Source organism: Urtica dioica, chromosome 8 (assembly GCF_054948205.1).
Source record: "Urtica dioica subsp. dioica isolate 48M chromosome 8, U.dioica_male_clone48M_v1_H2, whole genome shotgun sequence".
NCBI classification, from domain to species: Eukaryota; Viridiplantae; Streptophyta; class Magnoliopsida; order Rosales; family Urticaceae; genus Urtica; species Urtica dioica.
The window spans coordinates 22,993,513-23,065,601 of record NC_142763.1 but is presented as its reverse complement, the minus strand read 5'-3'; the positions used below and the strand labels follow the sequence as shown (position 1 = coordinate 23,065,601).

Below are 72,089 nucleotides of genomic sequence, written 5' to 3'. Positions count from 1 at the left end.
GTTAGCTGTTTAATTTAATCCAAAAAAATCGCAGTAATTTCACTTTCAGCCATGGTTTCATATGTGATAAAAATTGCGGCTGAAATATTTGTGGCTATTATATATAGCTGCAAAAAATGGGGAATATATCATATGTCCCTATGTCATGAATCTACATCCATGACTTGTTGTGACCATATCATATAACCGGGACAAGTTGCGGCTATATACATACTTTTGATTAGATATATATATATATATATATATATATATATATTACATGATATAAATACCTCTTATATTATATAATCATACATTACTAAATAAAATTAATATAAAACAAATACAAAATTTATATTAATAGATTCATTGTCAATGCTTGAGGTCATCTTCTTGCCTTTTCGTGGTGTTAAATAGTTGTTGCGATAAATTCACACGCAATCGCATGTGTCGCCTACATAATATAATGTAGGTAAAATACGAGTATTGATCCCACATAGACTAATAATTTTAACGATTTAATTTAATTTGACGCGAATTTACTCCAAAGTATTGTCGAGTGATTATTATGATTTAACTACAAATAAGTCAAATACAAGAAAACAATAATTCTAATGAGTTTAATCGAAGAGAAAAATAGGGTCACGACTTCACCACGAACCGACTAAAGTGATTATCCATATTTTGTCTATTATTTTCTCGTTTCTGTGTTATTAATCTCACTCATTCTAAAATATTCAATATCCTCTCTCAAAGTGTTCTAGCAAACTTATGCAATTGACATATCATTGTTCTCTCGGCTTCTAATCCCATTAAAATAATCACACGCATAAAGAACAAGAATTCAAACAATTGCACTCTCGCCTAAAATTTTCTACTAACTGAGATCAACAATGATGATTAGAGTAATACTCTCTCTCAAAAAGCATACGATCCCAGATAACAATTCAAAAGTATCTAAGCAATGAACATAACAACATGCACGACTAATAATCAAGCAACTATAATGGAAATGAGCAATAGACTAAATTAAAGAATCATCAACGCATTAGTATCGGTTCGGGCTACATACCAGCCTCGTAAAAAATTAACATCTAAACAAATTCATAATCAATACAAAGCATAAAATAATATTAAATAACAAATAACGCTTTAAGATTGTTAGCCATATTACTAATAATAGGCGTGATTAAATAGACAAATTGCAAATATTAAATAAATAAATAATCAGAAACTAATAACATAATATGTAGACATGAAATACAAATTAAAGTAAATAAACTAAAATAAATAAACCGGCCAATATCACCAAAAAAAAAAATGGTAGGAAGGGAGACGGAGAACAGGTCGAGGCTTGTTCGACAATTTCTTTAAAGTATTATTAATTTCCCACCGGATGCTAGAATAACTTGAGCAACCACCTCCCAGGATATAACGACGTATGAGTTGGACAAAGCACAACCTTATAACTCCGGCGAACTTGAAAGACGTGCCAGAAAACTACCACCAACACCGAGAGAATTGAGGGAAAAAGAGAAAAAATAAACTAGAGTGTAGATTTATTTCTTTTGTGTTAGTGAGCTCTCCCTCTCTCTCTCTCTCTCTCTCAAGTCTTCCCCAAATGAGAACATGCTCCAACCTTTTATAGACTCATATTCATGATCGTTTTGAGCATAAAACCGTTGCACAATGAAGACATTTCAATGCACATCAATGTCATAAAAGTGTGTTGAAGGTTCTGGAAAACAAAAATGACTAGCCTTAATGCTATGGTTGTAACCTCCAACTCATTAGTGCATGGTTACAAATACGTAAAAACATATAAAACGTTTGAAATCAAATAAAGAAAATAATTGGTCCAAAAAATTAGACCATAGCAAATATAATCCTTCAAATTTTTTGATGTTTTTTAACACACTTTGATCATCAATTCTCATTTATCTTAGCTCCGATTTATGCAAATAAATAACCGATTTCAAATTTATACCTCTCGCAACAAGGAATAAGAATCTGGTAAAACTTTCAGTTTCGAAAAGTGGACCCCACTTAAATATTTGCAACAAATCAATCAATACATTGATATAAAATACTATTTAATACCATTAAAACGCACAAATTTCCAACAGATGTAGCCCTCTTGGGCCCCTTTAATCTTGCCACTGGTTAGATTAATCTATTTCTCGTCTATGGTTCGACAAATGTAGAATAGTGTAGACAAATAAATCCTATTAGAAAAATTTGTTAGAATTTTATGTAATTAGTTAGTAATTATATATATATATATATATATATATGTATGTATGTATTAGATAGGAGACATAGTAGCCATTGGCGCCACTATCCCACTAGAGAAATTTGTTAGAATTTTTTCTATACAAAACCATGTTCTTTGTAATAAATGTAAGTATATTTCGAAAGAAGAAATTGAGTAATTAATCGAAAGCATAGTGTTCTTTCTCTTCTTCCACTGATCTTAAGTAAGTAATCACACACATATATAGATATATATATATATATATATATATATATATATATATTGTGCAAAATGCAAACACATATATTCAGTGTTGTATCTAATTCAACCTATCGCTAAGAAAATCAAGAAGAAAATAAAAAAATTATAGCTGGTTACGGTTCATGTTTATGGTTGAAAGTAATTGTTTTAACGTTTACCATCGTCCAGTATCCTACAAACGGTGTCTTATCTCCACAAGATAATGGGATGGATTTAATATTAAAAAAAAATTAAATTGCTCCATTATTTAAAAAAAATAGCAAAATAAATCAGTTTTGATTTGTTCATAAATAACAAAATCTGATTACCTCATTATTAAATAAATAACATATTGTTTAATTGGCATGATGCTATACACCCACCATTTTTTATTAAGAATATAATAATTATTTGGCACTTTTTTTATTCTTCTTTTAACGATCGTTTCACAACCCTAGACCTAGGTTTTGTCCAACACTGATAGCGGAATACTTTTCAAGGAAAAATAAATACAAATTAAAAACTTCACAGGGTTATCTAATAAGTGGCTATATAATTAATTATAATAGATTAGATGTCACGACCCGCGAGCGTCGTCACCTCGCCCGCAAGCCGCGACTCGACGGAACCAACATCACGTAGCGGGAGCATAACATATATGAATAATATAATGTAAACAAAACAATTAAAGTAAATACATAATTTACAAAACATATAATATATGAAATACGATATTATTAAAAGTGCGGAAACGTTTACAACAAAAGTGGTTATCGGAAATCTCGGGAAATTCTTCGTTTTTCTTTTAGAACTAAAAGTCGTATATCGACCCTTATACATACATATATATGTACATAAAAGCTCCCGACTTTACATATACACGCGAGATATTATTTAAGGAAGAGTCGATATTATTCAAAACATTATATATAGAGGTCTACTTCCCGAGCCAGAACCCATAGCCCGTAGGTCAAGAGATACGCGTTCCGTCTCAGTTTCCTTCTTGGTCGTCTACATTGCCGCCTTGCCCTTATCTACATTACCAAGGGACATAAAACTATGAGTCGAATGACTCAGCAAGCGGGAGTCTAGCTTATGAAAGAAAAGCAGCTAATGCAAAGCATATGACGTGCGAACAAGCAAACAAGAATGCAGGATGCAGCTATCACCTAAAAGTGACTAATGAGCGCGCATCCTAGAATACTAGCCGTCCCGCAAGGTTATACACTCCACACTGCTATAACCTCTGGTCCGACTAGAGACCAGTTTTCAACTTCGAGCAGCAGTCGTCAACTGATCTAAGTTTTAACACATGTCTGGGATCCACTAGTGGTACTTCCTTCATCATGACGTCAGCGCCACTGGTCTCTGGCATAGTGAGCTCGCGAACCGCGACCATCACCCACTACGCCCCGGTGTGCTCAAGGCAGCTTCCGGTGAGTCTTCCAGCAAGCAATGAGCTCGCGATGCGCGACCATCTCCCATTGCTTCGAGTACTCGGCGCACGGACCGACATGGCCCGCTAAGCACAAGTCAGGGACTTGTGAGTACCACCGACACGAGTTTAAAGTTTGGGTACACTGCAGCTAGCAGCGTACACGTTAAACTTATATACGGAAGAGCGTGACGGGATAAACCCCGAAAGAAATTATTGTTTCCCTTTGAAGCTCGTTTAGTGTTTTAAGTTGAAAGCTCGAAATGTGACTTTCGAACTCTCTACTCTCGATTGAATTTGAGAGTCTATCGCTCTTCCGTCCTCTCGATTCTAACCTACTTCCTAGAGTTAGAAGAGAAGTCTAACCACACACAAAGCAAGCAAGGCTGGTTCAAGTTAGCGTTTGAACCTAACGGGCGTACCCGAACTAAGTTTTCAAGCAAGAGTGGCCGAAGCCTTAACTTTCGAGTTTATTCATTTTAGGCTTTTACTTACTCTTGTTTACTAGCAAACAAATGCACAAACAAACAGGATTATACCCTTGGTAAGTAGTTGACTTATGTTTCCACACTTACCCGGAATTGTTCGATAGAACGCTTGACAAGTCCTGAAGACGTCTTGCTTCACACGTTCCTTGAGGCACCTGGCGCTTGTCGAAACGTCGGAAGAACTAGCATCCGGAGTTGAACATCCATTAGTTATTGGATTCGAGTTTACTTAAAGATAATAGGGTTCGTTGTCGGGATTAGAGTCGGTTCGGAATTCGAGAATTTAATTTATTATTCCCCGGTTTTTCGGAGGTTTATTCAAGACTCGCGTATCCCATATCGAGAGTGATACGAGATAACGTTCAACGAGTAATCACGAGTCTTAAATAAATCAAATAACCCGAAATTAAAAATAACCGAGAATTCCAAATGAACAATTAAATTAAATTCATAAACATTATTAAATAAATAATTCTAAATTATTTATTTAAATACTGAGAGTACATATATAAGAGTATTTAAACGCTGTAAGCGATTTAAAACTCACGAGTTAATCGAGCTTTACTTCGATAACTCTATCAACTTGAGATCTTCAGAGGCTAATCTCAACGCTCTCGACTCGTCTGGTTCCCGTCCGTCCGTCAATGTCTGTAAATCAAACCTGGAACCCAACGACGAGTTAACATCTTAAAACCAAATTCCGATATCACATAACTCAAAACCCGAACCCATAACTCAAACAAACGAACTCAACACAAATCCAATTAACCGGAACCATCCTAACACAACAACGATCCCAACATATCAAACCGAGGCTCAGAGATATCATCCACAAAACAGACAAACCAAAATAGCCAAAACAAGCCACACGGCCAACTAGCACTCAAAGACAACATCATCACAACCACAACAAGCTTTCAAACCAACTAATCACACGGCCAAACAACATACTCAACCAAACAATTCAACATCTCAATATCATCATCATCACAGCCTCAAACACAGGTATAATCAAGCTCAGACAACATAACAAACCGAGCAATTGCACCGAAATCGAACCCGAAATCAAAAACCCCCAATTCAAACCCTAGTTCATCATTTTCGGATAAATTAGGAAAAATCCGAATCAAAACTTCAAATTCAGGTTACAAACAACATCAATCGAGTTCAATGAACGATAAAAACCAATCAATTTCACTGAATTCAATCCGGATCCAAAATCCCCAATTTTGAATCTAAGAACCCTAGCTCATGAGATTTTCATTCAAGGAAACGAAATTCTCACCTTAACCCGTGAGATTAGCTTCCTCGGAGGGTTCTCGCGTCCTTCCCGGTGTTTTTCCCTTGCTCCGGCGTCACGGCGGTCCTCGGCGGCGTCGTTCTTCTTCGACCCGGAGCGCGCGCGATGACTCAGCGATCGGTGACGCGCGAAGGAGAGGAAGAGAGAGGAAGGCGAGTGAGAGGTGGCGGTGGCGACGTCGGGGCTCGGCGGTGCTGTGCTTCCTCGGACCGGAGCGCGCGGTGGAGCTCGGTGCTGGGTGGTGGCGCGCGAAGGAGAGGAAGAAGAAGAGAAGAAGAAGAACGAGGGTGAGGGCGGTGATGATGGTTGTCGGCGATGAGCAGAGGAGCGGCCGAGAGTTTTTCCTTTTCTTCTTTTTTTTTCGCTTGTCCTGGTTTGCTCGTGTGTGGGTTTCGGCCGAGTGAAGCAAGGGAGAAGAAGAAGAAAATAGAGAAGAGAGAGAGAAGGGTGAGGTGGCAAGGATTTGAGGAGAAAGTGGCCATGTGGCACCCTCATTTATTGCCACGCGTGCATACGTGGACCAATCCCCTCCTGCCACAACTCTCTCAAATCAACCCCAGCTTCTCTTTTTCTTTCACTTTCGTCCTTCAAAATATTGCATATAAGTCCTTTCAAAATAAACTCTCACAATCCTGTCCTTAATTAATTAAAAATAATTTTGAAAAATAACCGAGAAAATTATTATTATTTCTCGTTATTTTGAATATATTTAAGGGATTTCGGAATTCATTCTTTACTCTTGAGATTTTTTTTAAATCTCCGAGTATGTTTCGAATAATAATATTGGATTACTCGAATATTCTCATTCCGAAATTTCATCGACCTTAAATATTATCATATTCCAAGATATTTAAAATTTAAGGACGTCTCATATGCAACAAGAATTTGAATTAAAACTCGTCCATTTTATTCAAATTCACAAGTCGAGCGGTTACAAAAGTTTATACATTACAATCCCTACCCCCTTAAAAGAGTTTCGTCCTCGAAACTTAGAACAAGGAAGGGTATTTCTTTTGCATCTCGCTCTCAAGCTCCCAAGTAGCTTCTTCTGTAGAGTGACTCTTCCAAAGTACTTTGACCAAAGGTATAGTCTTATTCCTTAAGACTTTCTCCTTGCGATCTAGGATTGCGACGGCTGATTCTTCATACCTGATGTCAGGAGAAACTTCAACCTCTTGATCTTGCAGTACATGTGAAGGATCAGACATGTATTTCCGTAGCATCGATACGTGAAATACATCATGGAGGTTGGACATCGACGGTGGTAGAGCTAGGCGATACGCTGCCTTGCCCACTCGCTCCAGAATCTCGAAAGGTCCAACATACCTCGGGCTGAGCTTCCCTTTCTTCCCGAATCTCATGACACCACGCATCGGGGAAACCTTTAAAAAGACTTTCTCTCCTGCTTCGAATTCTAACGGTCTTCTCCGCTTGTCTGCATAGCTCTTTTGGCGACTCTGAGATGTTTTCATTCGGGCTCGAATCGTCTTGATTGCCTCTGTAGTCTGCTCTACCAATTCAGGTCCGAACAGCTTGCTCTCGCCAGCTTCATCCCAATGAATTGGAGAGCGACATTTCCGTCCATAGAGGGCTTCATAAGGCGCCATTCCGATTGTCGCTTGGTAGCTGTTGTTGTAGGAGAATTCGACCAAAGGGAGATAACGACTCCACGAGCCTGGGAAGTCTAAGACACACGCCCGAAGCATATCCTCCAACACTTGTATCGTGCGTTCACTCTGACCATCTGTTTGGGGATGAAAAGCAGTACTGAACTTCAATCGTGTTCCCAAATTCTCCTGTAGACTCTTCCAGAATTTGGAAGTGAACCGAGTATCTCGGTCGGATACGATTGAATTAGGGATTCCATGGAGACGTACAATCTCCTTGATATACAATTCAGCAAGCTTATCCACCGTGTGGGTGGTTTTGATAGGTAGAAAGTGAGCTGATTTGGTTAATCTATCAACAATAACCCAGACAGAGTCATGACCAGCAGTGGTTTTTGGCAAACCTGACACGAAATCCATCGTTATCTGCTCCCATTTCCATTGCGGAACCTCTAGGGGTTGAAGCATTCCTGCTGGTTTCTGATGTTCTGCCTTGATTTGTTGACAAGTTAAGCACCTTTGAACAAACGCAGCTACATCTTTCTTCATTCCTGGCCACCAATAAACCTTTTTCAGGTCCTGGTACATCTTAGTCACACCAGGATGCACGGAATACGGCGTTCCGTGAGCTTCTTCCATCAACTGTCTCCTGATTCCTTCGTCGGACGGTACACAGACTCTCCCGTTACACCTTAGAACATCTTTCTCGTCCAACATAAACTTACCTTCTGCGTCATTCTGAGCATCAAACATCTTGCTGAGAAGATACTCATCTGCGTACTGACCGTCTTTAATCTGTTCCAGCAACATTGGTCGCACACTGAGCGCAGCTATCCTTCCCGTGATTAGCTGAAGCTCCAGCTGCTGAACATCCTTCTTCAGCTTGAGGGACGTCTCAACTAGACTTGCTAGTGAAACTACCGACTTACGACTGAGCGCATCAGCGACCTTATTAGCTTTACCAGGGTGATAGTGTAGCTCGAAGTCGTAGTCATTCAGAAGTTCCAACCAGCGTCCTTGTCGCATGTTCAGCTCTTTCTGGGTGAAGAGATACTTCAGCGTCTTATGGTCCGTGTAAATGTCGCAATGAACTCCATACAAGTAGTGTCGCCATATTTTAAGCGCAAAAACAACTGCTGCGAGTTCCAGATCATGCGTAGGGTACCGGGTTTCATAATCCTTCAGCTGTCGCGAGGCATAAGCAATAACCTTACCATGCTGCATTAGAACCGCGCCTAATCCTTGCTTAGAGGCATCACAGTAGATCGCGAATCCGTCGGCTCCCTGAGGAATGGTGAGCACTGGAGCCGTGGTCAGACGATTCTTCAGCTCCTGGAAGCTTTCTTCACACTTCTCAGACCAGACAAACTTCTGTCCTTTACGGGTCAGTTGGGTTAACGGCATGGCTAATTTAGAAAATCCTTCTACGAACTTCCTGTAGTAGCCTGCAAGACCCAAGAAGCTCCTTATCTCGGTTACCGTCTTCGGCTGATTCCACTGCTTCACTGCTTCCACTTTGGTCGGATCTACCATGATTCCTGTGCTACTGACTACGTGACCGAGGAAAACAACGTGCTCCAGCCAAAATTCACACTTTGAGAACTTGGCGTACAGTTGCTTTTCTCGTAGTCTTGTCAGAGCCATCTCTAGATGTTGCGCGTGTTCTTCCTTGGTTTTCGAGTAAATCAGGATGTCATCAATAAACACGATGATGAACTTGTCCAGGAAATCCTCGAATACTCGATTCATCAAGTTCATAAATGCTGCAGGTGCATTGGTTAGTCCAAAAGACATAACTAGGAACTCGTAATGACCATAACGAGTTCTAAAAGCCGTCTTTGGAATGTCCTCGTCCCGAACCTTCAGCTGATGGTACCCTAATCGCAGATCAATCTTCGAAAACACAGTTGCTCCAGCAAGTTGGTCGAACAGATCATCAATGCGCGGCAACGGATACTTGTTTTTGATTGTCACCTGATTCAAGCCACGGTAATCGATACATAACCGTAACGAACCATCTGCCTTCTTGACGAACAAGACTGGTGCTCCCCATGGCGAATGGCTCGGTCTGATGAATCCCTTATCCAATAACTCTTGGAGTTGCGTCTTAAGTTCCTTCAATTCCGCCGGAGCCATCCGATACGGGGTCTTCGATATCGGTGCTGTTCCTGGAAGGAGTTCTACATTAAACTCGACTTCACGGTCAGGAGGTAGACCTGGAAGATCCTCTGGGAAAACATCCAGAAAGTTCCTCACAATAGGAATATCTTGCGGTTGTGGCTTGGTCGCCTTTGCAGTATCCACAACACTTGCGAGATATCCGGCACATCCCTGCTGCATCATCTTCAACGCTTTAAGTGCCGATATGACGGGAAATTCCAACTTCCGAGAGGAACCTTGGAACTGGAATGGTTCAAGCCCCGGTTCTTGAAACAAAACCGACTTCTTTCTACAATCAATGATTGCATAATGCTTACTTAACCAATCCATTCCAAGTATTACATCATAGTCAACCATTTCTAGATCAATCAGGTCCGCTTCAAGGACCTGATCCTGAACTTGAACAGGCACATCTTTATACCAGTATAGCGACTGATATCTCTCTCCCGAGGGTGTAACCGTAACAAACGGATACGAGAAGGTCTCTTTGTTTCTACTCAACTGATCAGATCTTCTAGATGCAATGAAAGAATTCGTGGCTCCTGAATCTATCAATGCATATGCGGAGAAAGAGGCTACAGAAATCTGACCTGTAACGGCAGTAGAGGACCCTGCACGAACCTCATCCTCGTAGATAGAGTAGACTCGAGCATTAGCCTTTGGTTGTTCCTTTGGTGCAGGAGCCTTTCTTTCTGAACTCTGGCAGACTTTCGACAAATGACCTACTTTTCCACATCGGAAACATGTCAACGTGCGAGCAAAGCAGTCGCCATCATGCACTTCGCCACATCTCCAGCACTGGGACGACGGCTGGTTCCCGAAGTTTCTGGGCTTCTTGTTGGACGGCCCTGGGCGTCTACTGTCTGCCTTATTCTTCTTCTGGTTCACGGACTGCGAGCGATTGTTAGAACTCGCCTGAGATCGGTTATTTGATCCTTGCTGAAACCTATTGCCAGACCTCTGCTGCTGCCGATTCTCCCATCGCGATAGAGATCGGGTTCTTCCTTGTGAATTACCTTGCCCCGTTTTAGCAGGTTCAGAAGACGGTGCTGCAACCGGCTTTGACTCAGGAATTCGCTCACTTTCACGCCAACCAGCAATGCGTAACGCTCTCTGCACAGCGTTGGCATAAGTACGGGGTCCGGTGTCGCCACTATCCACTTGGCTCACAATTTCCACGTTCAGACCGTGCATGTATTTCATCTTGCGAGCTTGATCAGTGGGAACCAAGGAAGGAGCAAACCTGGCCAACGTATCGAACTTCGCCGTATATTCGGAAACAGACAGGGTGCCCTGTCGCAAGTTCATAAACTCGCGTACCTTGTTCGATAGGTTTGCCTCGCTTAGATACTTTCCGTGAAACAAGTTGAGGAAGTGAATCCACGTCATCGTGTGGATGTCCTCATATGACGCTACGACCTCCCACCAACCTCTCGCCTCGTCTTCCAGCTGGTGCACGGCACACGCTACCCTCTCCTGATCTGACAGCTGCATATAGTTGCAAATCTGCTGAATCCTCTTGATCCAGTTCTCGGCTGTCGCAGGGTCAACGTTACCGCCAAACTGCGGAGGCTTCTGCTTCTGAAATCTTTCATACACCGGTTCGCCTACCGGGGGAACGACATCAGGGATCCGGAAGTTCAGCTCTTCCAGGGGATCCACGCGTGCTGGCGGTGGATGTTCACGTCGTTCATCTTGGGCAGGAGGCTCCGGGTTTGGTGGAGGTGGCGCATTTAATCTCGTCAAAAGTTCAGTGATCGTGCGATTCTGGGCTTCAAGTTGCTGTGCAACTATCTGATCTCGTTGTGCTGCGCTAGCAGCCTGTCTCTCCAAGGCGTGTCGCATTTCTGCGAGGTCTGCCGCCGTAGCATTTCCGGTAGGAGACGGGTCTTGTCCGGACATATTTCCTCAGTTCTACACATGAGAACAAACAAGGTTACTCATATATCCATACCGGAATGCGAGAGACATACAAACAACACATGATCAACTGAAACTAAAGCGCGATTTTATATATACAACCATATCTACATCCATACATACATGTCAAAAGATACAACCAGCTTTTCAACATCAAGTTCGCACGTACACATGCTAAACAAAAGAACTACAGGTAGACTAGCTCTCACAAGGCTTAGTCTACTAGATCAAAAAAAACATGTACAACAACTATCAACCTCTCGAAACCAACCTCTCAAAAAACTAACCACCACTATCTACAACAAGCCTAAACACACCCTCACATAAGAGGATAATCCTCAACGGGATCCTCATCCTCATCGTCATCCACCTCGCTCTCCTCGTCGTCAGAGATCACAATAACAAGAGGAGCTGCAGGCGGCTGTGCGGGTGGTGGCGGTGGCGGTGGCGCGTGCGGCGGCGATGCTGGTGGTGCCGGCGCCTGAGGTGGCTGGGCTGGTGGTACTGGTGCATAAGCTGGGTGCGGGGCAGGCTCGTAACCTGGAGGAATCCAACATCCTACCTGGGACTGAATCATAAACGCCAAACGCGCTCGGAGAACTCCCATAGACGGGCAGCAACACAACAGCATCGGATACCTGTACTCGGGTCGTAACCCCTGGTGAAAGATAAACTGCTGTCGGCGGTCCTCCAAAGCAAAGGGGCAAGATGTCACGATCTCCTCCTCAAATCGATCCTCGTACTGAGCGATCGACTCGAAGTCGAGCTGAAAGAAACCATGAGCGAACTCGTTCCACTCATCCGTGCGCCCCTGGGCTGAAAAAGTGGCCCCCATAATGGCCTGGAACATGTCCCATGATCGATACAGACTACCCAGCGCTACATGCCGGGTCCAGCGAGTCCAGGCTGGTCCCTGCAAGAGCGTCGTGGCAATACTAGTACGGAACATCTCAGGGATAGCAAGGGCGTCCATCCACTCGATGGTAGTACCAATCCATCGCACCCACGTAAGTGTACCCCTCACCCCGCTGAAAGTCGGAGCGGTAGGAGGAACAGATGCGAGAGCCTCCGGGTAGGATAGTATCGTCACTTGAGCCATTCCACCTGCCAAAACGACAGGCCAACGGTCAGCACAAGTTCCAACACTTTTCCATAACCAGAACATGTATCTCAGGTCTACAGAAACGGCTAAACCTGGGCTCTGATACCACAAAATCTGTCACGACCCGCGAGCGTCGTCACCTCGCCCGCAAGCCGCGACTCGACGGAACCAACATCACGTAGCGGGAGCATAACATATATGAATAATATAATGTAAACAAAACAATTAAAGTAAATACATAATTTACAAAACATATAATATATGAAATACGATATTATTAAAAGTGCGGAAACGTTTACAACAAAAGTGGTTATCGGAAATCTCGGGAAATTCTTCGTTTTTCTTTTAGAACTAAAAGTCGTATATCGACCCTTATACATACATATATATGTACATAAAAGCTCCCGACTTTACATATACACGCGAGATATTATTTAAGGAAGAGTCGATATTATTCAAAATATTATATATAGAGGTCTACTTCCCGAGCCAGAACCCATAGCCCGTAGGTCAAGAGATACGCGTTCCGTCTCAGTTTCCTTCTTGGTCGTCTACATTGCCGCCTTGCCCTTATCTACATTACCAAGGGACATAAAACTATGAGTCGAATGACTCAGCAAGCGGGAGTCTAGCTTATGAAAGAAAAGCAGCTAATGCAAAGCATATGACGTGCGAACAAGCAAACAAGAATGCAGGATGCAGCTATCACCTAAAAGTGACTAATGAGCGCGCATCCTAGAATACTAGCCGTCCCGCAAGGTTATACACTCCACACTGCTATAACCTCTGGTCCGACTAGAGACCAGTTTTCAACTTCGAGCAGCAGTCGTCAACTGATCTAAGTTTTAACACATGTCTGGGATCCACTAGTGGTACTTCCTTCATCATGACGTCAGCGCCACTGGTCTCTGGCATAGTGAGCTCGCGAACCGCGACCATCACCCACTACGCCCCGGTGTGCTCAAGGCAGCTTCCGGTGAGTCTTCCAGCAAGCAATGAGCTCGCGATGCGCGACCATCTCCCATTGCTTCGAGTACTCGGCGCACGGACCGACATGGCCCGCTAAGCACAAGTCAGGGACTTGTGAGTACCACCGACACGAGTTTAAAGTTTGGGTACACTGCAGCTAGCAGCGTACACGTTAAACTTATATACGGAAGAGCGTGACGGGATAAACCCCGAAAGAAATTATTGTTTCCCTTTGAAGCTCGTTTAGTGTTTTAAGTTGAAAGCTCGAAATGTGACTTTCGAACTCTCTACTCTCGATTGAATTTGAGAGTCTATCGCTCTTCCGTCCTCTCGATTCTAACCTACTTCCTAGAGTTAGAAGAGAAGTCTAACCACACACAAAGCAAGCAAGGCTGGTTCAAGTTAGCGTTTGAACCTAACGGGCGTACCCGAACTAAGTTTTCAAGCAAGAGTGGCCGAAGCCTTAACTTTCGAGTTTATTCATTTTAGGCTTTTACTTACTCTTGTTTACTAGCAAACAAATGCACAAACAAACAGGATTATACCCTTGGTAAGTAGTTGACTTATGTTTCCACACTTACCCGGAATTGTTTGATAGAACGCTTGACAAGTCCTGAAGACGTCTTGCTTCACACGTTCCTTGAGGCACCTGGCGCTTGTCGAAACGTCGGAAGAACTAGCATCCGGAGTTGAACATCCATTAGTTATTGGATTCGAGTTTACTTAAAGATAATAGGGTTCGTTGTCGGGATTAGAGTCGGTTCGGAATTCGAGAATTTAATTTATTATTCCCCGGTTTTTCGGAGGTTTATTCAAGACTCGCGTATCCCATATCGAGAGTGATACGAGATAACGTTCAACGAGTAATCACGAGTCTTAAATAAATCAAATAACCCGAAATTAAAAATAACCGAGAATTCCAAATGAACAATTAAATTAAATTCATAAACATTATTAAATAAATAATTCTAAATTATTTATTTAAATACTGAGAGTACATATATAAGAGTATTTAAACGCTGTAAGCGATTTAAAACTCACGAGTTAATCGAGCTTTACTTCGATAACTCTATCAACTTGAGATCTTCAGAGGCTAATCTCAACGCTCTCGACTCGTCTGGTTCCCGTCCGTCCGTCAATGTCTGTAAATCAAACCTGGAACCCAACGACGAGTTAACATCTTAAAACCAAATTCCGATATCACATAACTCAAAACCCGAACCCATAACTCAAACAAACGAACTCAACACAAATCCAATTAACCGGAACCGTCCTAACACAACAACGATCCCAACATATCAAACCGAGGCTCAGAGATATCATCCACAAAACAGACAAACCAAAATAGCCAAAACAAGCCACACGGCCAACTAGCACTCAAAGACAACATCATCACAACCACAACAAGCTTTCAAACCAACTAATCACACGGCCAAACAACATACTCAACCAAACAATTCAACATCTCAATATCATCATCATCACAGCCTCAAACACAGGTATAATCAAGCTCAGACAACATAACAAACCGAGCAATTGCACCGAAATCGAACCCGAAATCAAAAACCCCCAATTCAAACCCTAGTTCATCATTTTCGGATAAATTAGGAAAAATCCGAATCAAAACTTCAAATTCAGGTTACAAACAACATCAATCGAGTTCAATGAACGATAAAAACCAATCAATTTCACTGAATTCAATCCGGATCCAAAATCCCCAATTTTGAATCTAAGAACCCTAGCTCATGAGATTTTCATTCAAGGAAACGAAATTCTCACCTTAACCCGTGAGATTAGCTTCCTCGGAGGGTTCTCGCGTCCTTCCCGGTGTTTTTCCCTTGCTCCGGCGTCACGGCGGTCCTCGGCGGCGTCGTTCTTCTTCGACCCGGAGCGCGCGCGATGACTCAGCGATCGGTGACGCGCGAAGGAGAGGAAGAGAGAGGAAGGCGAGTGAGAGGTGGCGGTGGCGACGTCGGGGCTCGGCGGTGCTGTGCTTCCTCGGACCGGAGCGCGCGGTGGAGCTCGGTGCTGGGTGGTGGCGCGCGAAGGAGAGGAAGAAGAAGAGAAGAAGAAGAACGAGGGTGAGGGCGGTGATGATGGTTGTCGGCGATGAGCAGAGGAGCGGCCGAGAGTTTTTCCTTTTCTTCTTTTTTTTTTTCGCTTGTCCTGGTTTGCTCGTGTGTGGGTTTCGGTCGAGTGAAGCAAGGGAGAAGAAGAAGAAACTAGAGAAGAGAGAGAGAAGGGTGAGGTGGCAAGGATTTGAGGAGAAAGTGGCCATGTGGCACCCTCATTTATTGCCACGCGTGCATACGTGGACCAATCCCCTCCTGCCACAACTCTCTCAAATCAACCCCAGCTTCTCTTTTTCTTTCACTTTCGTCCTTCAAAATATTGCATATAAGTCCTTTCAAAATAAACTCTCACAATCCTGTCCTTAATTAATTAAAAATAATTTTGAAAAATAACCGAGAAAATTATTATTATTTCTCGTTATTTTGAATATATTTAAGGGATTTCGGAATTCATTCTTTACTCTTGAGATTTTTTTTAAATCTCCGAGTATGTTTCGAATAATAATATTGGATTACTCGAATATTCTCATTCCGAAATTTCATCGACCTTATATATTATCATATTCCAAGATATTTAAAATTTAAGGACGTCTCATATGCAACAAGAATTTGAATTAAAACTCGTCCATTTTATTCAAATTCACAAGTCGAGCGGTTACAAAAGTTTATACATTACATTAGACATTGATTATTTTGCAAACAATAAATTTAATATGGCTTAGTTATTTATAAATTTATACTTTAAATTAGATATTCGTTACTATCTTATAGTAGATAAAGCCAAATGAAAAAAGTTTATAAATTAAATTACCATTCATTTAAATATATTTGCTGCTCTATATCTTATGATAAATTAAGCCAAATGAAAAAAGTTTATATATGAGATTAAATCTTCGGATTATTTTTTATAATATATAATTTTTATTTTTATAGCGTTTAACTCATTTATCATTCTAAGTGAAGTTTATAACCTAATGAGGTACGTAATTACGGGTGCATTACATATAAAAGATTATTTGGCGCAATTAAGGTTCGAATTTCAACCTCGTATAATCTCCAAACTAAACTAATATCTATATACATAATATATTTTTGAATATATCGGAAGTATGTGACGTTTTCCAAGACCTTCTCGCCGTCAACAATTCTCTTCTCGCTGTCAACAATATTTCTCATTTAAAATACAATTATTGATGGTATGCGCATGCTTGCAAGAGTTTCGTGGTAAAGGAAAATTCGACTGAAATTAAAATGATAAAAAAAAAGTCAAACATCAATATTCGCCCATTTCAAATATGATTTTTACTCTCATGATTGATAGCTCGGCTAATCATTTTAATTTTAAAAATGATGGCTTAGAACTGTGTCTGATGGCATTTCGTACAAGCTTGTTTAGTTAAGCGATCACCACTGTCTTTACAAAAGTGTATTTTGTCTCGTTCCTATACATTGACTAGTACAATAACATGTTCACGTTATTAAGATACATTGGCTGTTGAATGAATCTAGGCAGAGGTGAATCCTATTATATGTTAATTTTATTAACAGTGTTTTTATTACTTTGTTAGAATTTTATTTCAGTAACTTTTTTAACGTTGATATTCTCAAGTTTTTTAATACAAAAATAATATTAAAACCAATATTTATCTTGAGACTAACCCTCTATTAAGCCATTTGAAACTTAAGGTGTCACAATCACAAACTACCCACGGTTTCTCAATTTTTTTAAAAATATATAAAGAACCGAAATTAAATTCAAGCTACATTTTTTTAACTAAGTTTAAATATGAAACAGATATATTAAAGTAGGTAGCTATAAAAGATGAAAACATTGATTACTTTCTTAAAATGATTTAAAAAAAAAAAAATTGATTTGCTATACAAGTATTATTCTACATGCGACTATCCAAATAAGTATCTCAAAAAATTTAACTTTTTCCCAAATAAAACTAGGGTGTAAGTAATTGCTCAATTTATATTCTTTACTCCAATATTCAAACAATAAAATTAGCAAATAAAACTTATTATCGGAGGTGTTTTCATTTAAAATTTGAACTGGTAAAATAAGTTAAACTATTTAATTATAAATAAAAGAATTGCTAAGTTTATTCATAATTTCAGATCCATGCAAAATAAATCAGTATTTAAATAATAAATTAGCAAATCAAGCTTTCTTATAATTTAAATTCAATTTAATAATTGTACCGGCTGTTCTGAACTACATAACAACAAACTTTAAAAACAATAAAGTTGAAATAATTTTAATCGGACATAGGACTTCTTCATTAGAATCACAGCAATTATTGCGCTATTCTAACGTAAAATTTTACTCTGACAGTCTGACTACATCATGCATATATTTTCAATATTATCTTGTCAAATTAATATTTAAGTACAAAATATCCAACAATCGAAGACGCGCAATGGCCGCGTTATGCACTGTGGCTCAATTATTGAACAGGCTTATAACAGAATATTCCCACTGGAATATAAGTTATATATTGTATGCCTTAGAAACAAGTTAGTTATATATACTACCAAAACCCGAGAGGTTAAAATATACGAAATTTTATGATTTTGATGTATTATTTTTTACAATGCTCACGGTTATGGGTTAGTGAGTATAGCTTCATACGGCAATACAGGGACAAAAACAAAAGAGAGTGTGATGTTGATGTCAACAAGATAATTTACTATACTAAGTACTAACAAACAATTAAGGTACAGTTGAAGATGAGAAATAGCTAACTCAACAAGCTTTAATTGGGCGTAGGACTTCTTCAGTAGAATCACAGCAATTATTGCGCTATTCTAATGTACAATTTTCGTCCGACTACATAATGCATATATTTAATTGATTTGGTCAAATTATTATTTAAGTACAAAGTCCAAACTCCAAAGAAACGAAGACGCGCAATGGCCGCGTTATGCCCTCGTGGATCAATTTAACATGCCTATAGCAAAATATTCCCTCTGGAATATAAAATGATGATCTCTACGTTTAATTATTGTGTATGCCTTAAAGTCAATTACTACTAAAACCCTAGAGAGCTAAAAAAAAAAGGAAAAGAATATATGGATCGGAGGTGGATTAGTTATAACTAATTAGTTGGCACATGGCATGGCAGTACGGAGACAAAACAAAAGAGTGTGCAATGTACGGAGACAAAATAAAAGAAGGGCATGTCTCCCAAAATGATGCAGTTTGTTTATATCAGATCCAAGTCCAGTTACACTCCCCACCGTTCGTCCTCCAATTCATCCGACGGTACGGGACGTGCCCACTCTCTATCATCTTCCACAATATCAACGGACCAAATCATTTCAACTGTTATTTTGTCTTTTTTTCTGTAAATTCAATTATTATGTCTTTATTCACCATTACCTATAAATGTTTATGAGCGAGTAATTTTATGGTACACGCACTTATCAATGATATGTACTATTACCCATTTCACCCTCTCCAATGGCCTAGATCACCTTCATAATGGGGTTTTTTTTTCCTCTGAACTTCATAATGGGATTTACATTATATAAATGGACCATAATACATAAAATACGTATGTTTTCATTTCGTCTGAAACATTAAAAATTGTGGTACGTATGTTGTTGCCAAAAAAACCTTATATGTCAATCAATAAAATTTGCGTGTAACTATTTATGTTGACCTTCTCTAAGCCATTAAAATCGAAAATGAAATAAAAGGTGAGAAGATGTAATAAAAAAAAAGTGAAAACTATCAAAATAAATAGTGTTTTATATCTCTTTCAAAAAAGAGAATAATGTTTTCTCAAAAGAAAAAATAATCAGTAATGTTTTATGAGGTATTTTCTTATTTTCCTTCTTCATCTTATTTCTCTCTTTCTTTACTACTTGACAAGCTTCCAACCAACTTCCTAAAATCCAACTAATAACATGTTATAAAAGTCAATCATTCTTTCTGATTGGTACATGATTGTCCATAAAATATACACTAACTAAAAATCACTATATATGATTTGAGCTGAGCTCTAATTCTAGTTTTCAACATGCAATTAACTGTGGCCAAATATTTCCATGAGTTTATATCACTATTGCTGAGTTCATGTGAAATTCGTGTAGGAATTAAACCTGGAAACCAAATTACATATAAAAGATTAAATAAATAGAAGTATAGTCTGAGTTAGCAGTTGTTAGATGAGCACCTGAGAAGCCCAAAATGTTGAATATTATAACCCACTTAAAATAATATAGTAATAAACAGTAATAATAACCCTACTTATTAACCCAATTGAATGGTCATTATGGGGTTGAGGAAATTTGTTCAAAAAGTACTAACAAACTCAAAACTGCACGTTGCATCTTAATCAAGACTGTCACCAGATTTGATGAGAGAAGTAACTTTTTTTTCACCCAGTGTACGGACACTAACACGTAAGACCTCCAAAAATAAAACCCCCCAAAGTACATGGGTATGTCTTGCACATTCATGTTAACCCACGTAATATCCTAGGCCCGTACGTGGGTTGTATGTGGGTATTGGCCCACGTGCAATATCTGTTTAATATTTTAGATAAATTATATTGGTTAATTAATTAAAAGGTAAATTCCTATTATACCCTGATGGTGGGTCTATATAAAGTGAAACCCTAGGGATTGGTCCTCTCTCAACCTATTACGTAGTTTTCTCTGCCATCAAAAGAAAGCTCTAAAGTCTAAAGAGGTCAAGAGAGAGAAACCAATTCCGGTGATCATCCGCTGCCGTCACCGTCACTCTCGTCATGGATCGAGGTAGGTTTTCTCAATCCCTAATGTTCTGTGAAAATCATCTAGTTCTAAGATCTTGGCTAATTATGATCGTTTAAATTATGCTTACATGTGGTATCAGAGCCTTGCTTATAAAACTTGTGATTTTCCGTTTATGAATTATTTTATTTTGCTATTACTCGATGAAATTATGTTGGTCCATATGTGTTTGCGCTCATGTTTATGTCTCGGATTTATGGATATGATCGAGGCATACGCGATCTCATTATTATACCTGCTACAGCTTTGGTACGTTCAATTAATAATTTGAATCAACTGCTATTACGATTTCTTATTGTCATGTGTTCATTGTTTGAATTATCAGAAGCTTTCACCGATTATGTTAATTGGGTCCAAATATAATGGGTATTGATATTCAGTGACTTGAGGAAAAGGTTTTATATGCATGTGTAGTCTTAGAAATTCACATTGACTCTATATCTACACATGGAGTGTAATATGATGCATCAAGTTTGTTTTTCCTTTATGCATGTCTCTGATGATGTTTTGTAGATGTTCATAGTGGGATAGATGCTTTTATTTTTACAATTGTCAATGCTCATATATTTTTTTTTCTTTCATGTTTTTCTTGTTTTGTTGATGTGCATTACAAAGAAAGTACCCGTGCAAAAGTAGATATTCAATATGCGTATCTTCAATTTATGTATATTAATGATGAGGGTACGTATTACGTTTTCCTTTTATTGAAATTGAATTTTAAGGCTAATTAGTTTATTGCCTATTAAGAATAACAGATTCCTTTTAAGTGAATATCAGGATTTGACATATTTTGATTATCTTTTATTCATGAAGTTTGATTTTGTCTTATGCATATTACATCATTTTTTTTTTCTTAATGACCTGGCAAATTGAAATTATTTTATTGTTTAAACCTGATCACCAAAGTGATATGGTTTTATAAAGTCTTATATTGCCAAAGGATAATAATTATAGAATAATGTTTTATAAAATTATTTTATTTTGATATCCATATTATGATCAATTTGTTAGTCACCAAAGTGACCGAATTGTAACGTTTTTTTTGGGTGTCAATGAAAATAAATTTCAATTACTCATGTTTATGTGATGCTTTTAAAGTAAATGACATTATGATATTTTAAGTTTTTTATCATGAGTAAATTGAAGTTCACGGTTATAAGACATTTTGGATCGCCCAAAGGTTGATTATTCGTTTTATAATTCATGAACATTATGGTGGTAAATTGATATGCTAGGTTAGGTATGTTTAGTATATCCAAAGATTGCAAATATATCTAATTCAAGTATGTCAATAACCTATTATGTGAAAATTTATTTTAGCATCATTTATGTTTATCTTATCGTATATATTATTGATCTGCCCAAAGGTGACTTCAATGTATATCTTATGTTTATTTCACGTATTCTGAATCTATATTATGGATTAGGTTTATTACTCAAAGCATTAATGTGTGAGCATATATTATTATTTATTTTTGCAGCCTCTTTTCCTGTTTCTCTTCAGTCGCAAGCCATGTCTGTTATTAAGTTCAATGGTCTTAATTTCTCTGAATGGTCTGAACAAGTTCAGTTTCACCTCAGTGTTCTGGATCTTGATTCGGCACTCTTAAGTGAGAAACCTGCTGCTCTAACTGATGCTAGCGGCGCTGACCAAAGATCATTCCATAAAGCTTGGGAAAGATCTAACAGACTGAGCCTAATGTTTATGCGAATGACTGTAGAAGACAACATCAAGTCCACATTTAAGAAAACTGAAAATGCTAAGGAATTTATGAAGTTTGTGGAAGAAAGCTCTCAGTCCGACTCGGCTGATAAGTCACGGGCTGGGGCACTAATGGGTAGGTTAACCACCATGAAGTTTGATGGTTCTCGTACCATGCATGAGCATGTTGTCGAAATGAAGAACATTGCAGCAAGACTGAAGACCATGGGAATGGAAGTGAATGAAAATTTCCTAGTAACGTTCATCCTCAATTCCTTACCTCCTGAGTATGGCACATTTCATGTGCATTACAACACTCTGAAAGATAAATGGAATGTGCATGAATTACAAAGTATGCTCATTCAAGAGGAAGCGAGGCTTAAGAAATCGGGAAATCATTCTGCCAATCTCGTTGGTCATAAAGGAGCTAGAAAGAAACCATGGAAGACTGGAAAGGGCAAGCAAGGACTATCAAAGATTAATGAGTCATCTGTCCAAATCCACAAGAAGGAACTAAGCAATGATGCGTGCCGGTTCTGTAAAAAGACTTGGCACTGGCAGAAAGATTGCCCAAAACGTAAGGCATGGTTCGAAAGAAAGGGTAAGCCTAGTGCTTTTGTATGTTTCGAATCAAATTTTGCTGAAGTTCCTTATAATACTTGGTGGCTTGATTCTGGTTGTACCACTCATGTTTCAAATACGATGCAGGGATTTCTTACGACCCAAACCATAAGCCAAAATGAAAAATTCATCCTCATGGGAAACAGAGCCAAAGTCCAAGTTGAAGCCATTGGAACCTATCGTTTAGTCCTAGACACTGGGCATCATTTAGACCTTTTTCAAACTTTTTATGGTCCCTCTGTTTCTCGCAATCTGGTTTCCATATCTAAACTCGATAAAGCTGGGTACTCTTTTAATTTTGGGAATGGATGTTTCAGTTTATTCAAACAAAATATTTTCTTGGGTTCTGGTATTCTTTGTGATGGTTTGTACAAACTAAAGCTTGATACCTTTTTTGCTGAAACTCTTTTAACCGTGCATCATAATGTTGGTACTAAACGTGGTTTATCTAATGAATCGTCTGCTTACTTGTGGCATAAACGTTTGGGTCATATATCCAAAGAAAGAATCGAAAGGTTGGTAAAGAATGATATCCTACCTAATTTGGATTTTACCGATCTTGGAGTTTGTGTTGAGTGCATTAAGGGAAAGCACACAAGACAGACACTTAAGAAATCAGCCACAAGAAGCTCACAGCTCCTTGAAATTATACATACCGATATATGTGGGCCATTTGACGTTCCATCACTTGGTGGAGAAAGGTATTTCATCACTTTTATCGACGACTTTTCATGTTATGGATATGTCTATTTGTTGCATGAAAAATCTCAATCGGTAGATACCCTAGAGGTGTTTGTCAATGAAGTTGAAAGATAATTAGATAGAAAGGTGAAAATTGTCAGGTCTGACAGGGGTGGTGAATACTATGGAAGATATGATGAAAGTGGACAGTGCCCTGGTCCATTTGCTAAGTTCCTAGAAAGCCGTGGTATTTGTGCTCAATACACTATGCCAGGAACACCACAACAAAATGGTGTAGCAGAAAGGCGTAATCGTACTTTAATGGATATGGTTAGGAGTATGTTAAGCAATTCTTCTTTACCCAAATCTTTGTGGATGCATGCTTTAAAGACCGCTGTATATTTATTGAACAGGGTTCCCAGTAAGGCAGTTCCTAAGACACCTTTTGAACTGTGGACGGGAAGAAAACCTAGTTTAAGGCACCTGCATGTTTTTGGTTGCCCAGCGGAAGTAAGAATTTATAATCCACATGAAAGGAAACTGGACTCAAGAACAATCAGTGGTTTCTTCATTGGTTATCCAGAAAAATCTAAAGGGTATCGATTCTATTGTCCTAACCATAGTACGAGAATTGTTGAAACTGGTAATGCTAGGTTCATCGAAAATGGTGAAGTCAGTGGGAGTTTGGAACCACGTAATGTGGAAATCCAAGAAGTTAGAGTGCAAATACCTTTGCCTCTACCTTCTTCTCAAGTTGTTGTTCCTGTTCATGTTGACCATGATAATGATTTGCAAGAACAACAAATTAACGACCAAGCACCATTGAATGACGGCGTACCAAATGAACCTATCATAGATGAACCACAAGAAGTCGCATTAAGAAGATCTGTAAGAGAACGAAGATCCGCTATTTCTGATGATTATGTGGTTTATCTACAAGAGTCGGAATACGACTTAGGAATTGATAATGATCAAGTTTCGTTTTCACAAGCCATAGAAAGTGAGAATTCTATTAAGTGGTTAGACGCCATGAAAGAAGAGCTAAAATCAATGGATCACAACAAAGTTTGGGACCTTGTTGAATTGCCTGAAGGTTGTAAAAGAGTCAGGTGCAAGTGGGTCTTCAAGACCAAACTCGACTCAAATGGCAATATCGAAAGACACAAGGCTCGACTCGTTGCCAAAGGTTTTACTCAGAAAGATGGTGTTGATTAAAAAGAGACCTTTTCACCTGTCTCTAAAAAGGACTCTCTGAGGATTGTTATGGCTATGGTAGCTCATTATGATTTAGAGCTCCATCAAATGGATGTGAAAACTGCCTTTCTGAATGGGAATTTAGATGAAGAAGTGTTCATGGATCAGCCTGAAGGTTTTGTGGTTGACGGAAAGGAACATATGGTATGTAAATTGAAGAAGTCAATATACGGACTTAAACAAGCTTCCCGACAATGCTATCTCAAGTTCAACGATACTGTCACATCTTTTGGATTTAAAGAAAACATCGTTGACCGATGTATATATCTGAAGATCAGTGGGAGTAAGTTTATAATTCTGGTTTTGTATGTTGACGACATCTTGCTTGCAACTAATGATCTTGGTTTATTACGTCAAACCAAGGAGTTTCTCTCTAAGAACTTTGAAATGAAAGATATGGGTGAGGCATCCTATGTGATCGGAATAGAGATATCTCGTGATAGATCACAAGGATGGTTGGGATTGTCTCAGAAAGCATACATTAATAAAGTTCTTGAGAGATTCAAAATGGACAAATGCTCTGCAGGTATTGTTCCAATTCAGAAGGGAGATAAATTTAGTCTCAATCAATGTCCAAAGAATGAATTGGAACGCAAACAAATGGAACAAATTCCTTATGCATCTATTGTTGGAAGCTTGATGTACGCACAGACTTGTACCAGACCAGACATCAGTTTTGCTGTCGGAATGCTGGGCAGGTATCAAAGTAATCCAGGAATAGATCATTGGAAAGCTGCAAAGAAAGTACTAAGGTATCTGCAAGGAACGAAGGATCGTATGCTCACTTATAAAAGATCCGATCACCTCGAGGTGATAGGATATTCAGATTCAGATTATGCCGGATGCGTGGATTCCAGAAAGTCCACTTTTGGCTATATGTTCCTTTTAGCCGAAGGAGCGATTTCATGGAAAAGTGCGAAGCAGACTGTCATTGCTGCATCCACTATGGAAGCTGAGTTCGTAGCATGCTTTGAGGCTACGGTTCATGGGTTATGGTTGCGGAACTTTATTTCGGGGCTTGAAATTGTCGACACTATCGCTAAGCCGCTGAAAATTTACTGTGATAATTCCGCAGCAGTCTTCTTTTCTAAGAACGACAAGTATTCGAAGGGTGCTAAGCATATGGAGATAAAATACTTTGCCGTTAAAGAAGAAGTTCAGAAACAAAGGGTGTCAATCGAGCACATTAGCACAAAGCTTATGGTAGCAGATCCATTAACGAAAGGATTGTCCCCAAAGGCATTTAGTGAACATGTCGAAAGAATGGGGATTCTTTGATGTCATCGTTGATGTTATTTTTTATGTTTATGTGATTGACACTTTGAGCTCGTTTATTTTGTTTCTGATATGAAGTTGTGAATCTTGTTTTCTATTATGATTAGTATATACATGAATGCATTATATGATCAAGATTCGGACCATTATGAATACCTTATTACGTGTCATATTAGGTGTGAAGCTAGTACTGTGATACATGGAAGGGACTATGTCGACAAATTGACGTACAACCGCTATGATCCTTATTAGTTTTCATACTTAATAGAGACTTTATGATGTAACCAATATTATGACGAATTTATCTTATACTATGCGCACTTATGTCTTATTATTAAACTATATGGTATGACACATGGGCCAAAGTGGGAGAATGTTAACCCACGTAATATCCTAGGCCCGTACGTGGGTTGTATGTGGGTATTGGCCCACGTGCAATATCTGTTTAATATTTTAGATAAATTATATTGGTTAATTAATTAAAAGGTAAATTCCTATTATACCCTGATGGTGGGTCTATATAAAGAGAAACCCTAGGGATTGGTCCTCTCTCAACCTATTACGTAGTTTTCTCTGCCATCAAAAGAAAGCTCTAAAGTCTAAAGAGGTCAAGAGAGAGAAACCAATTCCGGTGATCATCCGCTGCCGTCACCGTCACTCTCGTCATGGATCGAGGTAGGTTTTCTCAATCCCTAATGTTCTGTGAAAATCATCTAGTTCTAAGATCTTGGCTAATTAGGATCGTTTAAATTATGCTTACAATTCAATGTCTGATATTCAGGCTCTCTTACATGTCTATCGGGCATTAATCATTCTCTGAATAAATGAGTAGCTCCTTTCCTAACTCACAATCCTACACGAATTTCGATAAAGTATAGTCTGAGTTAGCAGTTGTTAGAGACCAAAGTACTAAAACACCCTCTTGAGCTATATATGCTTGAACTTTTATTTATTTATTTTATGAAAATTTCGATACACAATCCCTGTTGAATTCCTACCAATGAACTTGACGAAGTTGTCGTTTGAATGCGTTCAGAAAATGACAGAACAGTCTAAAAGCTCAATTGGAGCAGTATTGATATCCATTCATGTATATCCAAGTTGTTTCACGTCAAGAATTCATTATTGTTTTCCTTTTCCCTTATTCAACGGAAAATCACATGGGGGCCATAAGTTTCACGCAGCACTGTGCAATAAATATACACCTGCCCCTATAAATAAAGTCAAATATAATACGGTACTTACACATGCATGTTCTTTTATTAGTCTTAAAATTGTAGAATATAGAGAGATAAACTGGAAGTCGGAGCTCTTTGAATTCAAAGCAACAAAAAAGAACAATAGTTAGGTAGCACATAATTACCCACTTGGAAGGTATTGTTCTTTGCTCATTAATATGTTTCATCTGTAATTTTATTTTACTTTAAAGCTATGACTTGCATTTACCTCTGTTACTTGTCAGAGTATTGGTATGTAGTAGTTGTATAGCTCGGAGTTCCCTTATAAACAATTTATATTCCCTTATTTTTTTAGTTTATTCTAATTTGATATAAATAATTAATCTCGATATGTGATCAAAAGTAATTATATTAAAAAAGTCATTAAAAATATAAATCTTAATTACAAACAAACTAGAAAATATATAACGTGACATACACATATAGATAATAAAAAAAAATAGTTTTTTTGTATGATGTTACTTTTAAATTTGAACCAAATAACTAAATGTTATATATTGTGCGTTTATTTATTTATTTATTTTAAATATAACATTATTGGATAGAAGTTATACAAGTTAGATGAATATGAGTTATAGTATAATAAATAGAAAAATATTTAAATTATTAAAATAATAGAGTTATGATAAATATGTTTTTGTTGTTAAAAATGGAGTAATGAGTTAGAGATGAAAGATTGTTTGTTTGATGTGATAGAAATTATAATTTAGAGTGTCAGTGTTAAAGATGATCTTAATGTAAGTCAATTTTTCTACTTGATTGAACAAAAAGGGAGCATATAAATAAATGGAATAGTAAAAAACAATAATACGTATTAGTGTGGATACATGAAGGGCACCCAAATTGTTTTTATAAATTTAAGTACAATTAAGGTAAAAATAAAAATGAATGAAATGCCCAAGTTAAATAAATGAAATGATACAAAATAATATGTATTTATGGATGTATCAACTATCAAGTATCAACCGAATAATTGGAGGGAGAAATATGAAGAGGAATAAAAAGAGGGCTTGACTAGTTTGGAGCTACGAAATTTCAAGAAGATTAGTGGGAATCCCTATCCTGAACAAACAATCAAAGCTAAGGCAAAAATAATACGAACTATGTGTCAGAAATTTACTTATGTTGTGAATTATTTAGATTTAGCTAGGAGCTAAAACATTAGTAGGCTAATAATCTCTGTAGCGTTTGAAAGAGGACTCACGTGAAATTCGTGGCCCTCACCAACTTTGGTGTATTGTGGCGGACGTGACACCAATGTCAATATGCTCTAGTTGAACTCTACAAGATTATTATTATTATTATTTTTTTTTTTTTGAGGAACTCTACCAGATTATATCGTTACCAACAAAAGATATCTTTATTATCTTAATCTTATTTTTTTTTGTTTGGTTTGCTACGCTATAGAAGCTGGTTCTTTAGCTTCTCGTGATCTTAAAAAATAAAGAGAAAAACTTATATTTAGGACATGGACAGTTTATGATGTTTTGATATGTTTCATAATATGAGAAAGAAAAGTGTCCGTGATTCATTGAATACTGAAAACGGTCCTATTCTACATCTATACAGAGAGAAGAGCTTGAGGACCATCTAGGAAGAGAAAAACGCTGAGCCCCTAAGTTTAGGGCTAATAAACCACTGGTCAAAACCTAGAAAATTGGAGAAGTTAGTCAAACGATTGTCAAAACATGACCACAAAGTTATATTAATGTAACCGTCTCAAACACGAGGACAATGATGAATATTATACCAAGAACTTCGACGGTTATAGATGCATATCCGTCGAGATCATAAGTGTAATCTACCTATAAAAAATGATGGTATACACACAGAAACAATCCTTTGCTATTTACTCTCCACCTATCATGAGCTCCCTTGAAATCACATTTTTAAAAAATTTATTCTCTTATAATCAGGTTAAGTCTATTATGAAGACAGTCTAGTCTTAACCAATATATAGTCGGTGGGTTCTCGCTATGACAAGTTTTTGTCATCTAACAAAAACTAAAATAAAACCAATTTAAGATTTTTCATTTAATTTTTATTGGCCTCAAGGAGTGTTACAATTATTGACGTTGAGAATCACAAGATATTATTTCATTTGGTTACGTGTAAGTAAGCATTTCACTAGGACCGGCTAGCGGTGATGTCAAGCTTATCCAGAATAATGGTGTTTGGCATTATTTGTTGGGTTATTAAGTTATATAGCCACACGCATATAGTGGATTGAGATATAGCCCACTTTTGATTAATTTCTTGTAAATAGCCAAGTAAACTTATTAACAGATTAATAAAAGCCTTATTTAACACAACCAAACATATATTTTAGGTAGTTAATAGGCTGCCACGTATGCAAGTTGGCTATTTACAAATTATTTACCAAAGGTTGGCTAATTTACAATTCCTATAATTTAGGTGGCTTACGTAACCAATTTTTTGTTATTTGTTTCCAAACATGACAATGAGAAAACAAAAAATTGCATATGTCCATGAGGCTAGTACAGAGGAACAAACAGAGAAATAAAACAAGACAAGTGACGTGAGACCTCATGCATTAATTACGTTAAAATAGCATAGTGCTTCATGGATCCGTAATTGATTATAGCAAATATTGCCTCGTAATTTCAAACATGTTCTATACTTTACGAAGAAGCAGAATAAATCCAAATTGGATTTTTAAAAGGCATAAAGTTGCACGAGTGGGGCTACTTTGAAAGTCCATACAAAGGCCTTGTCTTTGATGTTTTTATGATTCTTTAATATTGTTTATAACTTCTATGCATACTTACCCCAACTATATGATAATTATTCAATATACTTTTTTTTCCCTTTTTTTCAGGAGAGCTTGATATTATTGCCAATTAATATTACGGACCTTAAGGTTACGCTTAAAAATAAAGAAATGTTAATTAGGTCAGAGAGAGAGAGAGAGAGAGAGAAACATGCAACGTATTCCAGAAAGAAAATGTAAATTTTAATTAGGTTATGGGAAACATGAGTCGGTAGCGAGTCCGGGAAAAAAAAAAAATTGAACAACCAAATTTGTATTCATTTGGTTGTCGACCGACAGACATTATAATTCACAAAATCAAAGATTTTGCCGGTCACGCCTTACAAAACAAAACAATGGAGTGATTGGAATATTTGTTGAAATTTGTAAGCCAACAAAAACACAATAATATGCTGAGATATCTATATAACTATCTTGATTTCCGAGTACATTATTACAATAATTGATCTGATATTAAGTTATATAATAGTGCATTATTTATTTAAATTGTGCACAGTGAAAATGGTGAAGCCGTCGAAACATTATATAGCAAAGAAACAGGACAATATGACCTATCGGTTTGGCTATATATATAGCCTATTTCAAGTTTCGACATTTGAATTAAGTATTAGATTGAAAATTACAATCTTTATATGGTGACAAAAACGGACAAATTACAAATTCCACGCGTCAATCACGTGCCCTACTTTATTGGACTGAAGGTGAGAAAAAAGTAAAAAAAAAAAAAAAAAAAAAAGTGCATTTGGGTCCATTTGGGAAAATGCTTAGATCAAGTCGGGTTTAACTTAAAAGACAAAAATCAAACTTTTGAAAAAAATGATTTGCTTTTTGTATGGGAAATTGCATGGAAGACAAGGTTCTAAATAGAAAAATTAGTCGAACTAGCCATGTCCAAACGTTTAGATTGCAAAATAGCCAACATTTGAGAAACTTTTGCAGAATAGCCAATATGGGTGAGCTGGCAAATCAGACGTGTTTTTTTCTACCTAAATTGCCCTTATTTTTTTTTTTAACGTTGGTTTTATATAAACTGAAAGAATCAAAATGAAAAAGTCAACCAATGATCCACTTTTAATGCTTGTTTAACAGAATTTCCACGTTTAATTGCCCAATATTAATATTACTACAAAAAGAAAAGAGCCCCGTGTATGCAGTCCTGAGCCTCACCCCGACGAACCTCTCGCGGGCCTCGAGCGGCGGCGACAACCAGATCGTGCTGACGGCGTATAGCCTGTTGTCGGAGATCGCAGTGAAGGCCCTGTTGTCGGAGATCGCAGTGAAGGCGGCGAACTCCGAGGGCTGGAAGTTCGCGGCGGGGAAGAAGTTGGATCCGGGGTCAGAGGTGGTGTACGGGTTGGCGCAGTGCACACCGGACCTGTCGAAGAATGACTGCCGACAGTGCCTCGTGAATGCGACAAAGGGGATCGAAGGGCGGCAGAGGAAAATCCTCCTTCCCAGCTGATGTCTAATGTACGATGTGGACTTGTTCTTCCCAGCTGATTCATGTATGGAACGATTTTCAATCCTGTTAATTAACGTTAATATCTGTTAATTGCTGTTATGTAGGTTTTTGAACGATTTCAATCCTGTTAATTAACGTTAATATTTGTTAATTGCTGTTAATTGACTTTGTTTTTGAATTTTTTCCTTGTTCTTCCCAGCTGATTCATGTATGGAACGATTTCAATCCTGTTAATTAACGTTAATATCTGTTAATTGCTGTTATGTAGGTTTTTGAACGATTTCAATTATGATATTAATTAACGTTAATATCTGTTAATTGCTGTTAATTGACTTTGTTTTTGAATTTTTCTCGTGCGGTGTAGGTTTGGTTGCGTGTTTGAAAGATAAGCATTTATCACGGCGGATTTGTTAGATATGCATTTATCACGGTGGATCTATTTTAGTTGGCATTTATTCACGCGATTCCAATTTCATTTATTTCTTTTTTGGACGCGGGAATCTTCCAAATATTTTGATTTGATATTATTTAAATGAAGGGCAAATTTGTATTTTTTTTTACTGTTAATGTGGTATATTGGCTACACATTAAAAATAAACCAAAAGTTGGCTATTTTGACAATTACAACGTTTGACTTTGCTATTTTGCTCGGGCTCCCTTCTAAATATCGGCGATATATAGGGATATATCGCCGATATATAGGTTTTTTTGAAGTCTCGGTATAAAAACTAATATAACGGCCAAAATATCGTTTTCTTCCCAATATACCGTTTTTGTAAAAAAAATTCGTACAACAGCCAAAACAGAAAAGTTATTCCTGAAATACCTATTTTCATAGCTCTAAACAGGACCAAAATTTAAACTTGAGTTCTTGGGAAGATGAAGACTCATTATTGCTTATTAAAATTCATAGAACTACATAGGTTTATATGGAGTGATTTTTTTAAATTTATTAATTTCATAATAAGGTGAACTTTATTGTTAGCTAAATAAATGTTATATATTCATTCATTACGTATATGTATAGATATAAATATACGTATATATCTATATAGATATATATATATATATGTTATATATATATTTAAATATAATTGGTATATGTATCATTAAATTATATATATATATATATATTTTATATATTTTTATAGGATTTTTGTCGATATATCCGTCGATAATCGATATATCATCGATATATCACCGATATAATTGGTAGTCGGTATTAAAATTGTTATAGAATATCCGTCGATATTCGATATATCCGTAAAATCAGAACCTCGGTATGGGTATCGGTATCGATATTTTGAACATTGGGTAGACTGGCTTGTGGTACACGATGTTCCTCTCATCTCGTCAACTTGTTTAGTCCAATAATTTTGACGAAAAAAAATGTGGGACACTAATTTAGTTTAAATCGGGACAAGTCAAGAACCAGCCAAGATAGTGGTAAAGAATCTTAGACTTCCATATTATTTTAGTTTTTGTACGTTGATCTGGTCAAGGTAGCTTCGTCATCGCGTGTATATTGTTGAAAAAATATGGTGTTTAACCGTATGGTAATATCGAAATGAATGGTTAATATAAATTAGATTTTTATTGCCAGTTCTGAGAAATAAAAATTAATTATTAATTTTTCAAACATAAAATAATAAATAATAAAATTTCACACTTATAAAGTATAAGTTTGCAAAAAAAAAAACGCTCTCTCTCCTCTAACTCTCTCTGGTTTTTTTTTAGATCTAGATCTAGATCTAGTTTTTTCTTCTCTCCCCTGGGGTCGATTCCGGTAGGGACTCCGGTCATTGTTGGGTGTCTTTCAGCTCCGGGGGAGAAGGGGCGACGGAAAGCAACCAGAGGCGTGTTCTCGGCGACAGAGGCTGTGCAACGTGACTCCTCTCCGGCGACGACGTTGCGCGCTTCTCCGGCGACAGCGCTGCGTGGCTCTCCGGCGACGGCGTGACGTGGCTTTTCGGCGACGGGGTCGGCGTTGGGTGGCTCTTCGACAATGGCGACGGCGCTGCGTGTCTCCTCAGTGACGTCGAGGGCGCGGCGTGGTTTTATGGAAAATCCGTGTTATTAAAAAAAAAAAAGTATAAGTTTGCTAAACATGTAATTTTTAATAAAAATTGTAAAACTATAAAAGATAAAAACAACCCCGGAGAATTTATATGGAAATTTCCACTTTTAATTAAATGATAACTACGTGGAGTCATATTATTCTCTCTCGCGCAAAATCTACTACTCTCCTAAATTTTAAAAAATTCATATTTGTCACCGTGAACTTTTCCATTCGAACACTACAAGAAATACCACATTTAGCGACGAAACTATTAGCGACGACTTAATCGTCGCTAATCACCCTTTTAGCGACGATATTATCGTCGCTAATTTTTTGGGGCGAAAAATATTAAAGTCTGGCGGCAAAGATAATTAGCGACGAATTTATCGTCGCTAATTCTTTTTTGTCGTCGCTAAGTTCGCGGGAATATAATTAGTGACGATAAAATCGTCGCTAATTATTTGTGAATTCATTTAGAGACGATATTATCGTCGCTAATAATGTAGAATTAATTTCGACTTCTAAAGAGGGAAAAGTCCCTCCAATTTAATTAAAACGAAAACATTTAGCAACGATATTATCGTCGCTAAATAGTTTTTTTATCGTCGCTATACAATTAGCGACGAAATAATCGTCGCTAAATGTTTTCGAATTTCGACGAATTTTAAAGAGGGAAAAATCCCTCCCATTAAATTAAAACGAAATGATTTAGCGACGATAACATCGTCGCTAAATATGTGAAATTTACTAATAGCGACGAACAAATCGTCGCTAAATGTATGGCGATTTAAGTTCTTTTAGCGACGAAATGAAATCATTTAGCGACGAAAAAATCGTCGGTAAATGTCTTTAAATACCAGATCGCGACCCAGCTTCCCCATTTCTCTTTCTTTAACCTAAATCGATTCTCTCTCTTTTTCTCTCTCCCGCCGTCGCCGTGCCCTCCTCCGCCGTGTGCCGCCGACGCCGACCTCGTCGTACCCGGTAACTCTCTCTCTCTCTCCTCACCTCTCTCTCTTTCCTCACATCTCTCTCCTTACCGGCCTCTCTCTCTCCCATTGCAGCTCCTCCGCCGCGCTCCGCCACTACTCCGCCGCTCCGCCGCCGACGCCGTAGCCACTTCCCCGCCGACGCCTTCCTTGGCCGCTTCCCCTTCTCTGGCCGCGCGCTCTCCCTCCCCGTACGTGATCGGTAAGTTTTTTTTTTTTTTTAAACTTTATATATATATATATGTATATATATAAATATTAGTTAGTTATAGGATTAATTAATATATTAGTTATATATATTAGTTATTTATAGAGATTTGTAACGAATTAGCCATTTCATTAGAGGGAAGTTAAAATTTTGGCCAAACTATCAATTATATTAAGGAAGTAGCCAACACTTACTTGAGTTACCAAATATACCCTTTTATCCCCAAATTATCGTTCTTCCTCATTACACCTTCTTCGTCAAATTGGACCAAGCCATGGAGAATTCGGTTCGCGAGGGCTTGGGAGACGCTCCGAGTCAGCCAAGCCCGGAAGGGCCCGAGGGAGACAACCCTTGTCGCACGGATCCGAGGAGTAAAAGCTCTCGTTACCCGCACCGGAAACAATGGCCGCCTGAGATCGACCTTGCACGCGCGAACCACCGGAGAAGAGAAGCCCAGCGAGCGCCGACAAAGGATGAAGACCCGCCGGTCGTAGATTGGCCTCCGTTGCGCGGATCTGAAGAAGCCCAGGTCGCGCGAACCTTCGTCGGAGACTGGTCTCCGTCGCGCGGGTCCAGAGAGGGATGACCTTCGCTGCTCGCACCAGGAATAGAGGCCGTCCTTGCACGCGCGAACCGGGGAAGAAGGAGGCTACTGGCCTCGTCGAGCGTAGGTCGGACTGGAGCGTGGGTCGGACTCTCTCCCCGCCGCCGAGCCTCCGGCGATCAAAGATCCGACGGCGAGTCGACGGGATCGCCCACGCGCCGCCGCTTCGGAGAAGGGGAAATGGCTTCTCCAGGCGTTTGCCGTCGTTCCCGGTGCCGGAGTCGAGCTCCGCGACGGCGATTGCGTCAAGATCGGCGAGGCAACCTCGATCTTGGCCAAATCTGAGACAGGTATGTTGTTTTTCAAATGGTAAATATTATTTACTATCGAACGGCGATTTGTAAATATTATTTACTATCAAGGTTATGATTTGGACAAATTGGAACGAGCCGACGAGTATGTGTAACATTACTGCAGTTATTTTTCATTTTGCACGTTTTACTATGAAAGATGAAGAGAAGAGATCACACTATAAACGACATTGACTTTCTCGCTTCAAGATGTTGGTTTTTTCAAATGGTAAATATTATTTACTATCGAACGGCGATTTGTAAATATTATTTACTATCGAACGGCGATTTGTAAATAATATTTACTATCGAACGGCGATTTGTAAATAATATTTACTTATCATTTTTATGAATAATCTAACCCAAAATCGTTCGGAGATGACGTCTAGGGTTCAGTTAATAATATTTACTTACAATTTAATGGTTAATCTAACACAAAATTGAGCAGGGATGAGGTCTAGGGTTTCAGTTTGGGTGTTTTATGAGATCGCAAAGAATTGTTAATAATATTAACTAACCAATTTACTTCGTCGGCGCCGGAAGTGGAGAGATTGAAGGATTTGAAATTACCAGAGATTGAAGGTTGAGATACTCACCATTTTTTCTTCGTCGGCTTCGGAAGTGGAGAGATCGTCGGTTTCGTGTTCACGAATGAGGGTAAAAGAAATTCGTTTGGCGGAGAGGTTTGTTTCGAATGAAGGAATTGTGTTTTGCGCTCTATTATTTGAACTAAGGGTAATATAGGAATATTAAATTGTTTGGTAGTGGATTGGGCTACTTACTTAAATTTTGTGATAGTTGGGCTATAATTTTAATAGAGGGGGTCAATTTGGGCTAGATACCTAGCCGCCCCTTATTTATATATAGAACTTTAGTTATATATTAGTTATAAATTTATTTTAAGTAGTTATATTTACATAATTTATATTTTTAGAATTATATATTTGTTATAAATTTTATAAATATTTAAATTAGTTTTGTTTACACAAATATTTAAATTAGTTATAAATTTTAATATTAGTTATAAATATTTATATTTGGTTAAATTATGTAAAAACATGTAAAAACAATTAGTTAGTTTATGTAAATTAAATGGAATTGTATTTAATTGTTGTTAGAAATGATTAAAAATGTGATGGATTATGAATTTTAATAATCGAACCACTGAGGTTGGATTTATTGTTAGTTTTAGGATGTTTCTATGCAGGCTTTAAAGTTAAAGGCTTGATGCCGGGTTGTTAAGTTTATAGGGGAGGTTCTGCCGAAATTTCGGTAGGATCGTTAAATTATAAAATAAAATCCGAAAACTACTAAATTTTGAAATGTTCAATCTATAGGTAAAATGAGTTATCCAAATAGGAATTGATAGTATATAACGTTTTTCATTTACTTACTAAATTAACTGATTTAAATCATTACGAATGCATAACGAAATAAATTTTGTTTTGAATTTCAGATGGCTGCGGCTACAGGAGCTGGAGGCAGCGGAGGCGGGGATGACTTCTTAGCACGTCTCCCGAATTATTGCCAGTCGGCGCCTGTACGTGATGGCGTCGAAGAAGAAGACAAGGATATCGAACCGGCCGTGCGTGGGCCGACGGTCGGGCTTCGATCTGAGCGTGCACGGCGCCCCGGGGTGAAGGAAGTCGTTATTTATAACGAGGAGTTTCAGTCGTTCTTGCAGCCAGAGCACGAGATGGATCCAGATCTCGCGACGTTCGCGAACACGCTCGGGTTGGTCGTCCGAGACAAGATCTCGCCTACGGTCCCAAGGTGGACGAATGCGAACGTGGGGCCGGAGAAGGAGGCCGAGATCCGAGCAGGGATTCGAGACAAGTACGACATTCGAGTCGATGGTGATGCAACCGGGAAGAAGAAGACGATTTGTTATTTACGTGTACGTTTACTTATATTACAGGCCATTCAAGCGAAGAACAAGGCGAATCGCGCGAAGAAGAAGACGAAGACTCGACAGGGGACGATTGGGTTCTCGACCCACCGCATGAAGAACGTAAGTTTTATTTTTATATGATACATCAAATCGTTAAAATTATCTAACACTTGAAGTTTTGTTTACATGCAGAAGAGCGCCGAGACAGGCGCTTTCGAGACCTTGTTTGCGAACTACAAGCGCCAACATTAGTCCGACAAGTCCGAATGGCTGACTCCTGAAGCCTCCGCACGTTATGTAAGTTTACATTTATTTTTCTTATCTTTCGATTAATATATACTAACTAGTTGATTATGTTAGGATCGACTGGTCGATAGGTTCAACACGTTGCGAGCGGAGGCTGAGCAACAAGGAGCGGACGTTGATATTTCCGTCCTAGAGCAGCAGGCGATCCGGGATATTATGGGTTCGCGGACTGATCACTTGACCGGCGTCGGACGTTTGGTGCCACAGGGAGCACGGATGGCGGCTGAAGTCGCCGAAGTCTACGGTTTGGAGGCTGGGACGTCGCAACCAGGATATATCTCGTAGGAGGTGTTGACATCGACCCTCGCCGCGTTCGCCGAGGCAATACATAGTCAGGTGCCCGGCCTCAACCTGAGCTCGTTTATGCCTCAATTTCCGCAGAGTTCGCAGCACGCTCCGTCATTCCACAGCCAGCAGACTCCGACGGCCGGCGTCCACACTCCGACGCCCGGTGTCCACACTCCGACGGGCGGCCAGCAGAGGACTCCCGACGCTAGCCAGCAGAGGACTCCCGACGCTAGCCAGCAGACGACGCCCGGCGGACCAAGTCAGTCTACTCCGACGTCGCAGCCTGCAGAACTTCAGCGCCAGCAGAAGAGCGTTTCACGTCGAGGAGGGGGAAAACGAGCGGCGGGACGACAAAGCAAACGTCGCGACTAGTGTTTTATTAGATAGATTATTATTTACATATTTCTCGATAACCGAAAACGTACGTAACCGGATTTTATATATTTCTTTATTTGGATAATATAATTTAGTTTTTATTTGATTTTTCATTTTAGAATTTCATAAACAAAAAATCATAAAAAATAAATAATTAACGACGAAAAAAATAAAAAATAATAATAATAATAATTAGCGACGACAAAGTCGTCGCTAATTATTATTACACACAAGGTATTAGCGACGACTTTGTCGTCGCTAATTCACGCGGGAAATTTACCCGCGCTAATTAGCGACGAAAAAGTCGTCGCTAATTATCTGTTTCAAAATGAAAAAAAAACTTCTCATCACAACATTTAGGGACGACATTATCGTCGCTAATATCGTCGGTAAATATTTAGCGACGATTAAATCGTCGCTAAATATATTTAGGCACGGACATTTAGCGACGATAAGAATCGTCGCTAAAATACATTTAGCGACGAATATCGGGTTATTACCGACGAAAAAAATCGTCGGTAATTGTTGTAATTGTTGTAGTGGAATCAAATCAAGTGGTATCACTAAACTTTAACAATTATTAATTTGGCTAAATTATTGTCACCTCTGACTAATATTTGTCATCATTTTGCACAAATGAGAAGTACTATATATAAATTTAACTCATGTTTAGTTTTAGTTTTCGTTCAAAAAGAAATTACAAAACCCCCCATGAAGGCATAGTTTGGATGGCACTACTTCTTCTTACGAGGGTGAGTTCAATCTTAAAAAATAGTGCAATATCTTTATTATTGGAGTTTTTAGGCATTTTTGTTTTGTAATTCGTGCTTAGCTATTCAATGAAATCTATTATATGTGAATATATGAATGAAAAATAATTAAAAAAATAACCCATTGAATAAATGATATTTATAGTATTTTCTTATTAAATTTTAATTTTTTTAATCATCAACTTAATACATTTGACCAGCGACCACAATCAAAATCGATGGATATATACGAATACAACTATTCCAATACGATGGGACTCTTGCGTTGTTATATATATTAATCTCAAGCAATGAGCTGGACACGCGTGCCTTCAGATTTGAAGGCATGTTTTAATTAGTAATTTCAATTTGATGAGAGAGCTACCATCAGCTTATTTAATATTGCTCAAGTATAAAATATATATGATTCTCGATTAGCTTGTACTGTCACACTCAATACAAACTTTATCCATGGTTCATGCATGATATGTTATTGCATATAATAATAATAATAATAGCAATGAACGTCAACCAATTTAGAATTGATGAGATCTTAATTTATGTATATATGGTTGTTATCGCTTATAGGATCAAATGAATACTACATGTAATTTGGGCATGGGTATGGGTTGACGAGGTCCAATGGGGCTATCGCAAATAGCTGGATGAGACTCGATACAACAAAACTACTGAAAAAAGAACACTTTGATGACGATGGGCATAATTAGGAGTGAGTTTAAATTCATATTGCCAGTTGTCAAGTGCCACTAGCTACGACTAGTCCATGCATGTAGTACGTATACGAAATATAAATATAAATAAAGTATAGTCTAAGCAAAATAAAAATAAAAAATAAAAAAGAAGGAAAAAAAAAGTATAGTCTAGAAGTCTAGAATCCGGATATCCACTTTTGCTTTTGGCCAAGGAAAGTACGTAATTTACACCTTTAACTTGAATTCCTAATCTAACTTGAAAAAAAATAAAAATATATTAACCAAGTAATTTGAAATGTTAGAATTTTATTTTGGCCAATACTTTTTATTTTTTAGCCAATCAGTCATTTGGTTGACGAGGAAAGAGATTAGACAAGATAAATAAGATTATATCATTTCTATTTTTGTGTTTACAGTTAATAAATAAATTTAAATGAGATATTCTAAATTAGTTAATAATTTTTAAAAAATTTGTTACCATACTAATAAGAATTTGTCAATGTACAAATACTTGGTTTTTTTTTTTTTTTTTTTTGAAGGCAGCTTTGCTGCAATGGGGATTGAACCCACGATCTCCACACAGGAGGTGGTGTGGAATTACCACTAGACTATCCTAGGTACCACGTTCAAATACTTGGTAACGCTGCAACTTTTTGAAATCGTTATTGGGCGTTTATTATTTTTTGTATACGATATATTTATTTTCTTGTTCACTATTTGAAATCGTTATTGGGGGCGCTTATTATTTTTTGTAAACGATATATTTATTTTCTTGCTCACTACTACAATCTTTTCTGCTTGGAGTCTGAAAGTGGTAGGTTCGTATATATTTTTTTACTATTTGTTTCTTCATTGATCGCCATAAATATAAGTGAGATTGACATTAATAATACTAAATGAATGTCACTTACCAAATATAGCCTAAAACCCAAAATTTGACACATATAGTACCTAGTCCAATGAGTAAAGACTATTATACCCTCAAAATTCATTTAAACCAAATATCCAAACCAATTCCCACTTCATCTTCTTCACTATGTCAGATTAAAACCCCACCCAAACACACTTCTTCTTCTTCTTCTTCTTCTTCTTCTTCACTATCTCTGTTTGGGGGTTTTCCGATCTCTCGATGGGTCTCTGCACTTCGAAACCCTCGCAACGCGACTCTTCTCTCTCCTCTCCCTCCGATTCCAAGCCATCTAACACAATCCTGGACGATAATGGACTGCGATCCGGAAAGAAATCGCCATTCCTTCCTTTCTACAACCTAGCCCAGCTCACTACCTTTTCCGGCGAAAATCCTCCTCTCCGACGAGAACTCCAGCGACGGAAACCTCGGCCACTTCGACGAGGAGGCTCTTCAAGCGGCCATTTTCTCCGCTATCTCCGGTGAAGCATCTGAAGGCGGTGTTGGCTCGGCGGCACGGCGCGGTGAAGCCGAGCGCGGGCGCGACGGCGGAGGGGAGCGACGGCGGTGCTCCGGCGGTGTCGGCGGTCAAACTCATCCCCAAGGCTAAGGTAATCAACTCTCTCACTTCACTTTCTTACACTAATTGGAATTTTTTATGCGACGATTTGTATTTCTCGTTACTGAATTCATCTTGATTAAAATGGATAAGTTTAAAACTGTTGTTGGCAGATTTATGTAAAAATGAATTATTTATTTTTTCAAAGTTGGATAGTCAATTGCGAAGCTCTTGTTCATTGCGAGAAATTTGGTGATAAGGTCTCCCATGGAAATAGATGAGTTATGAGTTGGAATCGCTACTAGATCCGACTATAGAAAAGTTGTATTTCTGTTATTGAATTGTTCTTGATTGTTTTGTGGAAAGATTTATCCGTATACGATGGAAAAGTTTGAAACTTTTTTTTGGGTAATTTTCGTGTAACTTATTATTTAATCGATTGTGAAACTATTGTTCGTTAGTTCGTTCATTCATTGTGAGAAAATTTTGGCGGCAGACGACGTCTTCCATTGCGATCGATGACGTAAGAAGAGAAGTGAAGATATTGAGAGCTTTGAGTGCGCAAAATAGGAATCTCGTTATATTTTACGACGCCTTTGAAGACAGTGAGAATGTTTACATAGTCATGGAGTAAGCTCTTAAACAGTGGTTTTGAACTTTTGGGTTTTATTTTTTATTATTTCCTTTTTCTAGTTTATTGAAGTCCTAGATCTGCATGGGTTGTAGATATACAGAGGATGATGCCAAAAAAATGATGATACAAATATTAAATGTAGTCGCCTTTTGCCATCTCCAGGGTGTTGCGAATTTTCTCGCACACGCAAGTGCACGTGGTCGCAATAGTAATAAATCGTAAGAACGAGTCGATCCCACGAGGACTAGCTAAATTGAAGATTCAAGATTGACAAGATAATATAGAACTAAATATAGTTGATGGAATCGTTGTCATAAAAAATTCACTAACATGTCACAAAATTAAATAACTAGATGCACAAAAAATTCTAATGGCTAAAGGGAAGGACTATGGTTCACGGGTTCACAAAACAACTTAGATTCGCTAAATTAGGAAAAGAAACAAGATATTGAGATTCATACTTTTCACTACTCATACTCACTTTAATAAAATTGATAGATCTCTCTCAAGCATCTAACAACCTAAACCGATACCGGAATATCATCTCTCGATCTCAACTCCTAACAAGCACGGCTAGCATAAAAACAAGAGTATTCTCACGAGTCTAGAACAACCTAGCTATATCTAGCCTAGGAATGAATTCTAGTAATCCACACAAAAACACAACAACCTAATCTTTCTCAAGCATTAGAGTTGAACATAAAACAAGCATGAGTTAATGACATTCATACAAGCATTAAGCATAGTTGTGGATTAAGTAAAAGTGATGAGAAAAACAACAACCTAACAATTCTAATACCATGAATCCTACATCGTAATGAACCCGCTACACCATAGCCCTACATGAGACTAATTCATATTAATAACCATGACAATAAAAATACTTAAAGATGAACACAAGAACAACACATCAAGAAACATCATAAACATATGGAGAACTTGAATTAAAAAAATAAGAGTTTAGAGAATAGAACACTTTTATTAGGATTGTAGCAATGGTAGAACTTTGCAGCTCTCTCCTTCTCTTCAAATTGGAGCCACAAAGTATGAACAAGTCTGGAAAATTTAGGAAAAATAAAGAAAAAACTAAGAAAATGAAAAGATGTTCTTGATAGATTCTACAAAATTCCTTCCATGCATGACTTCTTCTGAAAGCATTGGTCTTTTTAAGGTTGAATGGACTTGTTTTCGGAGCAATCTAGGCCTTCCAATCACATCCAATGGCCAAAATCTGCTCAGAAGCTCAACATTGGAAAAAGCTGATTTTTGGACCGCGCGGCGCGCAGACCATTTTTTCAGCTTCGTGCGGTTCGCGCGTACGAATCTGGAGGCGAAAACAGCGAAATTTTCGTCCGCGCGGCGCGCGCTTTTTTCCGCGCGCTTCCTGCTCGCTGCACACCATTTTTTAAACGGTCGTAACTCCTAGCTCCGACGTCCGATTTCTGCAAATAAACATGCGTTGGAAAGCTAAGAGAGAGATATATCCAATTCTGGAAGTGGATCATCCAAAATCATCATTTAAAAATCCCAAAATCGTGCGGAAGAGGACGTCGTTCCTTGTTTCGCTCCAAGTTGTCCAAATGTGTATGAATCTCCTTGAAATTGTTCGGAATCGTCACATGATGCGCTAATAACCTCCTCAAGACCCAATTGACCTCTTAAACCTGAAAATCACTCATAAACACACAAAAGCTATCAAAAACACTTTAGGACTCGTTAGTTTTTAGTCCGGGAAATAGGAGTTTTACGCGTAATAAACGCACCTATCACAGGGCGGCGAACATCGGGATCATGTTTTGAAAATGATTGTATTTTTGGTAATTTGATGATCGTGGTATGAAATTGTATGGTTAGTGTTGTAAAGCTTGTTTTGGAAATACAAATCTGTCACGAAGTGAATTCATTTCGTGACAGATGTATCACAGAGTGAATTCACTCCGTGACACATCTGTCACGAAGTGAACTGAGTCCGTGACACATCTGTCATGAAGTGGACTTATTTTGTCAAAAATTTCTCAAATTTATATGACTCCATGAGTTCCACCGGTAGACACCAAACGCTTGTGGACACGGAAGTCGGAAACTTGACCACCATTTTACCATATGTTCTGCAAGTCGTCGGCGTTATACTCTCCAATGAATAAATATTCAAGGTCGTACACTACGATCAAATGCCACAACAAGACAATGGGAAATGTCAACGTTGAGGCTACTTAAAATTATGTGATTATGACTGTATACACATGTTTATGATTGTACGTATGTGTTTATAACTGTATATATGTGTGTCTGATTGTACGTATGTGTTTAGAACTGTATATATGTGTGTCTGATTGTACGTATGTGTTTAGAACTTTATGTATTGTCTTGAAATCAATTAATTAGTTTAGAATTTTATGTATTGTTTCACAATCAATTTATGTGTCACAAAGTGACCACATTTCGTGACAGATGTGTCACGGACTTAGATCACTTCGTGACACATGAGGTTATTTTATAAACCATTCTTAACAATAAACCCAATACCAATAAAGTTCAAAACATTCAAAATGTAATACATACTAAGGAAGTTCTAGACATTCAAGGATAAAACATGTCGAATTACAAACCAAACCAATGACCAGTTCGGTTCGTTCTTCCTCAAGTACAAATAACATTGCAAACTTTCGTTGTCATCTATGGTTGACGGTATGACCCCGTCAGTTTCATCTTTGACGTTGATTGAATACGTTACATGGGTCACGTTCAACCGAGAATACAATGTTTGCTGTTTGCATCAAACTTGAGTAATTCAAATTGGTAGGAAGTCAAAGCGTAACAGTACCACCCTCTTGATATATGCCCGGTTTTATCCACTTCCCGCTATGCTTAGCATATAAACATATTTATGCCATAGCTGTATACGTTCGGTCATATTAGATATGAGTATTAAAAAACGATTATTAACATCGAAAAACATCCAGTTCATGACACTAGTGTCACGAAGTGAATCCAGTTCGTGACACTAGTGTCACGAAGTGAATCCACTTCGTGACACCCTGGAAAAATCGGGAAACAACAAAAAACGCCATTTTTGACAAACAAATCACACCCAAACACAATGGAACCTATTTCAACATGAATCAAAACAATTAAACATGTTATTATATGTTAAAAATATGAAGAACTTACAAAAAAATATGTTTGAAGAAGTTTTGGATCTAGGATTTGTAGGAAACATATTCAAACTTTATACTCGGGGCATCCATAGAATCGTCTTCCAGGGTTATCAGCAGTCTAGGAAGTTCGTTCAACTCCATTTAGACCACACGAACATGAAGGAGGAGGTCGTCGACGCTCGGTACCACCTCCTATATTTCCTGAAACGCGCGGCTTCCGACGTGTTGACGAACTGCAATCACTCGACTCCATCGTGATTGTATCAACTGTTATTTAATTCTGAAAGAATAGAATAAAAAACATCAACAACTTGGTAAAATTTTTATTTCAGTTCGTGACACTAGTGTCACGAAGTGAATCCAGTTCGTGACACCCTGGAAAAATTGGGAAGTCTCACGAACTGGATTCACTTCGTGACACCCTGGAAAAATCGGGAAGTGTCACGAACTGGATCCACTTCGTGACACTAGTGTCACGAACTGATTCACTTCGTGACACCCTGGAAAAATCGGGAATTCAACAAAAACACCATTTTGACAAACAAATCACACTCAAACACGATGGAACCTATTTCAACATGAATCAAAACAATTAAGCATGTTCTTGTATGTTAAAGATAGGAAGAACTTACCAAAATTTTTGTTTGAATAATTTTGGATCTTTGATTTGAACGAAGATGAGCTTGGATCTTTAATATCGAACAACCACTATGGGTTTCAGAGGAAGAAGAAGAGATTATGGTGACAACGTGTGTAGATTCCGGAGAGGAAGAAGAAGAAAAAACGTTGAGTTTCAAATGGGCATGAGGAAGAAGAAGGAAAAAAAAATGGGTCTCAGTTTTTTTAGCGTGAGAAGTTGGGGAATAGAGTTGGGGGTAGGAAACTTACCGTCGACGAGCAAGATTCCGGCGACCCAAGTGATGAAGAACTCAAGAATGCTTCGTCAACTTCTCCAGCTCAGACCCAAAAAATAATCGGCCAAACTTGGTTTTAAGAAGAAAAAAACGTAAATGAGGAGATGGTAGGGTTGAGGGTAATTGGGGAAAAATTAATTTCTCTCACCTACCATAAGTACTACTTTTGTCAAAATTTTCATTTTGGGCTATATTTGGTAAGGGACATTGCAATGGTATTATTTGTGTCAATTCCCCTAAGTTATAACTTTATTCCTCAATAATTGTTTCTTCAGTCTACTATGGTAAAGGAGATAAATAGACGTTCTTTTTAGGTTCTATAAATTCTGGATTTTCTTTTCCTTCAATAATTGGTAGTAACTATTAAATAGATATAAGGGTTTTTATGGTTTTTTTTTTCTTGTGAATTGCGTTTAGTTAATAATCCGTAATACTAGTTACTCATTTTTTTTTTTTATAGTTTTTTGCATAAACATTTGATTTTCTTGTTTTTTCTTATAAATCACTTACTGAAGTTAATAAATATTGTTAATATGTTGACACTTCAGCCTTTTTACGGGATTTTTTGGGTTTATTCTCGTTTTCGATTCAAATGGCGAAGAATAAGAAAAATTCTATTCAAAATGGAAATTATTTTTACGATTATGTTATTTAGGGGAGTTGTTTCTTGTTTTATGGGATATTAATTATCACCATTATTTTCTTTCCCTTTTCACCACAACAAACTAGGTAACGGCCACGACTATTTTAGCTGTGATAAATGAAAGAATAATCGTGATAATTGTCGCGTCTAATCACTTTTGTAACAGTTCTTTTTTTTTTTTTTTTTTTTTTTTTTTTTTTTTTTTTTTTAGGAAACGTGGGCGATACCACGGGCAATTCATTAAAAACCCTCACATATGGCGGAGGAATACACCCTCATTTTGTAACACTTTATATTTGTGACGACCCGACTTTTCGGACCGTCATACTAAGCTTAATTCTCTTACTTAGAAAAAAAATGGATAAATTTTTTTTTTAAAGAATTAAGCTTAGTATGACGGTCCGAAAAGTTGGGTCGTCACAGTTGGTATCAGAGCAACGAACCTACGACCCCCTTCGCTATCGATCGCACGGCTTCCCCCTACTCAAGTAAGTTAATTTTGTTTTATTATGTTGTATGTTTAGCTTTTCTCTTTCTTCTTTGTTAGATGGACGTTGAAGTAACAAAACACGTGAACGCGGAAAGCCAGAGTCGCATTGCTGATGGTGACCTCATGATCAAATTCTTAAGAGACAAATCCTCCGGTTCTTAGCAGCGTGACGACAGATATCGTCGGCACACGAGAGTGGTGCAATAACATAGACATCCGTTTTAAGGTGTTGCAAGTTCCAGAGAGATTGCAAGTATCCTTTGCAGAACTAAAGGTCCGCTGGAAGGTATTGGAGTATTGGCAAGGAAAGCTAAGGGATCACCCCGGAGCTGGATGGGAGTACATGAAGGATGGGGTTATACGAAATTTCACCAATATAAGGGCTGGCGTGCGAAAATGGAAAGAAGGCGTTATCGTCATGTTTTGAGGTCATGGAAGATGAGAGATGGGGAGACTGCAAAGGAGTACCATAATCGAACCTCTGACATGCTATCCCACGTTCCTTTTCTTTTGGATGATGAAGACGCGATTAGTGTGTACTGGAATGGGCTTTCTGTTGGAAACGATCTAGGGTTTAAGAAAAAGTTTAACGCTTCGTTAAGCGGCGGAATTTTAAAAAATTTATTTTTCAAGTAAAACAGTTTTTACTAACCTAGACAAAGTGCAAGTACATGTAAATAAAACTAATATGAGCATAATAAATTTACTAAGCTCTTTAGAAGCTTGAACGTTGATGAGCAATCGTCACTCTGTTATCTTCATCTAAAGATCTTCCTTGAAATATTCTCCTCCTAGCCATCGTCGCCTGCAACATTACAATATCTTACACGTGTCAAAGTCCACAGCTATTAATAATAAAACATGGGAATGGAATGTTAAAATACCATGTTCAACCCAAAGCCCTGAATGTTCCAATTGCGACGTATTCTTATATTTAAATAGCTTATTACTAGTGTGCCAATAACTAACAATATCAACCGGTCTATTCGATATAAATCATTTAAGAAATATAGATTATATCTTAAACGCCGCGAAAGACTAACCTTATTTTCCCAATTTGTGAAAATTATGACTAGAGAAAGAAGAAGTGATTGCAGAAATGAACCAAGCACAATCCCAACCCAAAGTCCTGTTCCTCTGAAGTCGAACCAAAATCCGAGTGTGACCGAAATGGGAATTCCGGCGAAATAGTAGGCTCCAAGGTTGACAAAGGCTCCCAAATCTTGCCATCCACATCCTCTGGCGATCCCCGAGAGGACACATTGTAAACTATCGAATACGACCCCAATGCAAATTAGAGCGGCCATTGAGGTCACGTATTTCACGACTTCCTCGTCATTGCTAAAAAGGTGACCCAAAACGCTACGGCCGACAAAGAGAGTCGAGCTCACGAGGAGAGCCTGTGAGACCGCAAGTGACATGACTGATTGCACGACGAGCCGAGCTGCTCGAGGGTCACCGCCTCCTAATTCATTTGCCACTCTCGTGCTATTCGTAAAACAAATTAAAACAATTTATAAAATAAATCTCTAGTGTTTGAACATGTTAAAAAAAAACATGATAAGAATCTGATGTCAGAAAAATATTAAGAGGCCAAACAAGATTTATAAGGTCACAAGTTACTCTTTGTCGAATTTGACTCATGTTAAGTGAGCTCAAAGAGTCAGCATCATATTATATTAATAATCAAGCACCAAAAATAAAAAGGTCACGTGTTTAATTCTCCATGCTATAGCAACAATTGTTAAGGACGTCCCACGTCGAATAGATAAAAAGACCAAACAAAACATATAAGGTAATTTATATATTATAGTTTTTTAATTTTTAATTTTTATTGAGCTACGTGATAGGATGAATAAAGATGAGTATGCCTCAAATAATTAACCGCAATTACCTTGCAGCCGCGCTAAGCCCTTCGGGTATTGTGTAAAGGGTAGTGATCGTTGATAAACTGTTTTAAAAAAATTGAAAGACAAATATAAGATATCAATTATTCATAAAGAAATAAATGTTGAGATATCTTTTGTAATAATAGTTTACAAGTTATTGACAGGATATTAAACTCGTGAGTCCCAAAATGACCAATAAAAGTGTACGGAGAATAAATATTAGGATAATACAATCAGAATTTCAACGGCGTACGTACATACTCTCAGAGAAACGTATACAAACCATATAAGCATGCAAACATAATAATTACATTAATGCTCAAAGTATTCCATCCTAAAATGCATACATATAATATATAGGTCTTTAACATGCAAAATTGAAATAGCCTTGGGAAAAAGAATTATTTATGCATGTGTTTGTAACGATTGTCCAAACCCAAAATAGTAGTAGTGTATAAATATATAGATATAGAGCGAGATATATAGATCGATGGCATACCATATTGACATGACTGAAGACTCAAGCTCGGGATTAGGAAGAAAGCCGGAGAGTAATATGAGAAGCTCAAATGACCACCACTCAAGGCTTGCAAAATATAAATCAAAAAAGAAAATAAATACAAAAAATTCGGAAATTAGCCAATTAAAACATATGAGATTGCTATACAGTCAACGTTTCGTAAATTTTAAATAAATAGCCATAAAAATGACGTGACATTCCTGATTTACCCTTTCACCGAAATAAAATAGTGAGGTATTTACGTCAATTTACACATGTATATACATGGACATTGCCACTTATCTAAGCTTAACGAAACGTTGACTATATATCAATGCGAAACTGTAAATATGACTATATACCTAATAGACTCAAATAAATACATAGTAAACTTATACGAGCTAATTTAACTTAAAAGGTAAAATGTATGTTACCATGCCATCACCGCAGAAGGAACAGCGAAGCGCAAGAACTCTCGGAAACCACAGAAAACCTCGAAAGAAAGTGGAGCCCGCGTGGGCTCGCATGAGGGCGAGAATAGCATGTAAAGAGACAACAAAGTCACGTTGAGCCAATAAGAGACACCGATGGACACAGCCGCTCCAAGATGCCCTAGCCCGAACTGAAACACGAGGGTCCAACAGAGCGCCATGTGGCACAAGATAGAGGCGAGCTCGCTCGCCAACAAAGGAGCGATAAGGCTCTGCGATTGGAAGTATCGCGCGAGGGGTTGAACGGCTGCGTAGGCAAAGAGCGCGGGGACAAGAAAGAGAGCGAATCTCCCGGTTTCTTTGGATATTGACGGATCTTGTCCCATCCAAATCAATATTTTTCCCATAGAAATCCAAAGGAAAGAGAGATGGAGGCACGTAAACGCAAGGGCTACGATCGCTGTGTTTGTTTGGGCTCCGACCTTTTTGTATTGCTTAGCACCATAGGCTTGGCCGGAGAGAGTCTCCAACGCGCCAGCCATTCCATACTTGCCAAGTCAAATAATCTTCAAAAATTTAGTTTTTTTTTTCTTTTCATTTGTTTCACTTAAATGAAGGATTTTTTTTATGGCTGAAACCGGTTTGGTTCAATTTAGTTTAGGCCCGTTTTAGAAATCAAAATTAAATTTTTCGGTTTTCAAATTTTTGGACCAATAACTGGATCGAATTGGTCCAAATCAAAGTTATACAAATTTTTGGTTAACCTCATTTTAATAATCGATATCTAGTTTGAAAACCGATTTTAAAAAGCAGTTATCAAGGTCTGAAACTGGTTATCCAAATATCGATTATCCGGTTTCATAACCGGTGTCAGTTCAAACAAAGTTCTTTTCAAATAACTTTGTTCCAAATTAGAATAAAAATTAAAAAATCAGTTAATTAGTTTTAAAAATGGTTATTCATAACTAATTGTCTCTGTTCAAATTGATTATAGGATTTTAAAACTAATGGCATATATACTTCGCTATAGCACATAATAATTAAACTATAATTAAAAGGGTCTAGTGGTTATCTAGCCATATGAAACGTTAAATTTTTTGAAATAGCCAACGTTTCGTTAATTTTTTGTAAATAATCACGTAAATCTATTTACGCTATCAAAATAACCAAAAACGCAGAGTAATTTTTAGGGAAAATAACACATTTATACCTTGTGTTTTAGTGAAATGTCGAGTTTAACCCTCGGTTTTCAAAAATGTCGAGTTCATACCCTCTGTTTAACTAAAATGACGAAATTATACCATTTGTTTAACTAAAATGACGAAATTATACCCTGAAATGAATAACAACCTCACAAATCTCCCTTTCATTGATATTAACTCTTATATAAGAAAAATCGAATCAAATCTAAATCAGTACCCTAACTTTCAAATTCTCAATTTTGAAATAAAAATAGCCTTAAATTGAAATTAAATAATAAAACTCATACCTCATAAGAAATGACTTCATTCCGTGTTCGAATTGTAACTCTAAATCCTGGTTCGAATATGCGATTTTGATGACTATCAACTATCGATGTTTACCACTTTGCATCTTTCTGTATTTTTCACGATTAAGAGACTGTTGTTTATTTTTTAGTTTTTAAATAAATTACATATATGGCGCGAATGAATAAAGATAATTGGTGTTTATATATAAATATTATAGTCAACGTCAATGAAAATTCAATAAAAAGAATATTCGTGACACTGTTGTCTATTTCAGGGTATAATTTCGTCATTTTAGTTAAACAGATGGTATAATCTCGTCATTTTAGTTAAACAGAGGGTATGAACTCGACATTTTTGAAAACTGAGGGTTAAACTCGATATTTCACTAAAACACAGGGTATAAATGTGTTATTTTCCCTAATTTTTATAGTAAATATGGCTATCTACGAAATATTTACAATTTTTTTTACTATTTACGGAAAATTTATAAAACGCTGATTAAAACTCAAACGCTTATCTATATGTGGCCTATATCGGTAAATTTTTGTATTTAAAATTGAACTATTTGATACTGTTTTTCCGTTATATATGTATATTAGCAAGGGCGGACCCACATGAGTCATGGAGTGGCCCGTCACCCCAACTTATAAAAAAATAATTAATTATGTGCTTTTTTTTTCTTTGGTATTTGAATATATTAAATCAAAAGGCCAAAAAGCCCAAAAAGCCTTATTTTAATGTTTTTTTGTTGTAATTTAACTTTAATACCTTATTTTATTGTAATTTGGTATTTTCTTATTTATTCTTCCTGACTTCACTAGTACCGTTCTACTCTTTTGCCGTGACTATTGAGGACTAGGCTTCAAATTGAGAATTTTTTGTTGGGTTGGTTTTTTCTAGATTCAGAACATCAACATCATGGATTTGGAATAGTGACTTGATGTGAGGTATCATTTTTTATTTTGAAATCTATCGGTTTCTTTCACGGAAAATCACAATAAACCCTTACCATAAGGGGTATAAATACTCATAAAATCGGAGTCTCGGCACATGACCACCATTGGCCCACTAATACAGCTCAAAGCTTTCACTTCTTCCACCATTTCTTCCTCCCGTCGAGAGGTGGCTCTCAGTCTTTGTTGATGATCCACGATAATTTTGAAGTTGGGAGAGTATTTGGCCGAGAGAATTCTGGGGTTGAGAGAAAAATGAGAGTTGAGAGGATTCTGAGTTCAGAGGATTCTGAGTTGAGAGTGAATTCTGAGTTCAGAGGATTCTGAGTTGTCAATGAATTCTGAGTTCAGAGGATTCTGAGTTCAGAGGATTCTGAGTTGAGAGTGAATTCTGAGTTGAGAGTGAATTGAATTTTGATTTGTGTGAGTGAGCTATTTATAGGGAAAGCATGCCGCTTGTCGCAAATTCGCTTGTCGCTTGTCGCAAATCCGATTGTCGCTTGTCTCAAATTCGCTTGTCGCTTGTCTCAAATTCGCTTGTCGCGTGTTACAAATTCGCTTGTCGCTTGTTGAAAATTCGCTTGTCGCTTGTCCCAAATTCGCTTGTCGCTTATCGCTTGTTCGCTTGTCGCTTGTCGCAAATCCGCTTGTCGTTTGTCTCAAATTCGCTTGTCGCTTGTCCCAAATTTGCTTGTCGCTTGTTGAAAATTCGCTTGGTTTTAGTCATGCGTATTTTTAGCCTTTGACTAATTTGTCCTTTTATATTGTAACGTCATTTTTGCAATTTAGGCGTCGTTTTTACCATAAGAAAAAAGACGGTATAACATTAACCCCCCAGTTTTGCGTGCGACTTGTCGTGCGGGAAACTTTGTAGTCTTGTAGCCTCCTTTTTTTTTCCTTTTTTTTTGTTGAGGTCTCGACTCCGCGAGCTCTCCATATTTTTGTGAGAGGTCTCGACTCCGCGAGCTCTCTATTTTTTTTGTGAGAGGTCTCGACGCCGCGAGCTCTTTTTTTTTTTTTTTTTTTTTTGAGAAGTCTCGACTCCGCGAGCTCTCTATTTTTTTTTTTGGTGTAGCGCGGTTTTTGTGCGCATAGTTAGATGATGATTTCGGAGACGGTGTGGTCGGTTGTGCACCTAGTTAGATCTTGTTTTGACTCTCTTTTGTGGTGTCAAATGGTGGAATGAGAGTTATCTTCGATCTTCGTCTTTGAATGTTATACTGTGTTGAATATCTTGCTTGCTTTGATGTCTTTGACTTTAGGGGCGCCTTGCCTCCTTCCTCGCTGTTGGGCCGGACATCGTTGATGTCTCGAGTCCCTGCTCGCGTGACTGCCTCGTGGGCGCCTCGCCGCCTTCCTCGCTGTTGGGCCGGACATCTTTGATGTCTCGAGTCCCTGTTCGCGTGAGCGTCTCGTGGGCGCCTCACCGCCTTCCTCGCTGTTGGGCCGGACATCTTTGATGTCTCGAGTCCATGTTCGCGTGAGCGCCTCGTGGGCGCCTCGCCGCCTTCCTCGCTGTTGGGCCGGACATCTTTGATGTCTCGAGTCCCTGTTCGCGTGAGTGCCTCGTGGGCGCCTCGCCGCCTTCCTCGCTGTTGGACCGGACATGTTTGATGTCTCGAGTCCCTGTTCGCGTGAGTGCCTCGTGGGTGCCTCGCCGCCTTCCTCGCTGTTGGGCCGGACATCTTTGATGTCTCGAGTCCCTATTCGCGTGAGTGCCTTGTGGGCGCCTCGCCGCCTTCCTCGCTGTTGGACCGGACATCTTTGATGTCTCTGACCCGCGTGAGTGTCCCGTAGGACGCCTCGCCGCATTCCTCTTTGTTGGGTTGGACGTACTTGACGTCTCTGACCCGCGTGAGTGCCCCGGAGGGCGCCTCGCCGCCTTCCTCGCTGTTGGGTTGGACGTACTTGACGTCTCTGACCCGCGTGAGTGCCCCGGAGGGCGCCTCGCCGCCTTCCTTGTTGTCGGGTTGGACGTTTTTGACGTCTCTAGTCCCTGTTCATCATCAACCCCCCAGTTTCGCGTGCGACTTGTCGTGCGGGAAACTTTGTAGTCTTGTCGGCACTCTCTTTTTTTTGTTTTGTTTTATTATTATTATTTTATTTTTTTTAGAGAGTTCTTGACTCCGCGAGCTCTCAATATTTTTTGTGAGAGGTCTCGACTCCGCGAGCTCTCCTATTTTTTTTTTGTGAGCGGTCTCAATGCCGCGAGCTCTCTATATTTTTTTTGTGAGAGGTCTCGACGCCGCGAGCTCTCTATTTTTTTTTTGTGAGAGGTCTCGACGTCGCGAGCTCTCTATTTTTTTTGTGTGAAAGATCTCGACGCCGCGAGCTCTCTATTTTTTTGTGTGAGAGGTCTCGACGCCGCGAGCTCTCTATTTTTTTGTGTGAGAGGTCTCGACTCCGCGAGCTCTCCTATTTTTTTTTTGTGAGCGGTCTCGACGCCGCGAGCTCTCTATATTTTTTTTGTGAGAGGTCTCGACGCCGCGAGCTCTCTATTTTTTTTTCTTAGAGGTCTCGACGCCGCGAGCTCTCTATTTTTTTGTGTGAGAGGTCTCGACGCCGCGAGCTCTATATTTTTTTTGTGAGAGGTCTCGACTCCGCGAGCTCTCTATTTTTTTGTGAGAGGTCTCGACGCCGCGAGCTCTCTATTTTTTTTTGTGAGAGGTCTCGACTCCGCGAGCTCTCCATATTTTTTGTGAGAGGTCTCGACTCCGCGAGCTCTCTTATTTTTTTTTGTGAGAGGTTTCGACGCCGCGAGCTCTCTATTTTTTTTTGTGAGAGGTCTCGACTCCGCGAGCTCTCTATTTTTTTTGTGAGAGGTCTCGACGCCGCGAGCTCTCTATTTTTTTGTGTGAGAGGTCTCGACGCCGCGAGCTCTCTATTTTTTTTGTGAGAGGTCTTAACTCCGCGAGCTCTCTATTTTTTTGTGAGAGGTCTCGACGCCGCGAGGTCTCTATTTTTTTTTGTGAGAGGTCTCGACGCCGCGAGCTCTCTATTTTTTTTTGTGAGAGGTCTCGACTGCGCGAGCTCTCTATTTTTTTTTTGTGATAGGTCTCGACTGCGCGAGCTCTCTATTTTTTTTTGTGAGAGGTCTCGACTGCGCGAGCTCTCTATTTTTTTTTGTGAGAGGTCTCGACTGCGCGAGCTCTCTATTTTTTTTTGTGAGAGGTCTCGACTGCGTGAGCTCTCTATTTTTTTTGTGAGAGGTCTCGACGCCGCGAGCTCTCTATTTTTTTTTGTGATAGGTCTCGACTCCGCGAGCTCTCTATTTTTTTTTGTGAGAGGTCTCGACGCCGCGAGCTCTCTATTTTTTTTGTGAGAGGTCTCGACGCCGCGAGCTCTCTATTTTTTTTGTGAGAGGTCTCGACGCCGCGAGCTCTCTATTTTTTTGTGTGAGAGGTCTCGACGCCGCGAGCTCTATATTTTTTTTGTGAGAGGTCTCGACTCCGCGAGCTCTCTATTTTTTGTGAGAGGTCTCGACGCCGCGAGCTCTCTATTTTTTTTTGTGAGAGGTCTCGACTCCGCGAGCTCTCCATATTTTTTGTGAGAGGTCTCGACTCTGCTAGCTCTTATTTTTTTTTGTGAGAGGTTTCGACGCCGCGAGCTCTCTATTTTTTTTTTGTGAGAGGTCTCGACTCCGCGAGCTCTCTATTTTTTTTGTGAGAGGTCTCGATGCCGCGAGCTCTCTATTTTTTGTGAGAGGTCTCGACGCCGCGAGCTCTCTATTTTTTTTTTCATTTTTAGAGAGGTCTCGACTCCGCGAGCTCCCCATATTTTTTGTGAGAGGTCTCGACTCCGCGAGCTCTCTTATATTTTTTTTTGTGAGAGGTCTCGACGCCGCGAGCTCTCTTCGTTTTGCGGAAGGGTCCGTTGGGACGTTAATTATTTTGTTGTGCCGGCCTCGTCTTCTAGCCGAGGGGTCGTCAAGGACTTCATCTCGTCGGCCGGACTCTCCGTTTTGCCGAGGGGCTCCGTCGGGGGTAGTTTCACGTCGTGGGAGTTTTATCATCTCGTCGTGGGACTTCGTCATGTCACGCGTGTCCCATCGAGTGGTCTGTTAAGCGGGTCTGTCTAGGACGCCGTCTTGTCAAGCATGACTTATTGCTTTGCCGAGCGGTGCATCGCATCACTTTGATAGAAGGTGCGTGGTCCTGGTCGTCGGCGGGATGTCATGCGGAACGACTTGATGCGGTGGTCAACGGATCTTATTTCTTTTAATATATTTATTCTATGTTTATATTTATATATATGTATTATGTTTATATATATATATATATATATATATATATCTTTCTCTATATATATATACATTTTTTTATATATGTTTCTATACATTTTCACACATAATCTGTATAGGTATATATGCGTTTATTTTCTTTTGTTGGGCTCTCGTTGCGTGTGAGTCGGCGCACGAGTAGTTAGCCATGGACCAGAATCTCGGTGCGGGAATCCTAGGCGACGAGGTCGGCGGTAGATGAATCTCTGGCACAAGGTCGCGTCTTCGGCATGAATTTGGGCTCGCGGCCTCAATCAGGTTTTCGTAAGGGTTAGCGGCACGGAGACCTTCGGCGGTGTCTTCTGCGTGGGAATCTTTGGCGGCTCCGTGGTCTACGGCGTCTCTGCTCCAAGTGGGTTCGTCGGAGAAGAAGAAGGTGAAGACCTTTTTCTACACCGTCACGAACTGAGTCTCTGTAGATGGCGTTACGGACCAGCAGCGAAGGAGCTTTACGGTTGAGCTCCGGCGAGGAATGTTTCGTGAAGGTGTGACAAGAACGAACCAGTGGGCAGCGTTATTCTCCGCCAAGTGGAGAATAAAGATGAAATCTTCTTCTCTTTTCTTCTTAATTTTTCTTGAGCGTGTCTGTTGTTGGCGACGCAGATCAGCCGGTGAGTCCTCGGCGGGTTCCAGCTTGTCGAAGGTTGGGTTCATAGCGTCTCGGTGTCCTTCTCTGTGTCCAGAGGTGGGAGACTCGCCAGTCACCGCGCGAGTGATAGGTGCGTTTATTACGCGTAAAACTCCTATTTCCCAGACTAAAAACTAACGAGTCCTCAAGTGTTTTTGATAGTTTTTGTATGTTTGTGAGTGATTTTCAGGTTTAGAAGGTCAATTGGGTCTTGAGGAGGTTATTAGCGCATCATGTGACGATTCCGAACAATTTCAAGGAGATTCATACACATTTGGACAACTTGGAGCGAAACAAGGAACGACGTCCTCTTCGGCAGGATTTTGGGATTTTTAAATGATGATTCTGGATGATCCACTTCCAGAATTGGATAGAGCTCCCTCTTAGCTTTCCAACGCATGTTTATTTTCAGAAATCGGACATCGGAGCTAGGAGTTACGACCGTTTAAAAAACGGTGTGCAGCGAACCGGAAGCGCGTGGCGCGCGGACGAAAATTTCGTCGTTTTTGCCTCCAGAGTCGTACGCGCGAACCGCGCGAAGCTGAAAAAATGATCTGCGCGCAGCGCAGAAAAAAGTGCGCGCCGCGCGGTCCCGAAATCAGCTTTTTCCAATGTTGCGTTTCTGAGCGGATTTTGGCCATTGGATCAAAATGAAAGGTCCAGATGGCTCCGAAAATGACCCCATTCATCCTTAAAAAAACAAATACAATCATACTAAAGCATGCGAGGGTTTGGGGGATCTCATCTCATCTCATGTGAGAGAGAGCTTTTCTTTGTTCTTCATTTTTTCCTAAGAGTTTCTCTTGGTTTTGCTTTGGAGAAGAAGGAGATCGGAGTGCCATCTCACCGGAATTCGTCCAGCCACCACCACCATAGTTTTATCCTCTTCCTCTATCTCTTGAACTCCATTTATTTATGAAGATTATGTTGGTTTCATTGTTCTTGATTTATGTTTTCTTTGTTCTTTGTATCACCATGAACTAAGCCTCCATAGGGCTATGGTGTAGCGAGTTCTTGACGGTTATGGATTCCTAAATAGATTGATTTTATTGTTGTTGCTCTTGTCATGTTGCTTAGTTCAATTCCATGTTTAATGCCTTGTATGAGATTAGCTACCTTATGCATGTTTTATGTTCAATTCTAATGCTTGAGAAAGATTAGATTGTTGTGCTTTTGTTTTGGATTACTAAAATACATTCCTAGGCTAGAGATAGCTAGGCTGTTTTAGACTCGTGTGTGTACTCTTGTTGTGAATGCTTGCCGTGCTTTTTAGGAGTTGAGATCGAGAGATAAAACTCCGGCATTGAGTTTAGGTTGCTAGATGCTCGAGAGAGATTTAGTGATACGATTAGCGTGAGTACGAGTAGTAATATATGAACAACAATAATCGTGCGTAATTTCCGTGAATCCGAACCGTAGATTGAACTCGTGAAACCATAGTCCTCCGTCTTCATAATTGTAAAACCGTTCTTTTGTTTTGTTGTTTATTTTATTTACTTGCTAGATAATTTTGTGACAAACCTTCTATCATTATTTTTGGTTTCTCATTCAAACTTGTGAATCTTGAATCTTCAATTTAGCTAGTCCTCGTGGGATCGACTCGTTCTTATGATTTATTACTATTGCGACCACGTGCACTTGCGTGTGCGAGAAAATTCGCAACAAGTTTTTGGCGCCGTTGCCGGGGATTAGTTTTAAATTGGGATTCATTTCATAAGTTTTTATTTGAACTTTTTTTTTGTCTAACGTGTGTTCGTTCTCTTATTTCATGGGCCATTCCGAAAACCAACGATGAATTACAATTGGCCGACGTACCGAACGCCGGAGAATGATCACCACTACACGGAGCCATGTGATGATCAACCGTGCAACACGTGGGGAGCGCCACAATATCATCAACAATACTACGCCCCACCGTCTCAACAATATGAGCTCCAAGACCAATCCTCGGAGTACCACTACATGGAGGAGTGGGATAGTCAACACAATTACTCATATAACTACCCTCACTACTCCCCTCCTCCTCAAGACGACAACTCCAAAGTTAGAGCGTTGTTGCAAGCCGGGATTGATTGGATGTCCGCGCTCTCAAATAGGCAAGAGGCTTTCATTGCAAGCCAAGAGGCCTTCATTGCTCAACAAGAGGAAGCCATATCAAGCTTCGTGGAGAAGAAAAGCCTCATGGTTGCCTTCGAGGAAGACGAGGATGAGGAGATGGACGCGCTAGGTGAAGACGAAGAGCGAGGCGGATCCTTCACCGACAAACCCACTGCCCACTTCACCACGACAATCCTATCTCCCACAAAGGAGAAATGCCCACAACATCTCCTTGGCGTTGTGACTTCATCACCAACACTTGAGAAGCATGGTCTCCCCGTCCTTCATGCCATAAGCTTCAAGCTCCCTCAAGGAGATCTTCCTTGGAATCTGCAAGTTCCTCGGCGCTTGTCAATTTCGGTGGCAAGAAAATGTGGAGAAACTACCACAAATGAGGGCCAACCCATGTGCCTTATTCCGCCAAGCATGAACAAATCCGTGGCGATCTCCATCGACTCCATTCGTCCACCTCCACCACCTCCTTGGAGACAAAGGAAGACACCGTCGTGGAGGAAAAAGAGGAGCCCATCACCGCCTCCATGGAGAAAGAAAAAGCGCGATCCGACGCCTCCACAGCCGCCGAGTTATCCACGCTCGGAGAACCATAATGCTATCACGCTTATTACTACATGGGTCAATCAATGGAAGAGGCCTCCCGAGCGAAATTGGAAGATGAGGAAAAAGAAGATCCTCCATGTTAAGTAAAAAGGTCGCGAGTAGGGGCGATCACCACCCCCGCAAGGTAAGTCCTTTCTCCTCGTTTTTCAAGTCTATATTGAGGACAATGTAGCATCCTAAGTTTGGGGGGAATTTTTTTCTTGACTTGCGGGAACTTTTGGTTGTTTGCTTTTAGATTTGTTTTGTGTGTTAGGTAGAACTAAGTGCTTGCTTGCTTTGATTGATTCATATGTGTTTGCCAAGGATGTTGATAATCTTAAGCCTTAGAGTTTGGAATCCAACCCATGAACTACCTTTTGTGAAAGAAGCTTGTTGAGTTTGTGTTGCCATACTAGACCCAAATAATGCATGTCTCGAAGCTTAAGAAACTTTGAGGAGTAGTCTAGCCGATCGTTTGAAAGAGAACACCGAACACACTAGAACCCTCTCCGATCTCTAATCGAAGCGAAATTAAGTGCACATTGATCTAGCGAGGATGATTTAGGCATTAGGTATAGCCCGTCAAGCCAAAAAATGCCAACCCATAATTGTTTATCTTTTAGAACCCACTCACAAAAGGCCAAACACTATCCATTCTCGATACTTAGTCAGAAAAAGCCGAGCCGATGATTTGAAAATCCCACAAAGAACCTCATTGACTTTAGCAACTTTTGAGTGACATGAGTGTATTTTTTCTATTTTATGACATGTTCTCCGACTAGTCTCTACGTGTTTTATAATCCATTAAACACCACGCCGGTGATTATTTATTTTTAATCTTATTGTTATGTACCGAAAAAAAAAAGAAAAAAAAATCTGAAAAAAAAGAAGAAAAGAAAAAAAAATAAAAAAGTGTTTATTTGTGTCATATATTCTTATTTTGGCGTGGTGTTCTATGTTTAATACCTTATTTTATTGTAATTTGGTATTTTCTTATTTATTCTTCCTGACTTCACTAGTACCGTTCTACTCTTTTGCCGTGACTATTGAGGACTAGGCTTCAAATTGAGAATTTTTTGTTGGGTTGGTTTTTTCTAGATTCAGAACATCATAATCATGGATTTGGAATAGTGACTTGATGTGAGGTATCATTTTTTATTTTGAAATCTATCGGTTTCTTTCACGGAAAATCACAATAAACCCTTACCATAAGGGGTATAAATACTCATAAAATCGGAGTCTCGGCACATGACCACCATTGGCCCACTAATACAGCTCAAAGCTTTCACTTCTTCCACCATTTCTTCCTCCCGTCGAGAGGTGGCTCTCAGTCTTTGTTGATGATCCGGGATAATTTTGAAGTTGGGAGAGTATTTGGCCGAGAGAATTCTGGGGTTGAGAGAATTCTGGGGTTGAGAGAAAAATGAGAGTTGAGAGGATTCTGAGTTCAGAGGATTCTGAGTTGAGAGTGAATTCTGAGTTCAGAGGATTCTGAGTTGTCAATGAATTCTGAGTTCAGAGGATTCTGAGTTGAGAGTGAATTCTGAGTTGAGAGTGAATTGAATTTTGATTTGTGTGAGTGAGCTATTTATAGGGAAAGCATGCCGCTTGTCGCAAATTCGCTTGTCGCTTGTCGCAAATCCGCTTGTCGCTTGTCTCAAATTCGCTTGTCGCTTGTCTCAAATTCGCTTGTCGCGTGTTACAAATTCGCTTGTCGCTTGTTGAAAATTCGCTTGTCGCTTGTCCCAAATTCGCTTGTCGCTTGTCGCAAATCCGCTTGTCGCTTGTCGCAAATCCGCTTGTCGCTTGTCGCAAATTCGCTTGTCGCTTGTCTCAAATTCGCTTGTCGCTTGTCCCAAATTCGCTTGTCGCTTGTTGAAAATTCGCTTGGTTTTAGTCATGCGTATTTTTAGCCTTTGACTAATTTGTCCTTTTATATTGTAAAGTCATTTTTGCAATTTAGGCGTCGTTTTTACCATAAGAAAAAAGACGGTATAACAGACACAATTGTGTCAATTGCCATGAGATTAGTCCTACTCACACTACGCACATTTCCATATGATTAATATGCAGGAAAAAAAAAGTGGGGACTTCATAAAAAGCAGGACAGATAATATTATGATGAACTTGGCACACTTTGACAATCTTATTACATAACAGATAACATTGATATGCAGAAAAGAAGCTCAGACAAAGCGATCGAGATACTCGTCCACCGTAGTGTACTTCACATCGGTTATATGAAATGTTTCTCTTCTTGACCGTTATTTATAGGCTTTGTAGCACCGGTAGTGTAGGGATTGTTTTCTTCTCTGTCTAAATGTTTAGGATTGTAGAATATATATAATTATTGTGATATATTTTAATTGAGGTTCAAAGGGAATATAGACAGAAATTGGGCTAGGTTCTTGCTAGATTTCTTTTTACCCAGTCAACCTAACAAGATACATTTAATGGGTGATGTTTTTAAGCTCAAAATGAATATAGACAGACATTCATGTAGGTTCTTGCTTATTTTTCTTTTTTACTTGACATCTTAACAAGATAGGAATGATGAGAAATTCGTCACACGCTCGCGCAACCACCGAGTTGCTTTTTTCTTTTTCATTTATTTATAAAATGTTAGAAAAAGAAGTGCTCTCTCATGAGTCTCGAAAATCAGAGCCATGTTTTTGTTTGTTTGTTTTGTGTGTGTTCAATGAGGTAAATGGATAGATATCATTAAATCCGTTCCACGCATTGAATTTTTCCGTAACTAACGACATCTCTTGTCTTTTCTGTTGGACTTGGTCTCTCCCATCCCACGCATTGAATTTTTAGTAAAAAAAAAAGAAATTAATAAAGGTATATAAATAAGTTAATGTGATAAGGAAATTTATTAAAAAAAAAAAGCTGATGGAATCTTCTTCTTGTTGTTTAGTATAAATACTAGAACCACCGTCAGAAAGAAAAAAAATAAAAAAAAAAGAAGCTAGAACTAAAATATTAAACAAAAAAAATTCGTATGCGTTTCCCAAGTGAACATGTAATCTCTCACCATATAATAAACTTGTTTAATCAATATTTTGTTTACTTACTTTTATCATATAATAAACTTGTTTAATAAATATTTTGTACGAAATAATGATTACCAAATACGTTACTTGAGTAGGTATTATTTTTTAAAAATAATTACACAATCGTTCACTAAGTAAATGGCGCATATTTTATGTCAGTTGTTGTGTTTATTATAGGGTTGAAATAGATTTGGCTCGGTTCGGGCCAAATGACCCGTTTAACGAATCGAAACCAAATTTTCGATATTCAAATTTTTGGACCAATAACCAGACCGGATTGGTCCAAACCCGAAATTCGATTATCCGAATTTTTGGTTAACCGAATTATGCAAACCGATATCCAATTTGAAAACCGGTTTTGAAAAACGGTTATCCAATTTTGAAACTGGTTAACCAAATAATCTGTTAACCGGTTTCATAACAAGTTATCCGGTTCAAACCAATTTATTTTCCTATAATTTTGTACCAATTTAAAATAAAAATAAAAAATTGGCTAATAAAATTCAAAATTGGTTATCCAGTTTCATAGCTGGTTATCCGGTTCAAATCGGTTATCCGGTTTCAAAATCTGTTATCCGTTTTATAATAAAAATAAATAAAAAATAGTTGGTTAAATAACCGATAATCGAATTTTCGGATATTCAAAACCGATAACTGATCCAGTTTCATAAATCGGATTGGTTAACCGAACTGAATTTTCGGTTTGATGACGTGACACAAAATTTCGGTTTCGGATCGGTTCAGTTATCGGTTTAATCGATTTTCGATTAATTTTTATACACCTCTAATTTATTATACTATTTAATTCAAGAAACCACGCGTAAAATTTTCTAAGTCGTAACAAAATAAAATATGTATTAAAACACAAAATCTAGTGCTGAATTTAATAAGGAACAAACAAATGGTTGAATAAGTTAATAAAAAAAAGCATTTATAAGAATTTTGTACTCATTAAAATGTTGAAGTTAAAAAAAAAGAGTGAAATATTATAGAAATGCATAACAAATAACTTACGTGATTTGTATTGTTTGTTAGGCCACCTGCAATGATAAGAGAAAATATTTTAGCAAAATTAATATGCGTCACAATATCAACGTGTAGATAGAAAGTACATGAAACAAAATTGGACCTGATGACTCCTGTTATTAGAAAGAACACTGTGCAAAGATTATAGAAGTAATTGAGTTTTTCCGAGTATGTTCCTTCAATAAAAAGAGAGAGAAATATGTGAGATAAACGTCTAATAAATAATTTACGAGACATTGTTACCTGATAATTTTTTTTATGTTAGTTGCTACAAAAATATTTGCACAAAGTGAAGTATATATAAGTGAAACTAAAGAGACGTGTAGTACATGAATGATTTTTTTTTAGTCGCCAAGGGTAATCTCCAAATGCATGCAATGCGACGTGTCATACAAAGAAATATGTGCAAAGGAAAAAAAATGAGACAGCAAAATAACAACAGGATGTAGTAATTATATTACTTATAAGCCTTAGACTAATAATGAGATTAGTTTAGGTCAAACTGAATAAGAAAAACAAGTGGAACATTGATTTCAATAACATTAAGTTTATCGTGTGCAATTTATAGTCAAATTGAACAAACAAACAAAAATAGGTGGCGCATTGATCTCAATTAGTTTTTTTTTGTTAGTTTTTGTTTTTTTTTTGTTTTTGTTTTTTTTTTTTTTTTGCATGTATTACACAGGTGTCGAATACACATGAAGTTATATTAAAATTAAAGATATAATAATTTTAGTTAGGTGATTTAAAGTGGAATAGTTTAAATAAGAGACTGATTATTGTAGAGTCTACAGTAATATAAGGTTCCGTTTTAGTATAGTAGGATAAAGTGTATAGCCGTAAGAAGGAGGAAGAAATGAGTGGATATATTAAGAACAATAAAACAAATTAGGATAAATACATAGTTACATAACACTACTACAAAAATAGGATTCTACAACGCTTAAAAAACGTTGTAGAATGATTCTACAACGCTTCTTAAGCGTTGTAGAATCCTGCGTTGTAGAAGCTTCTACAACGCTTAAAAATCCGTTGTAGAATCCAACAGCTTTCTACAACGCTTAATTATCCGTTGTAGAAACTACGCTTCTACAACGGAATCTTAAGCGTTGTAGAAGCTTCTACAACGGTCTAATTCCATTGTGTAATTTTAAAATATTTTCACACATGTCGCCGCGGCGACGTATATTTTTCGCCGCGGCGACCTGCTTCTACAATGGATTGATTTTCCGTTGTAGAAGGACCTCGCCGCGGCTAGAATTATACGTCGCCGCGGCGAGTTATTTGCCGCGGCGAGGTACGTTCCGAGCCGCGGCGAGAACATTCTACAACGGATATTCAATCCGTTGTAGAAGCACGTCGCCGCGGCGAAAAATATACTTCGCCGCGGCAAGAAATTCGCCGCGGCGAAGTCAAATCTTTGCCGCGGCGAGATGATTCTACAACGGATATAAAGCGTTGTAGGAAGGCGATGAATTTTTTTTAAAAAACTCGCCGCGGCGAAGAAAAAATCTCGCCGCGGCGAGACTAAGATATCTAATTTGCTTGCTCTCGGTATCTTGTCTCGCCGCGGCGAGAAGTATAGTTCGCCGCGGCGAGAATCATTTATTTTCAATCCACAATTTGTTTTTTACACGATACTAGCACCTGAAAATAATCTTCAATACAAAAAATATCTAATATATACATTCATCTCAAATATCCTCATCTTTAAAACATTCAAAATCTAATATATATATCTTCGAAAAAACTAGCTAATCGTCACAGTTAATAAATGTTTGTACATAAGTTACCCATTCTTCCCTAACTCTCTCTAAATCCTCTTTTGTATAGGATTTCTTATTTTCTAATTTTCCTACACCTCCTACGACTATATCACGCATATAAGAAATGACAAAATACCCGCATTCCGTGTTTCCCGTTTGTCTCGGAGCGTCCCAAGCCTTGATGTACGTTGATTGCCCGTTACTATTGGCGTTTTGATGCTCGAGCTTGAAATCAACAAGAACCCTATATAACACGGAGATTATAAGAGAAAAAACATCTAGAACGGTTTATAATAAAAATTATTTAAGAAATCAAAATATTACCTTTTTATCAATCGATTTAAATCCCTTGGGATTTTATTTCTCAACGGGTCAAAGAACATAGCGCTATTTCTCCAAAGGTCGAGGACAACGAGCATCCAATGCGCACCTTTGTTATACGGCATCAAAACTAGTTCACCAAATTTGCAATGTCGTACCACGTTTCCAACGTCCTTGACTCGTTTTGACAAATAAGCCTCCTCGTCGTCATTTTGTATATACGAACTTAAGCTCGGATTTATAAAACAAAAATTTCGAGTCTTCTTCGCCTTTTCTAGCCTCGATCGTAGATAGCTATGACAAACAAATATTTAGTTGATCAAAACACTAAATATTGAATATTGATATTAAAAAACGCATATAAAGAAAACTCTTACTCCATATAAACCGTTATGCTCCCCGCGCCAATTTCCAAGTATTGCAAAAAATCGGAAATGTCTTCAAATGACACCGGAATCGGGATAGCCGCGAGACTTGGACTAACATTGACCATAATCACATCCCCTTCCGGTAACATTACTTTGTTGGCATGTTGAGCGAGCAATCGATACTTTGGATTAATCACCTTGTACGGAATCTTCTTAGCATCATCGATGCTAGCTTCACTCTCAAAACCGAGCTTTGAGAGTTGTTTGACAACCGGACCGCGACTCTCTATTCCCGAGTCCATTTCCATGAGTCTCTTCGGCCACGAGACAAACCCGCCTATAGCATCTTCAACGGTTTGAGCTTCTTCGGTTGGAATTGGCAATTTTGCTTTTTTAATCAAAACCCCCAAAACGGCCACGCGTAAATTTCCTTCCTCCAAAGGTGAGAAATGAACTACGCCTCCATTCATGTACGCTCGCCCATTTGCAACATGAATTGTGCCTCCGAACTCGGTGTCATCAATGAAAAGAAGACACTCGACGCTTTCATCCGAACTCGGTGTCACCGGCGTGGTTGGATTCAAAGAGCAACTAGCACGGACACTATTTGGTTTTTCCACAACAATAGGATCGATCTTCGGACGATCATCAACAATGATAGGATCGATCTTCGGACGATCGTCAACATCGTCGTGTTCTAAGCGAATCAAGAATTTTATCAATAACTTAATACCAAAACATTTATCTTTAATAAATAGATAAAAAAAAAAATTGAACATACCTAAAGAGACCGCTTCATTGACGTGTTCTTCAACATTTGCCATCTCTTTATCATCAACAACCTTCGCGTTGAGATTCTCTTTCACTTGCTCGACACTAGGCGACTCGACATTAATGCTACCATTTCCACCGAATGCCTTCATCACCAAAGACTTTAACTCGCTCATTTCCCGACGCATCTTCATTACTTCTTCGTTGGGCGTTGGAGGAACAAAGTACTTAAAACGCGACGTGTGTTTGGATTGACCGCAAACTCGCGACGTTCCCAAAGCTTCTTGCAAAACACTCTTTCCCGATTCCGGCAACCATGTCCCTTGCGATGCTTGTTGTGATAACGTTTTCTACACATAAAATTATTTGAAAATAAAATTACAAGGTTAATTGTTATAACAAAGGTAAAGAACTTACGATTTTGTCTCCCATCAATTTGTCTTTCTCATCCTTGTAGTTATCTACGTCTTTCATTCGCGAGTAAATCCAAAGTTCCTCTTTCGTAGGCCATTCCCCCGTTTCGTCATGCTAGTAAGAAGTAATTATATAATAAATTAAAAAATAATTGCAACATTTGAAATAACTAAAAGAAAAAAATGAATCTAACCTTTTCTTGATCAAGCTTTCGATATCCATTTCGGCCCGTTCGAGATTTGTACACACTTTTTCCGATATTTGATTTCCCATGTTCCGATGTTTGTTTGAACATTTCGGTTCGTCTATACTCAACAAATGCTATCCAATCTTCTTCGGTGATACTTGTATAGTATTTCAAAATACAAGCCGGTCTCTTTAAGGCGATTGGTTCGTTGATTATGTCTTTGAGTAGATCGTTGTATATCTCATGACGAAATAACCTTGCGGCTTCTCCGACTCTCATAAGGCAATCGTGTTTTTGTTCGATAGGAATCGTAAATCCTTCTTGCATTTCGTTCCAAATCCGTTCTTTAATTTGGGCGTTGTCTTTACATCTCCAATCACGCATCGAAAGTGGAACGTGTTCTCTTGCTAACACGCCAAAGTAACTCGACAACTCATCACCCTCTTTACCGATTGGTTGCCCTTTATCATCAAATTGTACCGGGATTTTTTTACCAAGTGTTTTAGCCTTATTAACCCGACCCATAAGAGTGTTTCTTCGTTTTCCTTGTTCATCGGAGTTAAGCGCTAGTTGTCTTCTAATTTTTCTTTTACCACTACCGCTAGAAGTAGTAGTAGTGGACGACATTGAATCTAATAAACAAAATTCAAATCATAATTTCAATTTTCAACTCAAATGTTATCAAAATTTCAACTCAAATGTAACAAAAATCAAATATAAACTCAACTCTAATCACAATATAAACTCAAATCCAATCCGATTCTAAACAAAAACACAATTTCAATCCCAATTCAATCTACTATCAAATATATTTCTCAAATCAAATCAATATCAAACTTCAATTCAATAAACTCAAATCCAATACAATATCTCCTAATTTCAAATCAATATCGAATTCACACTAAATAAGTTCATGTAAAAATGTTCAAAAACATTACCCGGAGTTGGACGAGCAAAAGGGCGGCGAAGAGAAGGTGGTGAGGCGAGGTGAGGGCGCGCGGCGAGGGTGGGCACGAGCAAGGTGAGGGCGCGCGGCGAGGGAGGGCGGCGTGGGCGCACGGCGAGGTGAGAGAGGGCGGCGTGGGCGCGGCGCACGGCGAGGAGAGGGAGTTGAGGGTCGGAGAGAATGCGCGGGAGGGCGCGGTAGTTCAGCGAAGTGAGGGACGGAGAGAGAGAGAGGGGCCGAGAGAGAGAGCGTGGCGGAGAGAGAGAGGGACGGGCGGCAAGAGAGTGGCGGAGAGAGAGAGGGACGGGCGGAGAGAGAGAAGGACGAGAGAGATAGTAGTGGAGATGAGAAGAAATGAGAGGAAAAAAAAACGCTAAGTATAGATATGAATGGGCGCGGGTAGTTAAAAAAATTTGAAAATTTCAGATTTTTTAACGCTCCTACAACGCTTATTCTAAGCGTTGTAGGAGCTCGCCACGGCGAAGTGTATTTCTCGCCGCGGCGAGATGATTCTACAACGCTTAGAATAAGCGTTGTAGGAGAAACCAAATTCTCGCTGCGGCGAGAGTTACCCAGAAACGTCTCGCCGCGGCGAAAATGTGTCATCACCGCGGCGAGGTAACCCTAGATGTCCTCGCCGCGGCAATATACAATTTCCGCCGCGGCGAGACCTTTCTACAACGCTTAAGTAAGCGTTGTAGAAGCCTCGCCGCGGCGAAGGCTAATTCCCGCCGCGGCGAGGAATACATTCGCCGCGGCGGGAATTGTATGATGCCGCAGCGAGAGTATATGTCTGGAACATGGTGCTCTCGGTAAGTTTTTCGCCGCGGCGACGACCTGTTCCCGCCGCGGCGCAGGACTCCTGCCGCGGCGGGATTTGTACCTCGCCGCGGCGTGATATGTCGCCGCGGCGAACGCATATTTTTGCCGCGGCGAGGACATTCTACAACGCTTCTGGTAAGCGTTGTAGAATGTCTCGCCGCGGCGAAGTAGAAAGTTCGCCGCGGCGAGTGACACGAGACTGGTGATATAAATTCTCATTTCTGGTCTTTTTCACTTTGAACTCTCTCATAACCTCACTCGAAAAAATATTTCCAGTACCTTTTCTACTCATTCTAGAGCGTCCTCGTTTACTAGTCTCATCTACACATTCAAATCTTGTAAGTTCTTCTTTAACTTCTTCTAATTGTTGTTCTCTTGATAGTTTATACTAATTAGAATTGGTAATTTTTTGTATAATTAGGGTTTTTCTATGAATATGAGGAAGTGGATGTGGGAGAATAGATTGAATGAGATATATCGGAAAGGTGTAGATGAGTTTTGTGATTTTGCTAGAGAGAACATGGTAGATTTGAAATCTATTCGTTGTCCTTGTATTAAATGTGGAAATCATAGACATTTTTCGATTGATGTCGTTTGGACCCATTTGTTTGCATATGGAATAATGACCTCGTATCAAAGATGGTTCTACCATGGTGAGGTTTTTCGTTCTACGGCAAATGAGGATGATGTTGAAGATGATATTGATGATATGTGCGGCATGATGAATGATTTGGAGGACGATTTTGTTGAGCGACCGGAATTGTTTGAGTCCATGATGAATGATGCGGAGACACCATTATATGAAGCGTGTACAAGCTATTCGAAGTTGTCATTTTTAGTTACATTATTTCATTTGAAGGCGTCGGGGGGTTGGACTAACACTAGTTTTACTCTATTGTTGGAAACACTGAAAGAAGCATTTCCGAAAGACAATAAAGTACCTTTAAGTATGTATGAAGCAAGGAAGACTTTGGGTACATTAGGCATGAAGTACGAGAAATTCCATGCGTGCCCAAATGATTGTGTTTTATATAGACACGAGTATGAAGATCTAGATGAATGTCCGACGTGCAAAGAGTCACGGTGGAAGAAGGGTAAAATTCCATGTAACGGGGTTAAAGGAGTTCCAGTTAAGGTACGTACATTTTCATCACTTGATTAGGAAATACATGTAGCTCATATTCATTATTTATTACTGATTTTCGTTAAATATATTTCAGTCGTTATGGTACATTCCTCCAATGCCGCGCTTTCGTCGAATGTTTAATAGTGTCAAACACGCGAAGAACATGGTTTGGCACTCCGAAAAGCGTATCGATGATGGTATGTTGAGACATCCTGCTGATGCTGCACAGTGGAAATCATTCGATTTAGAGTATAAGGATTTCAGTGTTGATACTCGAAATTTGCGCCTTGGTCTAGCTTCTGATGGAATGAACCCGTTCAGCATGATGAGCAGTAAATACAGTGTTTGGCCGGTTATACTTGTGAACTACAATCTCCCTCCAAAGCTATGTATGAAGAGAAAGTTCTTGATGTTAACGCTTTTGATTTCAGGACCGAATCAACCAGGAAATGATATTGATGTCTATTTGGCACCGTTGGTCGATGATTTGAAGATGTTATGGGAGAAAGGGATGGAAGTCAAAGACGCTTACCGTGGAGATTCGTTCAACTTAAGGGCAATGTTAATGTGGACTATTAACGATTTTCCGGCCTATGGAAACTTGTCAGGATACTCTGTGAAATGCTCGATTGGTTGTCCGATTTGCATGAAAGACACATCTTCCATCCGTTTGAAGCATGGTAAGAAAACTGTTTTTCTGGGTCATAGAAGATTCTTACCAAGAGATCACTCGTATAGAAGATTGAAACAAGCGTTTGATGGAAATTCAGAAGAACGACCCCCTCCTAGAATTTTGTCTGGTGAAGATGTCTATGAGATGGTTAAAAACGTCAATGAAGTGCTTGGGAAAAGAAAGCGGAGTGCTAGTACTAAAGAATCGTTCAAAGAGAATCCTTGGAAGAAGAAATCGATTTTCTACGACCTTCCTTATTGGAAGACACACTACGTCCGGCATTGTTTGGATGTTATGCACATCGAGAAAAATGTTTGCGAATCGCTTATTGGTACACTTCTTGATGATCCAAATAAATCGAAAGACGGAATACAATCTCGATTGGATCTCAAAGAGATGAATATAAGAAGCATTTTGCATCCCGAGGAGGGGGGTGGGAAAAAAACAAAATTACCACCGGCAAAGTACACTCTAGATCGAAAGGAGAAAAAGAAATTGTGTAACTGGTTTGCTTCTATTAAAGTCCCCGAAGGTCATTCGTCAAACTATAAGAGGTTCGTGTCTTTGAAAGATTTGAGACTTACTGGAATGAAGACGCACGACTGTCATGTGCTGCTACAACAAATGTTGCCTCTTGC

At 38.8% G+C, this 72,089-nt stretch overlaps 2 protein-coding genes and 3 long non-coding RNA genes across 6 annotated transcripts; 1 reads left to right on the top strand and 4 right to left on the bottom strand.

Annotated features, from left to right (window-relative positions):
• Nucleotides 1-3,377: 3,377 nt before the first annotated feature.
• On the bottom strand, nt 3,378-6,048 carry LOC149388587 (uncharacterized). Of its 2 annotated transcripts, XR_016300989.1 has the most exons (4): nt 5,682-6,048; nt 4,944-5,057; nt 4,484-4,578; nt 3,406-3,507 (listed from the first exon to the last, which is right to left on the bottom strand). It is a non-coding gene; the product is annotated as an uncharacterized LOC149388587 (long non-coding RNA). The 2 variants fall into 2 exon arrangements; XR_016300988.1 differs by lacking the exon at nt 4,484-4,578 and having other exon boundaries at nt 3,378-3,507.
• A 6,906-nt stretch (nt 6,049-12,954) lies between these two features.
• On the bottom strand, nt 12,955-15,631 carry LOC149388586 (uncharacterized). The gene is made up of 3 exons (XR_016300991.1): nt 15,234-15,631; nt 14,496-14,609; nt 12,955-13,059 (listed from the first exon to the last, which is right to left on the bottom strand). It is a non-coding gene; the product is annotated as an uncharacterized LOC149388586 (long non-coding RNA).
• Nucleotides 15,632-22,142: 6,511 nt separating this feature from the next.
• LOC149388585 (uncharacterized) lies at nt 22,143-22,869 on the top strand. Its single transcript, XM_089624728.1, has 2 exons — nt 22,143-22,614; nt 22,722-22,869. The coding sequence occupies exons 1-2, from the start codon at nt 22,146-22,148 to the stop codon at nt 22,754-22,756; spliced, it is 504 nt and encodes a 167-aa protein (XP_089480854.1). The 5' UTR covers nt 22,143-22,145; the 3' UTR covers nt 22,757-22,869.
• A 24,958-nt stretch (nt 22,870-47,827) lies between these two features.
• On the bottom strand, nt 47,828-57,307 carry LOC149388584 (protein DETOXIFICATION 14-like). The gene is made up of 7 exons (XM_089622466.1): nt 57,107-57,307; nt 56,867-57,043; nt 49,935-50,479; nt 49,501-49,587; nt 49,007-49,063; nt 48,156-48,600; nt 47,828-47,917 (listed from the first exon to the last, which is right to left on the bottom strand). The coding sequence occupies exons 1-7, from the start codon at nt 57,305-57,307 to the stop codon at nt 47,828-47,830; spliced, it is 1,602 nt and encodes a 533-aa protein (XP_089478592.1).
• Nucleotides 57,308-63,866: 6,559 nt separating this feature from the next.
• Nucleotides 63,867-64,309, bottom strand: LOC149388583 (uncharacterized). Its single transcript, XR_016300805.1, has 2 exons — nt 64,161-64,309; nt 63,867-64,071 (listed from the first exon to the last, which is right to left on the bottom strand). It is a non-coding gene; the product is annotated as an uncharacterized LOC149388583 (long non-coding RNA).
• Between the last annotated feature and the right edge of the window lie 7,780 nt (nt 64,310-72,089).

Coding starts and splice junctions, on each gene's coding strand:
- LOC149388585 (XM_089624728.1), top strand. CDS start 22,146: ATGGGTAGGTTAACCACCATGAAGTTTGATGGTTCTCGTACCATGCAT. Junction 22,615..22,721: donor GGCATGGTTCGAAAGAAAGG/GTAAGCCTAGTG, acceptor AATACGATGCAG/GGATTTCTTACGACCCAAAC.
- LOC149388584 (XM_089622466.1), bottom strand. CDS start 57,307: ATGAACCCAACCTTCGACAAGCTGGAACCCGCCGAGGACTCACCGGCT. Junction 57,044..57,106: donor TTCCTCGCCGGAGCTCAACC/GTAAAGCTCCTT, acceptor GTGACGGTGTAG/AAAAAGGTCTTCACCTTCTT. Junction 47,918..48,155: donor TCACAAATTGGGAAAATAAG/GTTAGTCTTTCG, acceptor GTAATGTTGCAG/GCGACGATGGCTAGGAGGAG.